The 63,005-nt window shown below is 35.6% G+C and overlaps 2 protein-coding genes across 2 annotated transcripts; one reads left to right on the forward strand and one right to left on the reverse strand.

The window, feature by feature from the left end:
- The first annotated feature begins 43,597 nt into the window (after positions 1–43,597).
- On the forward strand, positions 43,598–45,958 carry LOC113322928. Its single transcript, XM_026571117.1, has 5 exons — positions 43,598–44,402; positions 44,855–44,976; positions 45,065–45,108; positions 45,195–45,290; positions 45,495–45,958. The coding sequence occupies exons 1-5, from the start codon at positions 43,793–43,795 to the stop codon at positions 45,673–45,675; spliced, it is 1,053 nt and encodes a 350-aa protein (XP_026426902.1). The 5' UTR covers positions 43,598–43,792; the 3' UTR covers positions 45,676–45,958.
- A 1,508-nt stretch (positions 45,959–47,466) lies between these two features.
- Positions 47,467–48,263, reverse strand: LOC113324046 (bifunctional protein FolD 4, chloroplastic-like). The gene is made up of 2 exons (XM_026572384.1): positions 47,932–48,263; positions 47,467–47,890 (listed from the first exon to the last, which is right to left on the reverse strand). The coding sequence occupies exons 1-2, from the start codon at positions 48,261–48,263 to the stop codon at positions 47,467–47,469; spliced, it is 756 nt and encodes a 251-aa protein (XP_026428169.1).
- Positions 48,264–63,005: the final 14,742 nt, after the last annotated feature.

Raw genomic sequence — 63,005 nt, forward strand, 5'->3', positions numbered from 1 at the left:
GTTTCCTTGTAGCCGATTGCTAGTGAAAAAAGCTTATCCATCCCAGTGTTTACAGTCTTGTTGTACATGTATGTTCTTAAGAATTTCTCTGCCAGTTGGTCGTATGAGTGTATGGAGTTTGGTGGCAGATTATCAAACCATGATAACGCCGATCCCTTCAAACTTGACGGGAAGTATCTACAGAGTACGGCGTCGTTCTGTCCCCATCTCGCTAGGACGCGGTTGTAGTACCGAACATGTGCAGCAGGGTCGCTGGACCCATCATAGCATTCGAACGTCGGGACAGGGCATTTCAGGGGAATAGGGGTGTTGGCCAAGCGATGCGTCAGGGGCGTGAAGTTAGCTTCTCTCATAACCTCTTCTAACCTTCCCCCTCCTTGTTTATTTTTCAATTGCCTGATCTCTGCCATCATCTCATCTCGCAGTTCCTCCATTGCGCGTTGGTGTTCTAAATTCTTCAGATCATTTCCGTTTGATTCTCCATCGTCATAATCCGGGTCGGATACGCTATGTCTCCTTGTCGCGTCTTCATTAGTCGCTAGGACGACTCTGCAGTCTTGGTTTGGCTCTGGTGCTTTGGAGCTTGCTTCATCAAGTTGTTGGTTGGTCTTTGTGCTTAGAGCAATCCGCTCCTTTAAATCTTGATTTTCTCTGGCCAAAAGTGCTACAGCTTCTGCGTAAACCTGTTGGTTCCTTCTCAGTTCCTCGAGCTCAGCCATTAGTTGGTGTGATTGGTTGGACCCCTGATTGGGAGTCCCCGCACGTGCCGCTACATCCGTGGCGCCGCCCTCCTCCATGGTCTGTACTAAAGGTGGCAGGGGTTCAACTTCTGTTGCTGGTGTTTCCAAATTGGAGTGAGCGCCCCTCTGCGGTGCCCGAGCCGCCGGTATGGTTTGATTCTGGTTATTTGTTAGCGGCATTCCAAAGGTTAGCAGATGCGCGGGTTGGAATGTTCTGGATTCATCCACCCTTTCCCTTGGTTGGTTAAGTTGACTCATGGCGAAGGTATTGCTAGCCTCCGCAGCCTTCGGGACTACCGCGGCTTCCCCGTATTTTATCGTTGCTGCTCTGAGAGCCGCCATTGCAACAGAATTAGCGTTCATGGGTGAAGTGATTTCAGTGGTATCCTGCCTTCGATTGGTCATTTTAGTTTTATCTCCTTTCTGCTTGCTTCGGGTGATGATCGGGGTTGTCCGGGGTGTTTCTTTTGACAAAGCTTTGGATTTTCCTGCTTCCTGCGTCTTCTCCATCACGTGCCTTTCTGTTGACGAAATCTAGCGTAAACTCGCCTTCTTTACTCACAACACGTTCTCTCTGTATAAATTTATTCAAACAGAAACGGGAATATCCGCGTGAAGCGGGTTAGTTGTCGAAATACAATTTTTCAAAAGCGGGTTTATTAAAGGCGATCTTTAGTATATAAAAAAAACTATGAAAATTGTAAATCCGACGGATTAGGACAATAACCCATGCTTGGAACACTAACTCTTATCGAAGGCAAAAGGTGGGTTTTTGAATATAATACTGTTGACGAATGATCTATACAGTCAGAGCTGATAAAATCGGAGCAATCGTATGCCAAATTAGAATGAAATCACAGGACAAGATAAATCTTTTACCGGGACGAAGTCCCTGTTTCTAGCGCCAAATTGTGGACACACGAACTACGCGGGGTCCGAATGCCCGCAATCAATTGTTAAAGTCTAAAGAGATTACGATGATGATACCCGGATGTGGGTTCATTGGCTCAAAACCCACGGGTTTATCATGGCCTCCTCCAACTTCCCCATGCGTAGCGATTATGCATGGGGTACAAATATAAAAGGAAAACAACATATATAAGCAAATGCATGCGGAACTAAATAAATGCAAAGTGCTGAAATGTAAATAAGACCAAGGTTTACGTGGTTCAGCACTAAGGCCTACGTCCACGGGGTTTGTTGTTCTGCTATATTATTCACGGTTACACGAATAGTTTGAATGACTTGGGGTTTACATATTTCTCTCCACTATGGGATTCCTTACCTTTGCTATTCTCTCTCTCTCTCTCTCCTCTGATGTTTTCGATTTTGACCCTCTTTGGGTCTTCTTCCGTTCCTATGTTGATTTCCTTAGTGGGTTCCACGGGTGTGAACATAGGCCTTGGGTTTCCGAGGACTGGGGCGCTCTTTAATTGCTATTTGGCGTGTTTCTGCTCTTTGTTGATTGTTGAGGTACTTGTTTCCGAGCCTCGGACATTACCCTGTATCATCAAGCCTTTTCCTGTGGTTTCCTTAAGGAATAGTTCTACGGCTTTCTCTTGCGTGGTTTCTTGATTTCTTACTCTTCGGATTTTTCGCTGTTCTTCTTGCTCGTTGTTGATATGATCCTGAGTGGCCTGGCATTCTCGTGTAGCGATTCGATCTCCCTTGATCTCCATAATTCCCTCAGGTGTTGGAAATCTTAGGTACTGGTGGTATGTTGCCGCCACTCCTTTGAGCTTGTGTACCCACTGTCGTCCAATAATGGCGTTGTAGGGGGAAGGGGTATCCACCACACTGAATCGGGTATCCAGTTTCATGGGCCCTGCGTTAACCTGTAACACAATGTCTCCCAAGGGCTTCGTGGCCGCTCCATTGAATCCGTAGATGGTGTGATAAGAGGTCATCAACTGTTCATCATGGAGCTTCATCCGTTTGAATGCGTCATAGAATAGGACATTCACAGAGCTTCCCCCGTCTATGAGGATTTTTTTGAGGTTACATCCCGCTATTGGTAATGTCAGGACCAAGGGATCGTTATGGTCTTCCATATCTTCTTCGATATCCTCGGCATCGAAGATGACAGGTAATTCCATCCATTTTTCATGTTCGTCCACTGTTATCCCATCGACCTTATATAACTCGCAGCGATCTTCGAATTGCTTCCGTAACCTTTTTCCAATCTGTGCTGTGAGCGAGGGTCCTGTGGCTTCGGAACACGAGATGGTGTTGATTGTTCGGTTTTCTTCCGGAAGTTGGACTGGCTTGGTTCGTTTGGATCTGTCCTCGGTAACCTCCTTCCGTATGTAATGTTTGAGCTCACCCGCATCAATTAATTTTTGAATCATTATTTTAAGGTTCTTGCATCTTTCGGTCTGGTGTCCGTTGAAACAGTGATACTCACAGTAATCTTTAGACTTTTCGGATCTTGGGGGCTGCTTTCCCTTAGACCATGGCCATTCTAAGTTTTCCCTCCCTTTGATCTCCCGCAGGATACGAGCATAGCTAGCGTTGAGTTTCGTGTAAACTTGGTCTTCGAATTTTCGGTCGCCTGTTCTTCGTTCATCCCTCCGTTCCTTTCTATCTTCGTGAGGTCTCTCATCTGAGGAACCCCTTTTGGCCCCATTGGTTTGTTCTGCTGAATTGGTGCGGTGAGACCTCTGCGGATATGCCCTCGGGTTTTCCCGTTGAATTTCTTCAAGTCGAGCGTGCTTCTCGATAATTATTCGGAGATCGCCTTCTGTCTTGGGCACGCTCCCGTGAATTTCAACAAATAGGGGACTCATTCGGTCCAAGCCCCACTTATAGCAATTGATGCTTACCACTGGGTCCACGCTTCCTATGGCTTGGCAGATCCTATGCCATCTGTTTGTGTATTCCCTCGTGGTTTCCTTGTAGCCGATTGCTAGTGAAAAAAGCTTATCCATCCCAGTGTTTACAGTCTTGTTGTACATGTATGTTCTTAAGAATTTCTCTGCCAGTTGGTCGTATGAGTGTATGGAGTTTGGTGGCAGATTATCAAACCATGATAACGCCGATCCCTTCAAACTTGACGGGAAGTATCTACATAGTACGGCGTCGTTCTGTCCCCATATCGCTAGGACGCGGTTGTAGTACCGAACATGTGCAGCAGGGTCGCTGGACCCATCATAGCATTCGAACGTCGGGACAGGGCATTTCAGGGGAATAGGGGTGTTGTCCAAGCGATGCGTCAGGGGCGTGGAGTTAGCTTCTCTCATAACCTCTTCTAACCTTCCCCCTCCTTGTTTATTTTTCAATTGCCTGATCTCTGCCATCATCTCATCTCGCAGTTCCTCCATTGCGCGTTGGTGTTCTAAATTCTTCAGATCATTTCCGTTTGACTCTCCATCGTCATAATCCGGGTCGGATACGCTATGTCTCCTTGTCGCGTCTTCATTAGTCGCTAGGACGACTCTGCAGTCTTGGTTTGGCTCTGGTGCTTTGGAGCTTGCTTCATCAAGTTGTTGGTTGGTCTTTGTGCTTAGAGCAATCCGCTCCTTTAAATCTTGATTTTCTCTGGCCAAAAGTGCTACAGCTTCTGCGTAAACCTGTTGGTTCCTTCTCAGTTCCTCGAGCTCAGCCATTAGTTGGTGTGATTGGTTGGACCCCTGATTGGGAGTCCCCGCACGTGCCGCTACAGCCGTGGCGCCGCCCTCCTCCATGGTCTGTACTAAAGGTGGCAGGGGTTCAACTTCTGTTGCTGGTGTTTCCAAATTGGAGTGAGCGCCCCTCTGCGGTGCCCGAGCCGCCGGTATGGTTTGATTCTGGTTATTTGTTAGCGGCATTCCAAAGGTTAGCAGATGCGCGGGTTGGAATGTTCTGGATTCATCCACCCTTTCCCTTGGTTGGTTAAGTTGACTCATGGCGAAGGTATTGCTAGCCTCCGCAGCCTTCGGGACTACCGCGGCTTCCCCGTATTTTATCGTTGCTGCTCTGAGAGCCGCCATTGCAACAGAATTAGCGTTCATGGGTGAAGTGATTTCAGTGGTATCCTGCCTTCGATTGGTCATTTTAGTTTTATCTCCTTTCTGCTTGCTTCGGGTGATGATCGGGGTTGTCCGGGGTGTTTCTTTTGACAAAGCTTTGGATTTTCCTGCTTCCTGCGTCTTCTCCATCACGTGCCTTTCTGTTGACGAAATCTAGCGTAAACTCGCCTTCTTTACTCACAACACGTTCTCTCTGTATAAATTTATTCAAACAGAAACGGGAATATCCGCGTGAAGCGGGTTAGTTGTCGAAATACAATTTTTCAAAAGCGGGTTTATTAAAGGCGATCTTTAGTATATAAAAAAAACTATGAAAATTGTAAATCCGACGGATTAGGACAATAACCCATGCTTGGAACACTAACTCTTATCGAAGGCAAAAGGTGGGTTTTTGAATATAATACTGTTGACGAATGATCTATACAGTCAGAGCTGATAAAATCGGAGCAATCGTATGCCAAATTAGAATGAAATCACAGGACAAGATAAATCTTTTACCGGGACGAAGTCCCTGTTTCTAGCGCCAAATTGTGGACACACGAACTACGCGGGGTCCGAATGCCCACAATCAATTGTTAAAGTCTAAAGAGATTACGATGATGATACCCTGATGTGGGTTCATTGGCTCAAAACCCACGGGTTTATCATGGCCTCCTCCAACTTCCCCGTGCGTAGCGATTATGCATGGGGTACAAATATAAAAGGAAAACAACATATATAAGCAAATGCATGCGGAACTAAATGAATGTAAAGTGCTGAAATGTAAATAAGACCAAGGTTTACGTGGTTCAGCACTAAGGCCTACATCCACGGGGTTTGTTGTTCTACTATATTATTCACGGTTACACGAATAGTTGAATGACTTGGGGTTTACATATTTCTCTCCACTATGGGATTCCTTACCCTTGCTATTCTCTCTCTCTCTCTCTCCTGATGTTTTTTCGATCCCCCTCCCCCTTTGTGGAGATTGGGTATTTATAAGGTAGGAATGTGGGACCCATCTCTGAAGACCGTTGGAACCTTATCTTCTAGTGTCTTGTGTCCATCACGCAGAGGTCTGCGTTTCCCCCTCGATCCCGCGGAGGCATCTTCGCTCGTTCCATAGGTCGGTCGACACGTGCACTGCTCAGAGTGTTTAATGCGGGTGGTTGAGGGGTCTGCTCGTGTCAGACAAGTGTCTTCTGCCCCTGTCAGTCCGTGTCAGCTGACTTTCTCTCCACCGTTGATCTTAGCTCCTCTTCTGGGGATGAGATAAAGCAACTCCTAGGGGTTTATTTGGTGCTTCGCGACGCATCGTGTTTTGATGTCTTAGCTTGTATGCTTTCCACGTACCTTTCTGTATACATGTGTCCGATAGTGAGATATATGTGTACACAAACATCACAGCCACCCAGTGGATAAAACATTAGGGGTACTTTCTTTATTGCCTCTGCTACAAAATTCAGTATAATACGACAATTTGATTTGGGTTTCTATGAAATTTTCAGCTATTGACATGGGCACCTTGGCAACGAAGAAATGAAGAACAATAGTACATAAACCTGATCAGCAGTTGAAGTGTTGGGGTTAAAGAACCATGATTAAGGTGGTGTAAGAGGCCACATTTGCTAACGCACAACAATCCACTGAGGGTAGGACCTGTATATCCTGCCATTTCTTTATGCCTCTTCAATGTCTTCATTCAATTTCCCCGAGGTCTTAAATACATCCCCACGTCTTATCTCCTGGATTACTTGGGTAGACATGACACTGCTGCTAGACGCAGTAATTGACTGTCTCAAGAATCCAGCAACTTTATGTCAATTCGCAGGTTTTGTGATATCGTATGTATCGGACTCGTATATCATCTTCATAAAAAAAAAAAAAACAATCACTTTTACGTAACATATCAGAAAGGTCCATCATATAAATGTTTCCTTAAACGAAGATCTATCATTCGAGTGTTTCCTTAAACAAAGTCGTCGTAAGGCGCCGCAAATTAACATTATTATTATCTTTTTTTAGTATACTGTGACGGATTCACATGGACTTCATATTAAAAAATGTCATGTCGAGTCGTCGAAGTCATTCTGAATTATAAATTCATCTTGAATACAATTTACTCTCTCCGTTCATTTTTAATGGGTCGTTTTTATAAATAAATGTTTTAAAAAAATAGGTTGATTTCCTAATTACGAAAGTCAAATGTTATTTTAATTTTTGGGGACCACTTTTTTCTTAACTTCTTTTAATGACAAGTGGCATGTGGACCATTTCACTTTAATTCTTTTACTGACAAGTGTCATGGGGACCATTTCACTTCATTTCTTTTATTGACAAGTGTCATGAGGAACACTTTCAATGATTAGTTCTCTTAATTTCCTTAAATTTCTCTAAAAATAAAACCAGCCTATTAAAAAAGAACGAAGGGAGTATATGGATTGCATTTTAAACATCACTCAATTCCAAGTGAGACAACAAGATCACCGTATCGAAATTACAAAATTTTACGAGAAATGACCAATCCGGTGGCTCCATATTAGAGTATGATTTTATTTTGGCGCACTTTTGATAGGTGTTTCAATATGGTGTAAAACATGCTGGCACAACCCAGCACATCCCATTAAGAGGCGAGTCCGCCGTGCTACGTGTCGTGTTGTGTCATACCAGAAATTAAGACGTACTGTGTTTTGCCGTGCTTGATAACGTGTTATGATGTGCTGTCTGTGCCCGGTACATTTATTTTACATTTTTCAATATAAATATTTTCAACATATTTAGATATTATATGTGTTGTTATTAAAATAATTCGACACAACGAAGATACGATCTCAAAAATGGTTAGAATAAACACTCTTTTCTGAAATATATAAAAAAAATATGTGGTATAAACACACTATCAGTGGTGAAATGTCAAAAATGGTTAGAATAAACACTCTTTTATACATGTTATGACGTATTTTGTTAGCGTGTTGTGTCACGTGCTTATTCGTGTCATGTGTTATGTTGTGCCACTGTGCCAATTATCCTGTCCCAACACACACATTAAGCCAACATGTTATGCCGTGCTGGACAAATTCACGTACTGGGCTGGGACGTGCTGACACAGCGTAGTTTACACCTCTACGTACTATGGAAAAATTGAAGATGGTCCTGAGGTAGAAACCATTAAATCTGGCATTCTACACCGTTTCCAAACCTGAAATAGTTTAGATTTCGCATGCTCTAACAGCCAATGCTTAAAGAATCTCTTGGTTCATCAGTGGTGAAATGACAGAGACCCACCTATAGACTGCTTTACTTATTTACAAAATTCAACCCCCAAATTTATATAAACCTCATTTTTTTTTTTTTGGGTATGTCAAAAAAATAGGCTTGTTTCTATATGTGGAAAGTCAAATGTTATGATTTTACTACTATATTCATAGAGGGACCACTTCTCTCTCTCTCCATTTTCTCTCCTAATACAAAAAGGGGACCACTTCTCTTTACTCTTTCTCTAATAACAAATGAGTGGGACCAAAGGATAAATTAGGAAAAAACATGGAAAAGTGACTTCAATGATTAGTTTTCTTAATTTTTGTGAAAACCAAACAAGCCTATTTTTTAGAAACGGAGGGAGCAGAACTAGTATTTGGCTGGGCTGAGGAAAAACAACACATGAATATCGAGATACATGCTGAAACCAATGAAATTTTGGAACATTTCAATGCTCTTTACATCAAAGCCATCAAAAGAAGATTCAGCAGGAACTATCACATGGAAAAGCAGCTTTTGAATGAAGATACCACATTAAAAATTAAACATGTAACTTTTATTTTATCGGGTCTTAAACTTCTACATAGACTCCAAAATATACAAGCCTTAAATATAATTATTGTCTATAAAAACCTTAACAATGGGTCAGATGTTTGTCTGAACAATGATACCACTAGCTCTTTTGCGAATATTTTCCTTGGTCTTTGTCTAAGTTTTCTTATAAAAAAAGAGGAGGGAGTAGTTACTTGTACTCGATCATAAAGTAGCGAATAAAAGAGGATAAGGACCATTAGGTGCACACAAGCCACATTTGTTGACGCACATCCCTCCACGAGATGGTGATGGCAGAGCCAAATTTTTACGCCTTTTTAGTAAGGGCGTTGGCCACAAGTTCAAGAGATTGCAAACTAAAGGTCCTAGGGGAGGACTTTTTTTTCCAGCGATGATACACACCGAAAGTATGTCTCGCGATCTGCACTGTAAAGGAATTCAAGGGTTGTTTGGACAGTTCTGGGAGAGATTTGCAGGGTGGAATGAAAGGTGGGGTCCACCAATTTTTTTCTCGCACATTAAAATCACGGTGTTCCTTTTCGATACACCAAACATTTTCGTTTTTCTTTTCCTTTTTTTTTCCTCTCTTTTTTATACTTCGTCGTGCTTGATGTTTCCGACGACAGGGATATGCTGAGCGACGGAGATGTTGACTATTGAGATTGAAAACGACCTGTGTTCATTCTGAGTTATAAATTCATCTCGAAGAATTTCTACGTGGATTGTATTTTATATATCACAAGTTATCGTACTTTAAAAATGCAAGATTACCGTAAGTTAGGTTACTTTAGATTTATAGATGAGTTAGTTACTTGTAGTAGATACTGTAGATCATAGAGAAATGAATAAAGGAGGACTAGTAGTGTTATATTATTATAAGGATTAAGGACTGTTAGGTGCACAAAAGCCACAACTGCGAACGCACATAAATCTTCGACTTTGGTAATGGCGGGCCCAGTTTCTTTACGCTTTCTAGTCAGTGCGTCAAGTTGAGTGGCTCAAGATTGTTTTCAAAAATTCTCTCACTGGTGCAGGATTTTTTTGGTACTTAAAAGGCTGCTTGATATTTTCCGACAGGATAAATGATTATTCGATGTTATATCGAGATTATCTTTACAAAAAATTAAATTTAAATTTTTAGAGAATGTTAGTTAAGAAAAAAAATGTAAGATTTTAGCCTTTTGTACGGATGAAAAGTTTACTAAAAAAATTGTTTTTATTTATTTATTTAATCTGGTGCTTTTGACGTTTACTATGAAAATATTTCCAACGTTGAATATACCACCAAAGTCAACATATATTTTTAATTGATGTATAAGTACGGTTATATATCATTTCATATTTTTTCAATTAACTTCTCACCCGTGCTACGCACGTGTTTATCTTTCTCTCAAGAAATATTGGATAATTTTTTGATTTCACTACGAAAATTTTCAAAACAAATAATATAATAAATAATTTTTTTGTCACAAAGTAATAAAAACATTCAATAAACTAATAAAATATCAATGCAATAGAAAACGAACAATTATAAAATCACGGGCTTGCAATATGCAACAACATTTTGGATTTGCAGTCTAATATTATAAACAAATTAAACTGCCGCTCAGGTTTTTCTCTAAAATTTTGATTTTGATTTTTTGTCTTTTTTGGTCCAACCAAACATTATATGCTTTTACTTCATCAGTATAAATATCATCGAGATCGCGATACATCATGGATTTGCAATGCAACTATCTTTAAAACCTAATACTTATTTTAGCTTCATAAATTGATTGAAAGTTATGCCTTTCCGGTCTTTCTACAAATTTTTATATTTTTTAAATGTCTTCAGCTCGTATTTATTTTTTTACATATTCTTGCGACTCTTCAGGTCCACCTAACCATCATATGCCTTTTACTTTATCAATAAAATTATCTCTCGGAAAATCTCGTTTGGACTATTGATTTTATAAATTCCTCCATCTCAATTATGACATATGATTATGTTACTATTTTAGTAAGATGGATATGATGGTGCAGTTATTTTCATGGATAGCTTAATGGTCCTTCTGCAAAAGAACTGAAGAAACACTTGATCACATCCTCTGGTATTGTGATTTCAGTGAAATTACTTGGAAATGGTTAGGAGGTATATTCAAATTCCTTAATCCTAATTCCTTAGAAGATATATTAAAATCATCAGTATCAAAAAGTACAGCAATCAAAGAGATACGGAAAAATGCTGCATTAATCACTATGAAGGAATTGTGGGTTTTGAGGAATAAAGTAGTTTATGAAGATGCTGCAACTAATCAAAACATATTGCAAAGGAGAATAATGAAATTTGTGCAAGAAAGTGAACACAGAATGAAACAATATATGTGGAATTCTTCATATGACCTTCAGGTACTTAAATCCTTCAACCTCAACTGCAGAAAAGTGAAATTATTACAAGTAAAAGAAATTTATTTATGTTTACCAAGAGACAACCAAATCTTGCTATGTTGTGATGGAGCTTCAAGGGGAAACTGGAGCTGCAGGGTTTGGGTATATTGGAAGAGATAGTAATGGTGGTGTCATTGTAGCTACTACAAGAGGCTTAGGAACTACAACTAATTTTCTAGCAGAAGTGATGGCAGTACTATGTGCAGGTGAGTGGGATGTATCCAACAACTTTCTCAATGTTCTGTTCAGTTCAGATTCTAGTGCAACCATAACAACCTTCAAATCTGGTAAATTACCATGGATAGCTACAACAAGATGGAACAAAATTTGTTCTAAACTTCAGTAGGACTTTGTTCATAATTTCAGAGAAATCAATTTCTCTACAGACTCCTTAGCAAAAAAAGGGAGCAGGATTAAATAAGGGTGAGTACTTTGTGTATACTGGAAGACCTTCATTCCTCAATAAATTGAAATTCCTTTTTTTTTCCTTATTTTAAATTTCAATAATGTAAACAAGTTGGCTATTAAAAAGCCCAGTTAAGTGCCCTAATGGGTTTTGGTTGTAATTTTTGAAAATTTTGATTAATAAAATTCATTATTATTGAGCAAAATAATAATAATGGTCCTTTCTTTAGTTTCTTTTTCTCTCCTAAACCTAAAAATATTTTTACACGAAAGTCTTCCTACGTAAAGTTATTTACAAATTTAACACATTGGGAATAGGATTTAACATAGAGATAATTATGATAAAGTACATGTATAGTGCACGACTGCACGGGAATATCTTCTGGATCAATAAAACTGAATTTATGAATAAGATCATCTTTGGTAATCACATGATGCATGTTGGATGGGTAAAGTGTAGTCTTAGATTTTCAAGGACCAACCTAAATTTCTCATTGATCGAAGATTGAACAAAAGGTTGTCACCATGATTTTATTTTATTTTGTTACTTAAGCTTTTCTTAGTTATTCATATTAATTTTTTAAGATAACTACATGTATTTGTTTTTCCTGTTTATTGTTTACTGGTTATCTATTTTTAATGAACCATAGATGTTAAAAAGATAACAGTAACCACCTCCGTTTATGTGGAGAAAATTGGGATTGAAATGGAAATACCCTTGCTTGTTTGTTGTTTCCCACGTTCTGCGTACTTTGACTTATGTAGGTGTAATGACTGCTCCGCTTGCTAAACCGGTTGAAAATGAACTTTGGGTTTTTTTCCCTTCTTTTATTGAAAGAAAGATCTTAAAGTATAGGATACACAAAGGTAAAATTTCTTGCAGAGGTTGTATCTGGGCCAACCCTGTGTTGTTCGGCAAGAAAGATCAGGTCCGTAACTACATCAAAGAATTTATACCTAACCTGCAAGAGGAAAACGTCTTTAATGTAGATTCTTTTCTCAGCAAATGATATATAAGCTTAGCCTGTAATAACAGCTAAAGTGAAATTCTCAAACCATAATACTAAAAAAAACATCCAAAATAAATAAATGGAGGAATTTTGTGTAGATTTAATATTCCAGACTCCCATGAGTACGTGTCTCTTTAAATAGCAAGAACAAACTGAAGGATCAATCATAATTTTTAATTTTAATTATATATGGTCAAGTATAAAAAGTTTCTCATAAACTTGATTTCTTTATCGAAAACTTTTAGCTGGCCTTTCAAATAACTTCGAGAATTGTTTGTACACTTGGATACATTGCACCAAAAATTAGTATGCATTTGAGGCTTTCTTGCTCAAAGTAGCCTGCGGGAGAAGACCCAATTTGGTGGATAAACAGTGTCTGCAGGTTGATTGGTTTTTCCTTTCTATGATTTCCAAATGCAAATGCAATTCTCAGTACTGTTGTGGTTAATATACCTAAGTACTATTGAGGTTAATATATAAAAGAAGAAATAATCTTGGTGTTAAAGATTGGATTACTATGTTGTTTTCATCCAACTGATATGCCAACCATTAACATCGTCCCTTTTTAAAGTGGGGATGCTGCGGAAACCAATGATTTATGTGTTCTTCCTCTTCACTTGAAGGATGAAGCACTTGTCTTTTACGGAGATACATCTCTTGGTATACACATTGGATCAACATCATCTGGCAATGACCCATCTTCTTTTAATGAGGCAGGTTTCAATATAATTCGGAATGTGTTTACGCTTCAAGTTAGTTCTTCAAGTTAATTGATGACAGTTTCCACATGTTGGCCTTTTTATTTAAGAACCAAGTACTTTGCCGCGCCATGCATGTCGACGAACAATGAGTATATATACTGCATGCACAATCTAAACAAAACGTCGAAAAAAGAATACTCGTGACTATGAGAATAACATTGTATTCAAGAAAAAGTGACAATGTACAGATGATTCTGCCACATGCAGAAATGAAAACTATATAGGCCCGAAAAAATTCATTCTTTTCAATTCATGAGCGAGTTTTCCACACGTTTTCGACTCAGATAAAAAAAACATAATATAAGAATCAGCTTATAGTAAAATTATAGAAAATCATTGTCTATATAAGAGGACCTTGCTAATTGAATTATTTTTGCAATATATATGCACCAAATTTATATTAGCAATAAAAAAAACACCTTAGAATTCTCCTCAAATGAGTTCGAGTAACCTATCTTCGACAATCAGAACGGATTGTAGCTCGAGTTAATGTAACTTCAAAAATAACCATGATGGAGCTAAAACATTCTCAATTCAGCAACGATTTGTCAGGAATCAAGTGATCGGTTGGTTAATACGGTATCTAGACAGCAACGATTTTTCTTAAACCCTTAAGATAACAAACCATTATACCGATCAAAAAAAAAAGATAACAAACCATTATAGCAAAAAATCTTCAGGTAGGGGAAAAAACGATGTCTCCTTTTTGACACTAAACGGCGAAAATAAAATAAAAACTTCGCTTATATTAGTTATCTTCCTCTCTAACCAAATTATATTAGCTACGACTCATTCTATTGCTAATAAACTTGTTTTAAGTATTTTGAAGGAAATAAAGCTCGATGGACTAAAATGTGAAATTCTACTGGTAAAATGGAGGAATGGAGTGATTTAATAAGATAGGACCAAAAGGAAACATGAAGATTTATTGGGCCAATTATTTGAATATGGGAGTGTAGTAAGCATGCCAAGTAAAAGTGTGTCACGACGTGTGTAGAAGTGTGGAGACCTTATAGAAGATTAATTATGATAAAAAATATTTGAATATATTTTGTTTAATGAAGAAAATGAACAAAATAAAGAAGGAGATAAAGGATAATATATTTTCCAAATAAAGAAAATGATGACTTCATGATGAGATATTATTTGACACGTAGCTCATTCTTATTTGAGGATTTTATGTTGTCCTGATACATGGCGCATTCTCATAGGGGCAATGATGTGGTAATGGAAATGAAAAAGGAAAGTGTTTTCCTTTGAAAACTATAAATACTAGTTGAAGCAGATGGAAAGAAGAAGGTCGGGGTCCGTAGTCCGGAGCAAATAGTTTTAGTTTATTTCTTTTCTTTTTATTTTCCTTTATAATGAAATAGTCTCTTCATTAGGACTGCGGATGAAGCTCTATGATGTTTATTAAGAGAGTTCTAATTCATTTTCAATAATAGTTCTTCTTGGTCATATTTTCTTGCTTGGTAATAATGATAATTCTTTTCATATGTCCTTGTGCTTCAATCAAAAGTTTTATGTTCTTATTTTAGAGATCAACACCTTTAAGTGGAATGAATTATTAGTATGTTGAGAAATTTAATTGAGCCTAACGTTATATCATATGAGGCATACATATTGGTCCTAAATCGTCTCGAGCAATTTTGTGAAGAATTTTAAAGAGAATTTGTTGAATAATCTAGTATACATAATAGTTGTGAAATTCCAAGCCTTGAGTTTTTCTTATCTTCTTATTTTATCACATTTTCTTATTATTGATCTCTTAATTATTCTTTTTAGCATTTTTTTAATTAGAATTAAAAGTACCAGTAGTTAGTCCCAATGGAACGACCCGTGCTTGCATACTATCCAATCGATAGCCGTGCACTTGCGGTATAATATAAAACCCCAACAAGTTTTTGGCGCCGCTGCCGGGGACTAAAATTGTTATTTTTAGTTTCTATTAAATTTGTAAATAATTAGGATAGTTTAGATTTTTTTATTTTATTTATTTATTATTATTATTATTATTATTATTATTTTCTAGATTATCTTGGGTATCTTTTTATTTTTGTTGTGCAGGATAATTGGAGATTTAAAGTGAAAATAAAATTTGCGCACTAAACAAGTAAGTATCCGATTTTTTATCTTTGTAAATAACTATATTAGGAAGTATTTCGATTCTTTAGATTTTATTTTCTTTGTACATAATTATTTTAGGATTCTTATCAATTTTGTAAATATTTTTATTCTTTCCTTTTTTTTTTCTTTATTATTTTTTTATATATATAAAAAAAAACACGTTGCACACACCAATTGCATCGTCAGACAACCGATTTTAGGAAAACTTGTGGAAAAGTACGTTGAACCCGTGCCTTGGGCCTTATGGGAGTTACCAGCCGAAATTTCACAAATCTTAGCCCGGTACGGTTGACCAGTCTTTGACTGTAGGTATATCCTGCTTAAGGTAACCTGAGCCTACCTATTTTAGTCGACCCTGCATTTGCATGTGCACTAAGAAAATGTCGAACTGGTATTATGAGGACCAATATAATGAATATCGACCCGAATTTCAAAATGGACAATATGCGTGCTATGACCATAGTGTGGATAGTACTTGGGACCACTACCGACCTTCTGAAGGTTATGGTTCTTACCATGGTGATCCCAATTACTATTCGCACGTTCACCAGTCATATGAACGAGTGAATGAGCAATATTATAATGAGATTTCTCAATCTTTAGAGGATTTTATCAAACAATTCCCACTAATTCCTGATGAATACAAAACTCATTCCTTAGAAGATGCGCTTAAACAATTTGAAAAAGTAACTGGTGTATCACGTAATAATGAATGTTTAAATCTTTCATTAGAAGAGTTACTTGAGAAGTTCAATGATATTGTGCGTGAAACTCATAAACTGAATGTGACTCTTAAAAATAAGTATGAGGACAAATATGCACCTAAGGATATTGCTCATAATGAACTTGAATTCCAAAATAGTGTTTCCAATATTACCCTTGATAATACATGTAATTATTCACCTAATTTAGAGGATGAGGTTAGATCTGACAACACTGCATGTTTAGACAAGGTTCAATCATTTCAACCATCTTCATATTTTTATGATGATGAGGATGGTATCGATGAAGAAATTGAAATATATAGTCATAGTGACGAGGAAATTGTTACACCAATTGAGCCTTATGATTATAATGTTGTATCTAGTTCAATTCCTGATAATGTTGATAATTATTCACCTATTCAAAAGGATGAGGATTTGACTAGGGATACCATTGTTTTAGATGATGTAGTATATCATTGTGATTATGAAGCCGATGATGGTTTAGAGGAAAGAGTTTATCCTGAGAGTAGTTTTTTAGAGTCTAGCGGTTCAGAAAAAATAGTCTCTTCTAAGGAATATAGAATTGTAGAACCACCTAATTTCAACCTAGAAGAAATAAAAGACCATTTTCCTAAATCTGATAATTTAGAAATTAAGGAAATTGTGACTAGTTCGTCCAAGGACATTGAAGACTCTAACTTTGGGGTGAATATCATTCTCCCCGTGGTTTACCTTTGACTCTTACAAAGGTCCCTAATTTAGGACTTGACGTATGTGCCTCTAATATCATAAGAGACCATCTTCATGCATGTTTTCCCGAACCTAGTTATGTTCAAAAAGAAACTCAGATGATAAAAACCCATTATCTGGTTGATGTGGTTAAGCCGGTCCATGATACCATAATTTACTTTGTTGTCCCATTAATAATTTATTTATCAAATGTAGGAATATCTCAATTTGAAATGTGTCATTATATAGTTTTTAGAACTAAACCTAATTATTTTAGGAAATTAGAATTTTCGACACATTTCCTTATGAATGACCACCACTTTAATTTTGGTCAACTGCGTAAGTCAAATCTGATTGACTTAGAGGATCCGCAATTATTCAGGTTATTATTATGTGCTTGTAAGTTTTTATTTGAGTTTTTCCAGACTCTCCAACCTGATTCCCCGGATCCTGTCTATGAGGAAACTCAGCCAATGAAAATATTTTATCTAGACCCTTTTATAGAACCTGAACCCAAACCACAACTAAGTATGGTTGTGTTAAATATAAAACATGTTAAAGGTGTATTTGGTTGGTTCACTTTCTTGGTCTGCTGCAGTTTTCTTCTATTTGTGGTAGCTTTATTCAGTTTTGATGATCCACATAGGTTTCAAGTATTGCTATATGATTTTATGTGGTGACTAAATCTGCCAACGTCTGGCTGAAGACACTAAACTTAGCGCTTAATGGGAGGAAATCCACATATGGTGATTTTAAGGTCCTTCTAAAGGACCCTTTTGTACATTAGTTTGCTTTTGTTTCATTTTATTTCTTTCTTTCTCCCCAGGGAAGGATTGCTAAGCTTCATCCAGGTACTATCTTTCTGACTTCTCTCTTATTTGATTCCTCATGATTTTTGGTACTATGCTTTCATCATAAACATTGAGGACAATGTTATATTTAAGTGTGGAGGAGCAGTTAACTATTTGGTATTTCCTTGCATATTATGACCAGTTGTTGAGTGGGTCTATCGTATGGCATTTTCTTGCACGTAAAAAAAAACAAAAAAAATCATCATAATATGACCAGCTGTTTAGCGGGTCTTTATGTCTATTTGTTTAGCAAACATCTCTCGATCTAGCTGTGTAGCGGATCCGTCTTGCTGTGTAGCGGACATTTTTCTCGGTCTTGCTGCTTAGCGGATCTGTCTCGTTGTTTAGCAGACATCACCCTTTTCCAGCTTGTGAGCGATATATTTTGTTTTGCCCGAGGACTAGCAAAATGTAAGTGTGAGGGAATTTGATAAGCACGTAAGTGCGACGCTTTTTCACCCATAATTATATTAGCTAGGACTCATTTTATTACTAATAAACTTGTTTTAAGTATTTTGAAAGAAATAAACTCGATGGACTGAAATGCGAAATTTTACTGGTAAAATGGAGGAATGAAGTGATTTAATAAGCTATGACCAAAAGGAAACATAAAGATTTATTGGGCCAATTATTTGAATATGGGAGTGTGGTAAGCATGCCAAGTAAAAGTGTATCACGGCGTGTATAAAAGTGTGGAGACCATTATAAGAGATTAATTATGATAAAAAATATTTGAATATATTTTGTTTAATGAAGAAAATAAACAAAATAAAGAAGGAGATAAAGGATAATATATTTTCCAAATAAAGAAAATGGTGACTTCATGATGAGATATTATTTGACACGTGGCTCATTCTTATTTGAGGATTTTATGTTGTCCTGACACATGGCGCATTCTCATAGGGGCAATGATATGGTAATGGAAATGAAAAAGGAAAGTGTTTTCCTTTGAAAACTATAAATACTAGCTGAAGCAGATGGAAAGAAGGAGGTCGGGGGTTCGTAGTCCGGAGCAAATAGTTTTAGTTTATTTCTTTTCTTTTTATTTTCCTTTGTAACGAAATAATCTCTTCACTAAGGCTGCGGATGAAGCCCTATGATGTGCATTAAGAGATTTCTAATTCATTTTCAATAATAATTCTTCTTGGTCCTATTTTCTTACTTGGTAATGATAATAATTCTTTTCATATGTCCTTGTGCTTCAATCGAAGATTTTATGTTCTTATTTTAGAGATCAGCACCTTTAAGTGGAATGAATTATTAGTATTTTGAGAAATTTAATTGAGCCTAACGTTATATCATCTGAGGCGTACATATTGGTCCTAAATCGTCTCGAGCAATTTTGTGAAGAATTTTAAAGAGAATTGTTTGAATAATCTAGTATACATAATAGTAGTGAAATTCTAAGCCTTGGGTTTTTCTTATCTTCTTATTTTATCGCATTTTCTTATTATTGATCTCTTAATTATTCTTTTTAGCATTTTTTTAATTAGAAATTAAAAGTACCCGTAGTTAGTCCCAGTGGAACGACCCGTGCTTGCATACTATCCAATCGATAGCTGTGCACTTGCGGTATAATATAAAACCCCAACATATGCAGCATGCTTTTTAGAGAGGCACCAACCCACACAATAAAAAAGATTTTTCTTTGGAAATAATATTAACCAATATCTAAATATATGTGTCATTTTTATATTTTTGGATATCCACACTATCATTTCACCGCGAATAAAAATGGAGTTTGTGTTATCTTTTCTATATGAAATAACCAATATCAATAAAAATAAGGTAAGGTACTGAAAATATGTTATAATTTTATATATTTGGATAACTATATCCACGTGTTGGAATAATTGTTATCCAGAAAATAGCAAAAATGTCAAATATAATCTTTTATTTTATGGAATCTTTAAGATTAAGAAGTATATTCTAGGAGATTTTCTTGATATATTTCAAAAATATATTAACGATTTCATAAGATATGGATACTTTTGGTAATTATTTTTGTTGGATGTGATTAGATAAAATATATATTAGTGGCTAAAAAAATATTTTGTGGCTGAATTTTTCAAATATTACCAAAATAAAATAAAATAGTTGGGCCAGAATCAATCTGGAGCTCCGGTTAATGAGAGCGCTCGAAAAAAAAAACACCTTAGGAAGAAAAGAAAAAAAAATTAAATCTATCACCTCACCCTTGTAGTGATGCTTGTATATTCTGGTTATTTTGTTCGCACATCAACAACAAAACTGAACCAAATTTATTCCACCGCCTCATCATTTACAGAGGAGAAGTATCACCAACCGCAAGACCAAATCACCGAAAAACATCACGAATATATACCAAAAGAACATGGTTTAATTGTTTTATACAAATTTAATTCATACCAGCTAGAGCAAAAGAACCAATAACAGACGCTAACACGCTGTGGCAACTGCAATTTCGAATATACCTGCAAAACAAACAACAAACGGGATCAGACAGACATCGCAAAGAAAAAAAAAACAGCAAAACACTATAAGAGAGAAGCAATGGAAAACAATAGGGTTTTGGTTTTTCTCGGATGATTTATATAGAGCTACTAAATCCATAAATAAAAGACTTCTGTTTTGGAAATTTGTAGATTCTTTTATTTTTTTTGGAAATGATATTAATCAATATCTAAATATATTTAGAATTTCTACGGTTTCTATATTTTTGAAAACGGTTACCAATTGTATTCTTTTTTTTTTTACCAATCCTGTTTAATTTAAAATATCTTTTCTAGTACACTGGATATTTGTGATCCATAAATCTTTTCTAGTTTTGGAAAATCGCTATATTTTTAGATAACTCAATTTTTTTATGGTATGAAATATATGAAACGTCGTATTACCGCAATTAGTGTCTCTAGATATTTATTTTTATTTATGGAAAAAATAAAATTAAGAAAAATAATAATGAAATTAGGAGGATTATTGATTGTTTTGGTGTTTTTTTTATATGATCGTATGTTTTGCATTAGCTTCTTTTTGATTATAATCTTTGCTCTTAATTATTTTGATTGTTTTGGTGTTTTTATATAGAGAATAATTCTTGAATACTGTTGATACTTTAGTTGTAGGTTTCTAATAGCATGTTTGGGTTGCACATCAGAAATCAATTTGAGATTTCTATAAGTCAAAAAGTCAGAAATCAATTTGAGAGTCGAATTTTAAAACGACTTCTAAAAGTTGAAAATGTAACTTTTTGTGAAGTAAAATTGTTTTACTTCTGACTTCTGCTTCTAATTTCTATTTCTGAAGAAGCAGAAGTCACAAATAAATTTTTATCCAAACGCGTTATAGAACTTGTCAACTCCAAGGAAGGAAGTGATCAATTGAGAAATTGACCAAGACAGAGCTCAATCTCTCGATGGCCAAACTCACACAGGGTCGAGGGATGATAGTATAACACATTATCCGGTGGAGAAAATGCGTTTTTATCAAGTTTTGCTTTGGTCATGGTGGGATTGGAATTTTGTACCAAGGAATCACGAAGGACACTATCTCATTTTAACCATTAGTGAATGTAACTTTTAGTCCCACATAGGATAAGCTACAAGTGATACATTTCCATATTACTAAAAAAATTGGATTTAAGAGTAGCCCTTTGAGTTATACATACTTTTGTTGGATGATTGGACTTGGGCAATGGACTAGTTGGTGCAACATATCTATCTTTTCTTTTACAGACGCTTTGCTCCGCACCGAAACACGCACCCCACCATCCGACTAGTTGGTGCAATCACATATCTATCTTTTCTTTTATAGACGCTTTGCTCCGCACCGAAGCACGTACTCCACCATCCGCGTTTGGATGTGGATCAACTCAACCAAGATTTATCTTTTTGGACAAAGTTCTTTTGCAATATTTTCTAAATCAAATTAAATTTGGTCTTTAATGCGAGGATAAAATCAAAATTAAAGACAGAATTAAAATTCGAATTAATACAAGATTTTCCAAAACAATAACAAAACAGCCATGCAGTCAACTTGATTTAATGTCGATATAAAAAAGAAAAACAGAAAGAAAATTATTCTCAATCTGGTTAGGTGCCCTGACATTTAAGACCAAATTTAATTTGATTTAGAAAGTGCACATCATTCTCAACCTTTTATCTTTTACCTATGTAAACCTCTCGAATTCTCCATTCTAAAAGGTGTCCGGAAGAGGCAACTATCCCTCTTCTTTTTATCTCTTCTCTTTTTTTATGGTTTTTTCTTTCTGTGTTTTGCTGTTGAGTTTATTATATAGGAAAGTATTTTAGTGTGTATATTACTTGTATCAGACAATTTTATCCTGGACACAACTTCACCGTAGGGTATTAGCATTACTTATTTTTGAGGCTTATCGGTGAATTATAGTGTTAAAGACAGCTTGATAATCAAGTGACTCTGTCCTCATCGTGATGTTCACGATTAAGTGTTTAGTTTCAATTTTAGAAATTTTCTTTAACATTTTTTCAATTGTAGCAACCAGCGATCTTAACATAATATTTTTTTTTCTATAACTATGGGAAAGAATGATGTAGATAAGGCTTCAAAATTAAATGAGAAAGATTTCAAGTAATGGCAGTCAAAGATTTCAAGTAAAAGATTTTAAGGTCCACCGAATTCATTGTAAACAACGTAAGGACCTTACCATCTTTGACCGTCATCTCTTAAAATATTTTGCGCTGAATTTTGCAGGCTTATCAACATCATTCTTTTCCATTGTCACAGAAAAAAGTATTGTGTTAAGATTGTTGGTTCCGCAATAATAAAATATTAAAAAAATGACGTTAAATAAAATTTTGAAAATTGAAATTAAACACTATATTGATCATCAAGTTGTCTTTAACACAATAATTCACCGGTACGCCTCAAAAATGAGTGATGTTAATACCCCACGGTAAAGTGTGTCTAGGATAAAACTGCCCTATATAAATATTATAAGAATTACAATACTTACTCGTTCCACGAACTCAATGGCAGAGCACAGAAAGAAAAAACCACACAAAAAGAGAAGAAATGAATAGAAGAGCCTCTTCTGGACCCATATTGGAATGAAGAATCCGAGTGGTCTATACAGAGGGAAAATGAGAAGGCCAAGAATATCGAAATGAATAATGCGAGAATAAAATTAAGATTAAAGAAAATATTAATTTAATTCAAAATTTTCCAATACTTACAACAGTGATAGTTGTACATTATACCAGCCAGCCTGTTCTGGTTCATTTCTTGGCCAGGGTATTCTTCGCGGAATGGGTTAATAATATTACTGTATACACATAATCTGTGATCGAACACGTGTAAAAGAGGAGACATGTGTGTTACATCAACATGAGGGGCTTCAAGGAAATGATGCCACGTCGCAACACTCAAAGAAAGAATATCACCATCCTCTGCCACATATCCATCCTCGTGCAGATCCAACGACGGCTGATCGAGGACTACCTAACAATAGAATCACTGCGAAGTACCCTATAAAACTCTAAAACATCACTTTTTACCATCCCAAGGAAGATCTAGATCCGACGAACAAGAGGACCCAACCACCCGCATTAAATGTTACGAACATAGGATACGTGTCAAATATTCTATGGAGAAGAAAGAGGCGACCCAGCGTTACAGTATGTTACCATTTGAACCATCGGTATGATACGAAGGTACCATCGAGATTAGCACAGAGTCCCAGACGATAAGGATACAACTGTCTTTGAAACAAGACCCCACACTCAACCTCTATAAATACCCAACTTGAAGGAGAGAGAAAGGGTCGACCAATTTTAGGAAGAGAGAGATAGTTCATGAGAGAGAAATTGTAAAGAGTAAGTATGAGTTTTATTCATTTCCCTCTCATCTTCGTTCCCTACTAAAAGTCACCCGACTATCTCTGTAACCCTTATAATACATAGTGAAACACCAATCCCGTGGACATAGGCCTTAGTGCCGAACCACGTAAATCATCATCTCATTTACATTCCGCACTTATAATCTTCTACTTTACTTATTTTGCACTGTTAGTTATACACACGCATGGTTTGACGAGGACGAGTTCGAAGGTTCCGAGTCTACCATTCATTGGTCACATGTTGTTTTACATATGTTATGTCTATCCCATTGATTTTATTAATAATGCGAACATTGTTTGTGGACACGATTTATGATCGTTATTTTTGTGTTCACCGTTCCAAGGCTGCCTAGGCTACAAAGTACAGTTTCCTATGATATTTAATTCAGCTTTCCAAATTTCTGTGAAGTTTTCAGGTCGAACCTTGGTAAAGAAGAACAATAGTGTCGACTCGAAGCCAAAGCTGCAAAGGCTAAGCAGTTGAAGCATTGGAGGGCCTGGAAATTGGGATAAGAACCATAAGGTGTGGCGCACGACCACGACAAATGGCACAATTACTCACGCACAACAATCCACTGAGATTCGATAATCGAGGGACCATTATTAGTCACTGCTATTTCTTTTTGCTTTTTCATTCATTTCCTAGAGAGTTGTATCGTCCCTCAGCATCTTGTCTCCTTGGATTACATCGCTGACACAGCACTGCTGCTAGACGTGATAACTGACTGTCCGTAAGCATCTTGGAACTTCTTCACCACTCGCCATTCTAGTTGGATAGTTGGATATAATGCGTATCATTTTCACTAAAAATCAAAATTCACTTTTACAAAACATATCAGAATATTAGGCATCCTGTCGGGTAAATGTTTCCTTAAAAGAAGCCGCCGCTGTATGCTATAGGTAATAATTATTGGTAGTATTTTTTACTATTTATTGTTGGATAGAGGGAAATTAGTTGGAACCCTATCAACGATCTGAATTCCAATAATGTGTATTATATTAGTTGAACACGTTTCCGTGCTAGTTTACCAGCAAGCCTCATAAGAAACCGGTCAAGGAAATCGAAGCGGATAGAGAGGCTGATTATGTCACAATGGGGCAAACTGACTTTATTTTCCATGTTAAATTATGCAGTATTGCGTCATAGGGACTCGAACCTGTGAACTCCTAGAGTGCATCAAATCTTTGAAGAACAAGAATGATCAGATGAGCTAGCTAACCGTTTTTATCAATCATTTTTTTGGTATATTTCTCGACATCTTGGCTTTAATGTTATCAAAGTTTTTCTTTGAATTATAAATTTATTTTGAACACGTCTGCATGTCGTATTTCAAACATTTCAGAATGCCAAATTGAAGAAGATCAACTGTAGTAACATGTAATTTTTTTTTAATTCATCTAAGGTAAAAAGAGAATATATCGACTTTGCTTAGTGCCCCTGCTTTTTCCCCTTAAGTTTTCCCCATCACATGCCAATCTGTTGAAATGTTAGATCTAGAAATTGTGAACTCATTTGAAAACCGCAGGTCCGTCACACAAAACCATTTACTAACATATTGAAAAACAAATATTATAAACATAGACTATGTTTAGATAAACCAAAGACAACCCTGTCACATAGTTTCTGATTGTAGGGCCCAAAAGTGGACCCCTGCTAACACCAAAAAAGGCCGTAGGGGTGGAGCCTAATACTCTATTAAGGGGAAGTAACATATTTCTAGGGGGTGCAAGATAGCAAATATAGGTTTAAGATCCCAAAATTTTGGAAAATTTAGGCTTGAGATCCGGTTTAGCATACCTAACCGCCTCCGTTTCTGAAAAGTGGAGCCCATCCTATATGAAGAGGTTGTTTTTGTGTTGTTGAAATGAGCCGTATCAGTCTTTCTAGAACTATTCATTCAGAGACTACATATTCAATACCTTAACTTTTCATTAACTAAATCCAACCCCTAAAATGTACAAACCGAGAGACCAGAAAAGTCTACAGCTCTAAGATTTGGAACTTATTTTTGAGAATCGGATCCTGGTTACTTGTAGTAGGTGATGGAAATGAATAAAGAAGGACTAGCATATGAGGATAAGGACCGGTAACGCACATCCCTCCACGAATTAGAAATGGCGGGCCCATTTCTTTACTCTTTTCTAGTCAGTGCGTGGAACTAATAAGTTGCTCTATCCACCAGCCCAAAAGATTTTAAACTAAACTTCTCTTGAAGAGGATTTTCTTAGTATCTTAGCGTGCTTGATATCCTCCGACAGGATGCAATGATTTTTTAAACGGTATCTTCGTAAAAAATCAAATCTAACTTTACACAGAATGTCATTTTAAAAGGAATTGTCAACTTTTAACTTTTTGTACGGACATAGAAGTGTACTGAATTTTATTTTATTTACTACGAGGTAAGATCCGTTGACATGATTATAATGACATAATCTTAACATTTAAGCATCATTTTTTCTACGAAATCCAAAGGACAATAAATTTGAGGCTAATTTTTTTTGATAACATGTTCTTCTTATAAGTCTTTGCACTCCCACAAAAAATGAGAATATTCCGAGATGTATAAGACCACCATCTACCATTTTGAATGTCAACCGTAGAAGATTAACGGTTGAAACTAAAATTTGTGGATGGTGAAGTTTCGTATTTCGGAATTCTCTCATTTTTAGTAGGAATGTAGAGTTTTATACGAGGAACCTGTCGCTAAAATATTAGCTTTAAATTCATTGCCGGTTGGATTTGGTAGAAAAAATGACAACCATGTCAATGAATTATGTCATTATAACTATGTCAGCGGATCCTTCCCTTTTTTTTATTCCGCTTACATGAGCATACTTTTTAAATAGATTCATAAGTATGGCTGCTTGGTACTTTAAGTGTTCTTTTCGGTTGATCTTTGTTTCATTCTGCTTCTTAATATGTTTCATTTTTTGTTTTGGAAAAAATAATGTTAAAGTTGCAAACATATCGTCTTAAAATATGTCTATTTAAAATAAAATTATTGAGTGTTGATACTGATAACCGGTTTTTAAAACTTAGCGACTACATAGATAAAGAAACAAAATGAGATGAAGTGATCAAGAGTGAACTGTATCTCCGAATTGCCAAACATCACACAGTACGCAAGGAATGATAGTCTAGCATTACCTTGCTGCCTAGAGTGTATTGATATACCTGATAAGAGCTTCTCCATTGCAATGTATGTGAAGATAAATGTCTAAGTCCACATAGGATATACATTTATTTTCCCTAAAAATCATTTCCAACCCAACTTTTTAAATCAATATGAAGATGACATGGCTTAAATTTTGTTAGACATTGTCAAGGTGAATGTCAAGTTTTAGACATTCACCTTGACAATGTCAAGCTATCCAAGTAAGCTTTTGCTTCCTAAAATTAATTCCAATATATTAAATAGCCCTCTTTAGGTGTAATAAATCTAAAATTTACTAAAAACAAAAGATGCATTTAATTCATAAGAGGAAGTCTTGTTTGGGTTGCTTCCTAGGAAACACACACAACTACCGTTGGAGAACCTCTAAATGAAGTGCACTACGGTTTTGATTTCCACGTGAGACTCCTCAAGCTAGCTAATTGGGGATGACTATGAGAAATGGGCTTAGCACATCACTCCACAAGATTCACGAGGATAGAACTCGTTATACGTTCACTGCATATGTCCATACACAATGGAATCGATCAAGATGTGATGCAAAGAGGCATTGAACTACAACAACTCTACTTGCCTATAATGTGCACCACACCCCCACGACACTAGTAGGAGTTCCACAAGTTTCCCCAATAAGGCCCAAAATCACTAATGAAAGCCCATGTTTGTTGATACCATAAAATTCCCCACAAACTAGTAACATTTATATGAACACATCCCAATTATGATGGCCGGCATAATTCTATGTTAACATTTATAGGAGCATATCTCAATTACGGTGGCCATAATTTTACGTGAAATAGAATATAGGAAGTTGATCGTGTTTGTAGCATAAGTTTTACATGTCCTTACTCCTTGGCTCATAAAAATGTTGAGAAGTTGATCGTGTTTGTATCATGGTCTAGAGTTGAATTGAGAGTTACATGCTCTTGTTGTGTGTACACACGCGATAGCTGAAAATCAAAGCCAATGGCAGTAAGTAGCGTAAAGATAGAAAGAGGAGTATGATATTTTGAAAAATCAACGAAGCATGGTCATGACGCTTGGAACTATGTCCTCGAGAAAGATACTGACTAGTACTTTTGATATCTCACTGCCACCGGATTCTTCTTTCTTTCCTAGTGAAATGGTCACTAGAGTTTCGAGAACGATATATAGACAAGCCACCTTTTGCGGGGGTGATCTTTATTGGAGGACGAAGAATAAAGTTAGTAATAGTAATTACTTTGAAATGTTGCTCTCGTTCGACCTCCACAACGAGAAGATTTGCTTCATTCGACTCCCGACTGCATGTAGTCGGACAACAACGGCAACTACGCGTCGGTGTTTAGCAGATGATCATCTTCTGGAGTTTAAAGGATACCCCTGTATTGCACATTCTGAGAGGATAACCACAAGATCCAACAATGATCATTGCGGACATCGTTGTAAATATCAGAGTGGTGCTTGTTGTTGTTGTTACAAGGTTCATATATACATATATATATATATATATATATATTAAAGTACAAGGTCGAGCAAGTATGTACAAAGGAGGTAACTTTTGATGTTCGGATTATGGATCAGGGAGGTTTACGACCAACTCCCCTCTGTTGCTACTTTGATACTTCTGCTGCTACGCTGCCTACATGTATGTTGACTTTCTCCGATCAGATATTATTGTATTAGTTTAATAGGAAGCGTCTTATATTCTACAATTTGCAAGAAAAACATTTCAAGGTGGTGGAGTGCTTCCGCTCTAATCCTACACCATGTTTGTTTACTCCTGACTCATCTGAGTCGTCTGGATCTGAATCATCTGGATCTGAGTGAAATCACCTGACTCATCTGGATCTGAGTCGATATGTTTGTTTTGAGTCAGATCTGACTCGGAAATAAGTGAGTCAGTGGTTTGGTCCCATGAGTCAGGGGTATTTTGTTACCTGACTCAAATGAGTCTGAGTCAGGGGTTATGTCTGAGTCAGAGGTCGAGTCAGATCTGACTCAAAATGGAAAACAAACGGTCTGACTGCTGACTCGGTCCGAGTCAGGGGTTGACTCAGATTCAGACGCCGAGTCAGTCGCAAACAAACAAGTTCCTAGTGTTTTTCAAACTAAGATGAATGAAGACCTAACGCTTCGTATTGGTGATGATGAAAATATTTATTGCCCGGCAATGGATTATCAGCTGCACGCTCAAGTGGACAACATGGTTTCTCTAAAAACTTTCATTCCTAAAGAAGCTATAACTTGGAAATCTGATCGTGCTGATAAGAGGCACCAATTCGATAACAACATAGCAGCAGGATGGCTGATTACAAAATGTACTTACTATTTTTCTCTTAGTTTGGTTCGTCCTATTTTAGTTTTAAATATATTCAGACTACCAACAATTTTGTTTATCTGTTTATTTATTTCTTAAAGATCTAATGCTCAAGACTGAATAGACATCGCAACTGGTAATATGTTTTGAGAAGTTAGGTCGTGTTGTAGCATATGTTTTACATGTCCGTGGCTCATAAAAAAATACTGGGTAAAGCTTGTATACTAACCAACAACGTATCATGTGTTTGAAGTTTAATTTTTCATGAATTGGGTAATTGGAGTCTCTTTTTACATGCTCCTGTATATATATATGCAACAACTGAAATAAAAGCCGATATGGCATTTTGTGTAACTTGCTTGGGTATCCCTCGTATTTTTGAGACTTCCGAGGAAACCAAACTTGTACTTTCTTAAATATTCACCAAGTTGACAAGAATAATGTTTGAACGGTAATTTGGGGCATACTGAAAAGTTTTGGGGCAGATTGAATAGGACAAAAACAGGGTTGGAAATAGTGTTTTGAGAGTGCCCCTATCCAATCATTTTTCATAAAGGTAAAAACACCCTTAAATGATTAGTGTTTAGATATTGTTAATGATTAGACTTGGTGTTAGTGTTAATTTAGGAGAGTAATTTTTAGAGAGATTGATTGGGTTATTATAGAAGAAGAAGAAGATAAAGTGGAGAAAAACAACCCTTATTTTTTCTTTTTGAGATCTTTGTGATTGTTGATAAATGTGGAAGATGATGTCTAATATCCATTTGCAGGTTAAATTATTCAAAAGATCAAATTTTTACAAGAAGCTCGGTTGTCAAGTGTTAGGTTCGTCTTAAATTATCAGCTGAACCTACTTATGATGAACAACTAATCAATGTGCTTTTTTAATCAGCCAAACATGTTTTGAAGATGATGCGCCAACTTATAAGTTAGAAGTTCGGCTAATCAGTGTGCTTTTTTAATCAGCCGAACATGTTTTTGTATTTTTGATAGGGCACAATTTACATGTTTATAGTGTCAATTCATTCCTTTGTTTAGCTACTATTCTTGCATATTACTTTTTATTACGTTTGTTTTCTATTATGCAGCCTTTGTTGGGATGATTTAACCAAAAGAAAGTGAAGCCAACTAATGGAGAATACCAAGGTCCTAATGAAACTCATTCGACTGGAGTATGTATTATCTTCATCTTCAAGAGAATCACAAGACGAAAACAACGCAAAAAAAAGAGGTCATTCCGATATCGGACGAAGAAGTTATGGACAAAACAAAATCTAAAAACTTGAGTGTACAAAGATAAGTTCGGCTGATAACGAGTTCGCCGAACCTGGAGCCTACAAATCAATATTTTCAAAGTGTTTACAGAGATAAGTTCGGCTTGAAATTAATCTAATCGAGCAAGCCGAACCCGACAACCACCTGGGTAAAGTTCACTTGTCAGGTTCGGCCGAGAAAGGTTGGAAAGGTATTAGTAGAACCTGGAACTGTTCTGGGACATGTTTTGACGCAAAATTGACTTTTATCTCAAGGAAATACGGTTTCTGTAGGATTCTAAGGCCTAACTTTGAGACCTTTATATAAGAAAATCCCTAAGAAGAGATCTTTCAATCTTTATCATCTCTTACACCACATTGTATCATTCATGTTATCTTCCACATCATAAAAAAGACATCCAAAGCCCTAAAACACATGCATCAATTTTGAGAAGAAAATTTAAGTTAGAGCTTCGCGATCACCACCATCTTCATTATCCCATCCTTCCCCTCCACCACCATCTTCATCATCATCTCATACCACACCCTTATCTTCACCATTGTCATCCTCTTGTTCTACGAGCAAGAGCCACTCGTGTCAGTTCCCGTTTCCCTGCATTTAAGTTCTTGGTGTCACCACCTCGAGGTTTGGGAGTTTTAGAATTAGAAGGAGTTACTCATTTGTTCTCCTTTTAAGTTTCTCTTTAAATTTTCCAGGATAGGTGCTAAAACAAATGACACACCTTTAAAAAAAATTATTTGACTAAACAAGGTGATAAGTAACCCATAGATGAACAAATTTGCAAAATGTCACACCCATAAACAGAGTAAAGTTGGGCACACACTATATTTATCAAAATGAGCCGAACATAGCAAAATGGATTAACAACTTTTAATATTTAGGTTCGGCTAATAAAGGCAAAAAAATTTATCATTCGAACAAGTAGGTTCGGCTGATTCGAAATTCAAAGTAAAACAATTTTTTCAGCCGAACTGTTATTCTTCTGAAGAAAAAAGAAAAAGTTCGGATGATACATTTCAGCAGAACACGACTCTGTAACTACCAAAATGACGAAGATTTTCCAATACATCTCATTTTATAAATCAAATACGAATAAAAACAAGTTATGGGTTTGTTGGAATTACCTTTCAATGTGCAATTTTAAAGAATTAGTGGCTATCTCTCGCTCTCCAACACCAATTGATCCACTATCCTCTTCAACTCCATCTTTTCCAAAAAACCGTAAATTGAGTTGCTACAGAAGCAATTTCCGGATTGTGAATCAATGATTTTGATTTTGAGAAGAAAAAAAGAGTTGGGTTGTTCTTCTTAAAGAGGGAGGACTAGAGGAAATAAGAATTTTGATTTTGGAAAGAGTTTCAGTTTTTTAATTAAGTGGATTAATTAGTGGAGTAATTAAGTGGTTAACGGTTAATTAGTGAGAGACTAATTAATTAATAAATGGGTTAATTAGTGGGAGTTTTAGGATTAGAATTTAATTTAGTTGAAGGATGATAGAGTAATTTAAATTATATAAGGGTATTACAGTAACTTCAGCATCACTAAGACACCCCTTATCATTTTCCATGGGATGGCATAATAATTTTGTATGCCCCAAAATTTTTTTTGTATGCCTCAAATGACGGTTCTAATGTTTTGATCGATATCAATAAGCTGCATGGAAACTTGTGGAATGAGCACGCCCGGTCGTGCATTTTTAGTGGCCTAAAGCCCAAACAATTTTGTGGCCCCTTATTAAGAAAAAAACATTATAAATCATTTCTTATTTAGTCCCTCGTAAATTAATTTTTTATTAGTGACGCCTTGTAAATCTACTTTTTAAATTATGCCCTACATATATTATTAGTTTTATAAAACATCCTTATTCTTACATCTGAAACAATAGATTCTAAACAATTTGTAGGGTATGGATCAAAAGATCAAATAGAAAACCAAGTATTCGATACATTAATAGAATATCCGCACCAACAAAAGTTTCCATTTTCTATCTACAAATTACATATTGGAGTTTTTGTTGTTGATAAATATACTTTTCTTTTGGGTTTAAGCAAAAGTAAAAAATTTCATTACGAAAGCTTACCAGGTGATAACATTCAACGAATGAATCTGTACATGTTTACTGAATACGATTTGATAATCAATTGATTATAGAAAGAAAGATAAATTGTTACAGAGACCTCTCCAGGTTATATAGTCGGCTCAACTCATTCTCTATAAACCACACGTGCACATGGTACACCTGCACTCACAGCCTGCACTCTACAGCTAACACACTTGCATATGTTATTACCCTCCCTAAAGGTCAAGGTGCCTTGAAGGGACATTGAGCTTGTTCACTCTACAGCTAACACACTTACATAGACATCATTCACGACTGTAAGAGGAAGGCAGGGAGTGAACTAGAACTGAGGTGGTGATGATAAAAACCTTATGTGGCATAATATTAAGCGCATTGCAGAGGTATAACAACTGTGACAGCAGCACCAGAATAGCCAGCACATAGATGAGCATAGACGATGATGCGTTTGTCTGCAAAGAAACTTGGATTTCTAGACTGTATAAAGATGTTGCGGGTGATAGGCAGAATGTGTAGAAGTGAGAATTGCTAGTGGAGCCGATAAAAAAACAACACTTGTATAAGGGTGTGAAATTTGCACAAAGTACCAGCAGCAGAAACCGTCGACAACCATGAAAAACTCGCAGATGGAAAAACTTGTCATAGAGATAAACAAATAGTTCTATAGTCACTCATCATTTCTTCATGGCATAGAATAACAGCAAATGCCCCCAAGAGGATATTTCTTTTAACAAAAATTAAGATTTTAAAACAATCCATAAGATATTGTAAAGATTTAGTTTACAGGTTTTGGGCAAAGTGACAACTGTGAAAATGATCTTAGAAAATACAAGAGGTTGATTTGGCTTGCTGGTTTGCATCCCTGAGATCAAATGTTTGTTCGATAATGTATAACAGTCTTCTAATGTCAACAACTGCAATCTTCTTCTTTGATCGACATTCTATTTATTGATAGAAATATCGATAGCCTAAATTAGGTGATAGATGATTGGCCTTCCTCTGAATGTAATATTACCTGGAGCCTAGATTTGACTTGCATTCATCTCTTTGATGATTAGAGAAGATGAGTAGTGCCTTTGGTGCAGAACTTAAGGTGTGATTACACCATCTTGTGGAGTTTTCTGTTTCTGCAGCATTATGAGTTTTATTATTACTGTTGCTTATTTTCATTTGAATTTGTGTTTGATGAACTTGTTTCTTGCTCACAAGTTGTATGCACATAATGATCATAGAATGTCGGGATGTTTGTTTAAAGGAAAAAGAGAGGGCATGTAATACAAGAAGATTTTGAGATGTTGGCGGCCAAATTAATGAAAGAAACATACAAGAACATGATGTTAGATTTTTCTAGGTGTGTACGTAATCGTACAATTAATGAGGTACTTTCCGAGGGAGCTTAAGGTGGAGAAGAACAGTGGACAGATTTTGGATATTAATGAGGTGCACCTTGTTTTGTCTTTGGATTTTTGTAAATGTGTACATGTTTGTACACCAGTGTAAACTAAGATTTGTAAAAAATGGAAATTATATAGTCATATGGATACTCTTTTTGTAGCTTTCCGAATATATAAAGTTTGCGAATTTTGGACAAATGGCTTGAAAAATAAATTATTTTTTAATTATTTAAAATTTGCTGACATCATTATGAGTAACTTTGGACTAAACTATAAATATTTGTATTAAAGGTTATTTGTGTATTTTTCATAACTTTTGGACTAAATCATACCTAGTTAACTCGAAATAGATTAATCCGTACTTTTTAACGCGCTTTTGGACTAAACCGTTTTTTTCCGAGTGAAACTCAGCTTTGTTCTGGACCACACCTTCATTAATCTACGCACCACTTTGAACCAAACAAATTCGGTGTGAATGTTATGGGCATTACCTGTTTCGAGTTCATTTATTCCATGTTGGCCCACATTTAAGGACCGAGATTCGTATGATTTTTTTTTCCTTCTACGGAAGATATGCAAAAGTCGGACCCAATCCCCTACCGAACCCATCGAGTTAGACTAGGTCTACTGCCAGACCCAACACCGTCAAACCCACTATACAACTAATCTATTACAACTCTTTACGACGGGAGATTGATCCCCTAATTTTCTCCTTACTAGAGTTAATGAGATACCATTGAGCTATGTTCTTGGACCCAAATTCGAATGATTTAAAAATATTTTGTATCCAGTGGTACGATTTGCACCATCAAATTCATTTGATTTAAATATATTTTGTATCCAATGGTACGATTCGCGCCATCAGTTTCACTTGGTAACGAGGATGACTGCTTATTTTTCAATTTGCTCGATGGGTTATTCCTAGTTCGGAAATGACTCGGACTTCTAAAGTGTTTCCTTCAGTGTATGGGTAACCAGTCGGCAGTCGCGGACTAAAAGACTTCAAAACATATTCTGGATTTTTAAATTCGCAACAACGTCAGGGAATAATGGGGATGATATATTTTCTAACTCCTACACTTTCTTTTGAAGTAGGAACCCAAGTTTGAGGCTGTCGCATGGGATTAGGCCTTTTTCCTTTTCTTTTGAATATACTGTTACCAAATATTCTTTTCTTTTTCTAATACGGTGGCCATAATTAACATGCATTTAAACTTGTGGAATCAGAGTCATCAGACCCAAAGCAACACCAGTCTTAAATCTTATGGCAGAAACTAAAACTTGCATTGCTTAATTAATTGGTAAAAGGTAAAATGGAGTCTAAACTTACGAGAAATGGAATTTGAGGAGTTGGGTCGTTGTAGCATATGTTTTACATGTCTTTGGGCCTTGACTCATAAAAATGTTACGTAAAGGTTGTATACCAACGTGTATTCTTTAGGACCATCATCATGTGATTGAAGTTTAATGTCGATCTCATGAATCGTGTAACTGCCACTTTTTACATGCTCTTTTTTTTTTCTTGCTCGGCTCTTTTTGCAAGCTCTTGTTGTATATATATGGAACAGCTGAAAACCAATAGCAATGGTATTTCTAGATATATATCAACAAAGCCGATATGGTATTTTTTTACCAATATAATATGAAAACATTTTATTTTTTTTTGCTTGGGTATTCATCGTATTTTCGAGACATTGGAGGAAACCAAACATGTATTTCGGAAATACTCACCAAGTTGACAAGAATAATGTTTTGATTATACACAAAATTCGTTAAAAAGACCAAAATCAACAATTTCTGGGTGAAAAAACATGTAAAATTTGATATTGTTTAAATGGACGAGAATGTAAAAATAGCCAGGATGTAAACAGTTTCATCCTACCCATTTTAAAATATTTTTCTTATTTTTAATTTACATCAAGATGAATCCAGTTTCATTCTTGCTATTTATTTTTTTTGTGTCCATTTCATCCATACTAATTTTTACTCGTCCATTGAAACCATGTTTCAAAAATATTTGGACAAATGACCAATTTTCGGTTGATTATATTGGTAAAAAGGTGATATCAATAAGCTCCATGGAAACCTGTGGAATGAGCAGGCCCGGATTTTCAGTGGCCTAAAGCCCAAACAATTTTATGGCCCCTTATTAAGAAAACAACATTATAAATCATCTCTCTTTTAGTTAACAAAAAGGGGACAGGAGTCAGTATAAGGAGCTGTTTTTTATTTTATTTTTTTGAAGCAAATTTTAGCTGGCAATTTAAAAAAAAAAATCCATAAAAGTGAAATAAGCTCACCGTGAAATTCGGCGGAAATTTGCAGTACCTAAAAGATTTAGGTTGATCATCAGTTTTCGCAGAATCTTTCTTTTACAGTGCTGCGAAAATTATCAGCATTCCATAAGGATCTGTATTGCCAATATTGTCTCACTTATTCCAAGCATGGTGTTTATCTAATTTACTGCAAATCCATTCCGCCGCTTCCACAGTTCCCGTCTCCTTGACCAATGTTGAAACGAACATGCTAGTGAAACTCAGCCATGCGCTGGAAGCCTCTGGACCACACCTTCATTGATCCACACACCACTTTGAAACAACCAACGCACATAGGCGTTAAATGTAATGGGCCTTACCTGTTTTAGGTTCATTTATTTCATTTTGGCCCACGTTTAAGGATGGAGAATCGAAGGATTCCGTAGAAGTTGATCTGCAGTACATGTTTTATTTTCGTGTTTCTCTGTCGTTTGTGGAGTACTTGAAAACAAAATGTCAGGCTTAAAATACGTTTCAATGGTCGTTGATCCCAAAATAATGACATATACCGTCCAAGGTTGATCGTCGGTGTATGTATCCACTGGTTGCACCACAAACACAACCTCAACTTAATTTGTCAAGTGTGATTAGGCTTAGCACTTTGTTACCTACCTAATTTGTAGCCCCTTTGGCTATGCTTTTTCTGTACCAGTTTTTTGATTTAACTATGCATTTTTGGCATATTCAACTTCCAGCATTTACAAGAAAATGTTCTCATAACACACGCCATTTTAAATAGCAGAAAATATCCTCGAGGCATATGCGGCCACCAGTGTCCTCATATGGCTAGTCCACGTGGTGGATGAAGTCGGATTATTTCAATTTTTCCAACACCATCGTGAAAGAAGAACCATTATCGGAAAACGTTTTTTTAATTATTTTTGACAAGAAGCATTAGTAATGGCCTTATGTCTTAACATATTGTTCAAAAGATTATTGATATCGTATATTCTATGTTAATTCTGGAGCAGTGTGAGAGATGTTTTAGAAAATTTGTCTCGCAGATATTTTGACTAATGCACACGCATAATACGTCTATTTAGGATTTGAAAGGGTAGGTAACTAATAGAGTGACAAACAGTAGTAATATGAAAGAAAGAAAGAATTAGTTTGTTGTCAACTTTGAGAGATCTTCTCACTTGGAAGCGAACTAATTAATTGATAAAACTTCCAGTCTAGGTGATGAATCATAGTTGAGTAGGATTAGGTTCAGAATCACAACTCTATTAATTAATGGAATGGTTGGTTGATGAAGAAGACTATATTAAATAAGAATCAAGAGTGATACCGTATGTCATTTTCTTCTTCTTCAAAATAAAAAAAGGAAAATATTACCCACCTGAAATGTTTTACATTCTTGTTTTCCTACTTTCCTTTTTCAACAGTGCTTTAAAGACCAGTAATTACGACTTAAAAAGGGATATGAATCTTTTCTAGTCGTATCTTAGAGTTTGACACGATCTTATGAACAAGAAGGAAAGTAATGAGGAAGCATAGGAATTTTTCTGGTCAAGTTAGGAACATGTAGTTAGACTGTAGTCCTAGTCCTAGTTACAAAAAATCGACTAAGAACGCCATTAAGGTTTTACTTGAAAATAACTGGAAAAAGTGATCTGGAGGCGACATTTGCCCAAAGAACAGGAGAAAAGAAATTTGGAGTCGACGAGAGGAAAAACAACTTGACATATACCTCAAGCCAATTCTTTTAAAAATAGGCAGTGACGGAAGTAGGATTTAAAACAACAGTGGCTCTGCATAGGCCAAGTGCTTAGACCACACCAAAACCGAACACTGAAATTCTCTCGTAGTTTTTTTGTTGCGGACCCCGCAAATGACAGCAGGGGGTCATGGTTTTGTGAAGTTTTTGGAGCAGTTTTTCACTGTTGCGGTATTTTTTTGTTTTTGTTGTCCGTCAAGCATTTTTGTTAAAATAAGGTGTCTTGAAAAGAAATACGAACAATTATTGTAAAGAAAAAGAAAAGTAATTTTCTAATTTCGGGGAATTGGATCTTGCTTCCACCTGATCTAGGACAGTGGTTTCCTAATGTAGTTACTAATGTAGTTACGGATGGATTTCTTCCTTCTGAGAAACAATAATGTCCGATCAATAAAAAATTACTAGCAAATGAATTATAAATATTTGCTTAATCAAGATACACAATATTTCAATAATGTACCTAGTTAAAATGCTTAGCGTTGCCATTACTAACGATGGATTAGCCTGCACTTATTAGTAACAATAAATAAATATAGTGAGACCATTGAAGACCATGTATCCAAATAAGATTTTTATGTGTATAATTTGGAGGTGGGTTGGTGATAGTTTTTTCGGGGAAACACTTTGACATATACAAACTATAAACATACAAGTGTTTTACCAAAAAGTGATTATTATCAACCTATGCCTAATATTTAAGTTGTACCATTTGATTGTTTAACTTTTAAAATTTATCTATGATTGGATCAGTATGGATAGCTCTTTTAATGACTCGTTTGATGTAGAGCATCATGCAACGAAAATCTTGTTCAGTTTGTTGCGAGTAGCTGATTCAACCAATTTCATTATTGAGAAAAATCTTTCTGCAGTTCCCGTAGAAACAGGGAGAGTCAGTACAATATGAATCAATCTGTCAATTATAGGGTAAGCTTTGGCCTTCTTGGTTACGACTATTTGCCGATATAACTCGGAAATAGTTGATAAGTTCTGAAATTTCATATGATTAACTACATAGTGACCATAATGTTGTAACTCATTTTTCAAAATGTGTACCCCTTGTAGACTGAAATCTAGAGAATAAAACTTCTCAGCAAGACTACGGGGACTGTCAATATTGAGTGACTTAAAAGAATCTGGAGGATCTAAACACGAGCTAAGAATGAGTAGTTCCACTGTGTTCCCAGGAAACCTACAGCCTAATTCCGACGACTGAAAATCAATTGTAAAAGTAAATATATCAACATGATAGTGATGGTATACTGTGATATTATCATGTTGCTGAAAAGAACGGCATATACCCTCCATATAACGAGCATTTATATCAGGGATATAAACATCATGTTCAATGCAGAAAAATACCACTGTATCAATAAAAATTTTCAATCCATCGTCTTTTGATTTTCTAAGTAGAACATTTTTGTTTGAGACTAGAGTCGTTGCATTTTTACTATGTCTTGTGTTTTCTTTTAAAGGCCTTGACATAATATTTCAGTAATTCTCATAATCTAAAACATCAAATGCTAGACAAAGTCAAACCTTAATGTCTCATTTATTCAGGAATAATTTGAGCTTCACCAACTTTAGGAGTCACGTCCGGATCACTTGCGCTGATATTCTCTATAGTTGTACCGGTTGCTTCGAACTTATCTATCAAACTGGATACAGAACCATAATGGGAACTCCAACGGGTTTCTACAACACGTGGAAAAGTACCTATTTGGTTTGCCCCTTTCCATGTCCCAAGTTCACCACTAGCTAACATTTACGCAATTTCATCTTCTTGAACAGACTGAAAACACCAAACCAATTTGAAGAAGATGTAACGAGATTGACAATTGAGGAAATTGAATAGGATTTCCAAACTGTACCCGAAGTTTCAATTGTTTTCACAAGTGCTAATTGAAGGCGATGTGCAAAACAATGAACATAGTATGCATATTTGCATTCTTTGAGAAACAAGACTTGTAAGCCATTCCACTGACCGCGCATATTAATAGTACAACATACCATTTCCCTTGAATGTTTTCAACCTGCAGATCATAATAATTGAGAATTTTTGTTATTCCCTTTTCAGACTTAAAGCATGAGTATCGTCAACATGTTGAGTATCAAAAAACCTTTCTCGAACATAACCGTCAATATCCACATACCTTAAAATATTCACCATTTCCCCTTTCTTGGAAGCGTCACGTGACTCATTAACAAGTATACAATACTTAGCATTCATAATTTCCTCTCAAATCTTACTTCTAACTCTGTTAGATATAATATTCCAAGATATCTTTCTGAATCTGAGGTGAAATATAAGTGGAATTTCTATGAGAATTCTCCAAGACAACTACATAACATCTTCATTAAGTGATGTTGAATACTTAACCAACTCGATAAAGTTCCCATGATTCCTTGAACCTTTTGACTCTTCGTGACCTCTGAAATCATATTTTTGACCCACAAGCCATCTTAAACAATCAATTTTTTTCTTGAGACGCAACCAATGTCTCTTTACAGCCTCTTTTGATTGCATGTCTACCAAAATACTTATTTTTTGAGATGAATTCTTAAAAGATTTAGAATTCCCTTGGGAAGTAGAGTGTCCAAAATCAACATTTCCAGAGTATTTTTGATACGTTTGATCCCTTTACCTTTGTATCTATTATTATAGAGGCGGAATTCAGAATAATAATAGACGGAAAGACTTAGAAAACATAGACACAAGAAAGTAATTCGAAAAAAAAATATCTTCTCTAGATTATGAACAAGAAAACGATTACAATTCTCTCTTTGTTACGCTCACAATCTTCTCTAAACAGTGGATCAACCTTAAACTGTTAATTTGCTAAGTTTGCACAAGTATTATTCCAAGTTTTCTCTAGGTTTTTTTATATCTAGTATATATGTCTTTAGCTATTAGCCAAAGCTCTCTATTTATATCCTTTCCTCGTACTCAGCTGATCAAAGACTTCTATTAGGAATCTATTTCCTAAACTAAGAGTATTTCTTAAAAAAAATATAATTCCTAACTAGGAATTCTGCCTAAATAAGGATTCATTCCCTAGAATAGGATTCTTCCCTCAACTTAGCTTGAGGTTAACTAAGTTCCCTAAAGGAGTACGGACACACCTGTATCAATTTTAGCAATGTACATCCTAATCCATTATTACCAGATCTTCATCTTTTAAAACCTTTACTAATGAATGCTGAGTGTTTCGGTGGATCTGTTTCAAGAGAAAATAATGAAAAGAATATGCAATATCTTTAGAAGATGAATACTCAAACCAAGGATGTTGCGCAAACCAAATAAAATTAAAACCACGCTGTTGTTTTTCCAAATTGAGAGAGGGGATATTTTGGTTGATAAGGCCCCAACAATAAATACGTCTGCCGAACTTCATTACGCTTGTTAACAGGATGTTACAAAACTGGAGTTTGTAATCCCGGATCACGTTTTAATTAAGTAACTTACATCCTCTGAATAACTCTCTTCGATTACAGGATGTTGCATTACATGATGTCTTATTCGATTCCAGTTATTCGAGTGCTCAATTCGTCAGGTTCAACTCTTTCAATAATAACTTCATTGAGCTTAATATTCACGCAACACTTTATGGTCCATCTACTTTGGATATAGGATTGCAAAGTGCTTCCAATCTTTCTCGTTTGGATGGTTGATGATGAGACGATATCGTATCTTGTCTACCTGTAATAAAGATTGATTATATTACTATGTGATGCACATTAATGTTATAGACAACATCAGATATTAAATGGTCCTTCGTACCTAAGCAGTGAATACATACAATTTGTTTCTTTATAAATATTACATATTTAATCCCCTCCTAATACTGCACTGTCAGATAGGAAATTGAAATTAAGGTGAAGAAGGTCCTTCTGTTAAACGATTAATTTATCAAGACTAACATCATAACAATATAAAATTCAGTTCTCATTAACTCACACACCGTATTTGATAATCATACATTTACATCATTACAATTAGCATAAAAATTAGACTGTAAATACTCAACTCTTCAGTTATACAAAGTTACGGTTTACAAAACAAAAAACCCTAGTTATACTGATATCAAGTAGTCAAATTAAGAAAAACTAAGCAAGTAGTTCATAGAATTTTATCTTATGAACGACATCAAATCTTATCTCCTCACCTAGGGTTTTCCTGGTTCCCCTCTTTCTCCTGCTAAAATTAAAAGAAGGAAAAAAAAATTATTTATTCATTTCGCACAAAAGGATTTAACTAAAATTACTCTGGCTTTGGACTGTGCTTGATGAAAAGTCGGCTAGAATTTACTACCTAAGTAACCAAAAAAAAGATTGGCTAGGGGTGGCTTCAGCCAGTTCTAGTCCAGACATACTTCCGCCGCTGAAAACAGGCTAGCTACACAGTATAACAACTTCGATCACGCTCTGTTACTAATTTCTTTTTCCATTATACTTTTTATTTGGTTATCTATCTAGTATTATATTAACTACTCATTGTTGCCTCTTACCTATGTATTTAACTCATTCCGAAAATATTTTTTGTAATGGTCTTTGACCACCTTGATATCAGCGATATTCGAATTTTACTTATAAGGAATTTTGGATCTATCCAGAATTCATCTTCCTACGAAGAAAAACCTAGCGACGCGATCTTCGGTAAAAATTTGAATGTATGCGGCGATGCTCTAATCTTACTTTTAAAGAAAAAATAAAAAAATAATAGTTCCATTTAATTTGGCCATACATTTAACACATGGCATGATAAATAAGAAATCACAATGATATACCCCAAATGAATAAAAAAAATGATTAACAACACTAATCATATTTAAAGCACATAATGTATCAACATCTTTGATATCCACCAACCAATAGTAATTATGCTAATATTATGATTTTTGCTTTATCTAAAATTTTAACAAAGTTTCACCGTGTTTTGACGTATTCATAAGACAATCTACTTCTCATTTTCTTTCGGAAAATGTCAATAATGACTCAGAACTAAGTTTCACACGTGTTATCAAAGATGACTCAACACTAATTTTCTTTCCAGAAAACGTCAATTAACGACTCAGAACTAAGTTTCATTATTGTATTCTGCAGATACAATGATGAAAAGTTTATCTAGTGTAAATTTAGTTATCCCTGTGAAATGTCAAATGTGACATTCACCCTGAAGTTTCGAAAAAAAATGATAGTTTAATTTTTCACTTTTGCCTAAAAATATCTTTTTTAAATAGGAAAAAATAACATTTTTCCTTGAGGGAAAAAATAAATGACAATTTATTACTTTTTTTTTTACTTTTTTTTTTTTTGAGAAAGCACCATTATCGTTGAAAATGAATTGCAGTTTTTTTACTATTTAGAGTTAGTAGAGACAAGACCCATATATATAGAAATAGAGACGGATACGACACTTCCATATGCGTACACAAGCAATAACGACATTAGCAAAACATCTGCCACAATGGCAACACAACAAAACTCCCACCGTGCATCCCATTTAGGACATTTTTGGTACACAAAAATTCGGGAGGTCCCTCAACCCTTGCCGCTTTACAAAAGCCAAAACCTTAAAAGTAACAGCTATTATTCACCCACGTGGACAAATCACACCTAATTTCCATACCAATCACAAAAAAGACACACTTCGCCCTTGTATTCTTGCGCAACAAGTTTAGATTTTGTCTCACCAAGAATATCTCATAAAGGTCATTAAAGTCATTACCATATTTAAACCAAAACAAATGAATATACTTTCCTGTATATCTCAAACACCTTTTATCCCATATTACGTGTCACAGTTGTCGCCAATAAATTCCCCAAATCAAATTCCACAGCCCACATCATCCATCACAAAAATCCAACGGCCAGTATCCATCCCATCATTTTAGAAAACACAATAAAAATGGGAGGAGCGAGTGGTATGAAACACACACCATAACACAGAGAATCGTCTGGAATATATTTTTTGAAGATGCCCTACTTTCCAAGTGGGGCCCACCAAACAACTCCAACAAATCATCCTAGGGGTATTTACAGTCAGTAATCCATAAAAGAGAGCAGAGCTTTGTTTGCTTGAATAATATCGTCAATGGTTTCTTCCTGATTTGATTTTGATTTCTTCAGAAAAAATCGTCAATGCTTGGAGTATTGTGTGCACGGCCTAAGTCTTGGATTGTAGCGGCGCTATCAAACGCCCATAGTGGAATTCATTATCGAATCGCTACAAATCCAGTTTCATTTCTTCAATTACCGGTTGTAGATCGATACAAACGTGTTCATTCAAGCGCATGTAAACTCAACGGCGGCGCTGCCGCTGTTGGTGGTGCTAGTTGTGTTAGCGGTTCGAGTAGTATTGGTGCTGCATCGATATGGCATGGAATCTTACCATCAAATGGGGATTGTAAAAATCAACCAATATTGTCGTTTCATTATGAACATAAAGGGGAAGGATCTTGGAATGTTTCATCGGATGTGAGACCGGCTAGATGGTTACATGGTTCAGATTCGGCTTGGTTGTTGTTTGGTGTTTGTGATTGTTTAGCTCCGATTGGGTTTTGTGATGGGAATCATGATTTGATTACTACTACTAGTAGTATTACTCCCGTTGCTACTGATTGTTCTACATCTGCTGTGAAGGAAGAGACTTCGAAGAAGAAGAAAAAGAGTAGTAAAGTTGTTGCTGAGGCGGTTAAGAAGATTAATACCGAAGCTAATGATAAGGGGTCTGTTGATTACAGAATCACAGGTTTGAATTTTTCAATATTTATTGTTTGACTTATTGTTATGAATTAGAATTTAATTACTTAGATTTGATTTTGAATTTTGATATTGCCAGTTGGAATTTAAAATCAGAATCTAAAAGGGTATGTTAGATTTTCAATTTTGATTTTTGGTAACTTCAATTTGATTATAGAGTAGGATTGAGGTTCAATTTGAAAAGGATTTTTTCTAATTTTTTTTTTGAATTCATGGTTTGAATTTTTGTTTTCTTGTCAAGTTATGACAGGAATTTTTATTTGAAATTTGATTATAGCCTTCATTTTGATTTTTAATGAGAATACCAACATTTTTATTGCTTACGGTTAGTAAGGTGTTTTATTTGATAGTGAGGGTGCAACATTAAGGTTGCTGTGTAATTTGTAGTTTAAATAGGTGTTGAAATGACAGAATGGGAAGATAATGATAAGTTCATTGCAGGAGTTCTTGCTGATGGCAGATGCTTGTTCAGAGCCTTGGCACATGGGGTTTGCTTGAGAAGTGGCCAAAAAGCTCCAGATATGAATCGTGAAGGTGAACTCGCTGATGACTTAAGAGCTCAAGTGAGTATTTCTTTTCTTTTTCTCGTCAATTGCCCATTCAACATTGTGTTGAGAAGTTGTTATTGATCTTATAATTGGCTATATGTAGGTTATGGATGAGCTGTTAAGGAGGCGAAATGAATTTGACCAATGGTGAGTTTTTTGGTTTAAGTGACTAAAAAATACTTTTGTATCTGCTTAGAATACGGAATTGACGTAATTCTTTTTGGTTTGTTCAGGGACCTTGGTGATTTTGATGATTATGTGAAGCGTATGAGGGATCCTACTGAATGGGGTGGAGAGCCCGAGTTACTCATGGCTTCACATGTTCTTCGGTAAGTTTCTGTTTTCTTCTAGGAACTTAAAACTGAACATGCTTACCATATTATCTGTGAAATTTAAGCCCAACTTTGATGCTAAACTATGGTTGCAGTTGCACAGTTTTTTTTTTTTTTTTTTTTTTTTTTTTTTTTTTTTTTTTTTTTTCATGTATACGGATTGAGAAAGAAAGTCTCTTTCTTGTTGTATTTTTTTTGCAGGACGCCGATTTCAGTCTTTCTAATTGAAAGAAGCTCAGGTGATTTGAAAAACATAACAAACTATGGTCAAGAGTATGAAAAGAATAACAAGCCTATTAAGGTGTTGTTTCATCATCACTATGGTCACTACGATCTGTTAGAAACCTTTTCGGACAAAAGTTATCAGAAAATTGAAAGTTAGAACTGATTACTAAGAAACGAAACAAGAAAAGCTTTTCCTTTTAGGTTAGAGATTCAGATTTTTGTAGGATTTACTTTTGATTGAGTTCTCTTAAGATCATTTAAGTATTTGAAATAATCTCATTTGTTGTACTTACTAGAGAAATTCAAGGGCGCGTTCCCTCTTCTATAGATACTCAGATTCTCTTGTTGCAATTCTAGTTGCAATTATGTTGAATCTAGCCAATAGAATAAAAATGAAATTTTTTCCGAGTTTACAATACTAGAATTCATTTTATTCATAATGATGTTTTTACCATGTCTAAGCTTAATTTGTTCATTCTGCATATATCGAAAGAGAATGATTCTTTGTATTCCATATCAATTTGGGCTTATCTGGATGTGATCTCCAGAGACGGTTGAGCCTCTTATTAAGATCATTGATCACTCGTGTTTATTGAAATGTCAAATTGTATAATTGTACAGTTATTACATTCTCCATATTCGTCACTGAAATATCATCTGTTCGTCCACAATGAACTATTAGGTTGCTTACTGTTTAATTTTCCAGACATCTTCTTACTCCCTCTTTCATATGCCTTATAATTTCCTCTTTTTGCTGTATACTTTTAGTGATAGCGTGTAAGTACCCAGTTCATAGGAGAGATTAAGCACATGAATCATGGAACATGAAGAATACATCTTGAGTGTTGCTTTCATTTACTTTAAATGGAGTACCTGAATAAGGGACAACAATTAGGTTTGAACCAGGAAAGAATGTGGTTGCATTCTCATTTATTACAACCCTACCTCTTTATAGCTATATCAGTTACTGTACTAAACGTGTTCCATGTGATCTTTTATCACTTTTGTATTTACTCTGTTGTATGTGATAGCTTACTTTAATCCAGTTTGATGTGATTTACTACCTGTTCCAGATAATTGACGAATTTGAATCCTCTGTGCCTAATATTTTGTCTGTCCATATAAATCGTGGAGCTGAGACTGATAAATTAACAAAAACAGGCATGGAGTAATGCAGATTATGCAGTGTTACAGTAATCAGGCATAAAGTAATGCAGTAACTGTATTAGTTATTTGATTTTGGAAACCTATCTCTCAACACTAAACTGGAATGTCTGCCAGGTTCGCTTAAGTTTCCAAAGGTTATAGGTACGATCTTCTTAGCTGCCTCGAGAGACTTCTCTTGTTAATTACTACGGCATTACTGACAACATCTGCAAGCAAAGTTCGTCCAATTACCAGTGAACCTTCTTTTATTTGAGGTGGTTCAGAAAACTAATTGAGAGTTACTATGTACCAACATATTCCTGGCACTCACTTGCGAAGCTTACACGGATTGATCTTTTATTGTCTGTATTCCGTTTTCCTCTATTTCCAGTCTTACCTAATGCAGAGTTTCCTGTCGTTTTAGTAATTTATATTTGTGTCACAAATTAAAGCTACCTCCAAGGTAGGAGATTACATAAAAACTCTTAAACATAAAAACATTCCTTGGATTTGTGTTTCCCTCCGAATTTTCGTTCATTCCATCTCGTAGTACACCACGCCTGTGAACGCCCTATGAGGATCCAAGCTGGTTTGGGGTGCCTTTTCTAGTCAAAAGATGCAATCGCGGTAGGAGGTACTAAGCTTAAAAGAGAGAAGTGAATAAAACAGTAGAGGAATCACACCGTAAACTATTAAAATCCCTTAAAAGAATTTTATTAATAATAAATTTCAGTCCATCAAATACAAAAGACTATAAAATCGAGAAAAACGGCCTAATTGCAGAAAATATGTCCCAGGCAGGTCATTCAAACTTAAGAGCCCTCTTAACTACGCGAAGCGTGTTTGATAGAAGCATTGCAGTTGTCATGGATTCCACTCCTCCTGGTGCTGGAGTTATAACTGAAGCCCACTCATAATTCTCTTCATAGCAAACGTCCCCAACAAATCGATAGCCTGGATTCTTCCTGATTCTATTACTGCCGGTGTCAATGACAATTGTTCCTGGCTTAATCCAGCGACCCTTCACTAGATATGCTCTTTCTGTAGCAGAGATAAGGATATCTGCTTGACTAACGATCTCCGCGAGGTTTTCTGTTCCACGGTGCACAACAGTGACCTTGGCACCATGCCTCTGTAGTAAATATGCGACAGGAGGTGCAACAATATCAGTATCAGTACCATTACCAATTACAACTACTGAATTCTCCTTTATACGAATGTCACATCTATACAACAATTCCTATCCCCAACTATAATAACAACTAACATTGGTGTGACACCAATTGCATCCCTCATCCTCATTACTTTATCCGTGATTTCATCTCCGATTTCCTTCGCGACCGCCTTTCCGTTAAGTCTCACTTTAGGAAATCTAGTACTCATTAGCATCGCCACAGCAGTAATACTAGAATTAGAACTTCGACGCTGCATACTTATTGAGGCACCAAAGCCCGGAGGATTTCGAGGTTTGAAAGAAATAAAAGATGGTGGTTGTGTTAGATGAACTGAACCACTTCTTCGGATTGTATCGATATCGAAGTTGGAAAGACGAGCTGTTGCTGTTGACGAAGAACAGCTTGATAATATTGTTGACGCCATTGCTCAAGTGAAGATGATGAGAGATGGCTTAGAATATAAGAGTTTTTAGAGAATATAAGAGTTTTTAAAGAGTAATTGATGTTAATTAACGTAGCTAGATGTTTCTCTTAAATACTAGTAGAAAAAAAAAAGCGGTTTCCCAGTATCTATGCATATGATCAAAAAAAGAAGTCTCTATTGATTGCTAAATACGAGAAGTAGGAAATACCAATGGGTATTATTATGGGCCTAGTTAATGGCAGATCCCCAATAAGAGTCCATCAACCGGAGGTCCATCAGAAAAAGAAAAATTAGACCTAATATTCTCTATGACGCGAGTTCAAACATACCCGAGTAAATAAAATTGAGCGACACCGATTCGCAACTCAAAAAAAAAAGATCTGCATGATTCTCTCTAATCCTTCCTCTGCATATCCATGATTATGATTTTTCTTGTTTACATCGAATACCCACTACTGATTTCTCCCTTAATTTAATCCTTGTTTCTTTGTGGTCGTTTTAATCTTTTGTTTTTCTTCTAAGGCTAGGAACCCTAGTTTTATAGGTTTTAACTTTCAATTTTTAATTGATATGATTACCTCGAGCTAATCTTTTACTGATTTCTTTCTAATTGCGTCTTTTTTCAGATTTTATCCCTTCTCTCCTTTCCCAATTTTGATCGGGAGGAATATGGTTTTTTGCTGAAGCAGTTGAAGCGGTGACGACCTACATCATATATTCTTATTCTCAAATCATTGTCAGTTAGAAAAGATCCTCCTTTTTTAATCAAATTGGATTTGCTGAAGTGGCTGCAAACGCCTTGTATTCCTCATATACTCGTGCAAGTAACCCACCTTTACAATCTTCTCAGTAATCATTCTATTTTGGTTCTCAAGGTTGGATTTCAGCTTTCTTCCCAAGTTTATAAACATTGTTTCTTGCTTCAATTCCAAGTCAGTAGCATGGCAAACACTTGGAGAAATTCAATCTTCTACCTTGACTGGAAAAGCATTTATATACAATTCTATCGCTTCTTAGTTTGTCACACAAGAACTCATAAGTCTCAAAATCTGCTGCAAAAAATTTTGATACCTTTTTACCACCATAAAACCCTGAAAAAAACAATTGTTATTCTTAGTCACAAAATCCTCCAGCCAAATACTGTGGTTTATTCAATGGCTTCCTCATCAACAAGTTCTGATGCTATCTCCAATAACTCACAAGGAAACAAAGGTTCAGCTAAAAGGAACAGCAAGCATGTGAGTCTACAAGGAAAAGGAAGGAACATTGATTCTTTTGCGATGATTGGTTATGTCTGCATAGAAAGTGAAGTCACTAGAAATGTGGTTAGCTATTCAATTAGACAACGGTGGGGTGCTCAAAATGAAGTAGTTGTCATCACAACTGGAAGAAGAAATGTGTTCATCTTTCGAATCCATTTAACAGAAATATTTCAAAGAGTTCTGAGGGAGAGGCCGCACTCTGTTTGTGGATACTTACTGGTTTTACTTCCATAGAAATTCCATATGAACGTGCAAAGAACAATTTTTCAGTTTGAAGTTTTCTACATCGAGTTTAGACTCAGAGCTGACCTGGATAGAGATGATATCGCTCATCTAATTGCGTCCCAAGCTGGTGAACCAAACATTATTTGTAAAAGGGATCCTACTGGAGGGGTCAAAGCGAAAGTTAGGTTGGATGTTAACTTACCGATTGTTAGAAAAGTGCACATCACCTTGGAGGATGGAGAAAGGATCAAGGTAGCTATCTTCTATTTGGGTTTCCCATCGGCTACTTGCAGCATTGTTATGTCTTTAATCATAATGAAAATTATTGTGGGTTGATAACAAATATGGCTTGGATAGCAGTGCCAGTTCTGAATCTGCAAGGAGAAGACCCTTTTAAAGAACAAGTGGAAGAGCTAGTTCAAGTAATACAACAAAATATGGAAATTCAATATAGGGAAGAAGGTCTAGCTAATCAGAATCCAGTGTTGAATGTTTTGGTGGAAGATAATGAAGCTGCAGATGACAATAATGAAGTTGCAGGAGAAAATGAACCTCAAAAAGCAGATGAAAATGTGGAAGTTAATAAGCATGTCATTGAGGATACTGTTGGTGAGAACTCTACTAGTGGGTCTTATGTCTTTGAAGTGCATAGAAATGATATCAGGATAAATAAGAGAAGAAGAAAAAAAGATATAATCCTGGAAGCTATGGAAATGGATGGATATTTTAAAGATATAGATAGATCCCTACATGTGATTGTGGAGGAGGTGGTGAATGGTGATTCTGCTCAAAATCTGGAAGTGGGGGAGTCCTCGTCTAATGATGCGGTGATGATGATTATTGAAGATAATGATAATGATATTAAGAATGATGGGTCTGATACTACTTTTACATTGCATCAGCTTTTTATCTTAATTTTACGAGCTTTAACTATTCTACTTCTCTGAATTACTACTACTACTACTACTATTGTGTCTCTTGGCTTTGGTCTGATATCTATAATCTTTACTCTGTTTTAAGTTACTCCCTTTTACGTAATCTTGCAAAAAGTTTCTTTTTACATCTCAAAATGAAGTTGCTACCATGGAATGTGCAGGGGGTGAGAAAACCACTCACTAGAAACCATTTGAATTATATTCTCAAGAAACATAATCCTGATTTTATGTTCTTAACAGAAACTAAAGCTACAAAAGATAAAATGAACATCTTAGCTAGGAATTTAAAGTTTCATGATTGGTTAGCTGTCCCTAGAATAGGATTATCTGGTGGGATGCTTGTGACCTGGCACAATAATATTAAAGTTATATGCATTGCTGAATTCTTTGACATTTGTAGTGCATGTCTGTTTTAACAATTATTGGAATGTTGTTTGTATGCATGGTTCCTTAAATGATTTAGGAAAAAGAATGCAATGGGATAAAATTAACCATTTATGTAATCTGAACCCTAATACTCCTTGGATTATCAAAGGAGACCTGAACTTTATATTGCATGTTAATGATAAATAAGGTGGAAATGATAACACCCATATCGACAAATTTATTCATGATAATATACAAAACTTAGGACTTATGGACCTTAGATTTCAAGGTATTCCCTTCACTTGGTCCAATAATAGAGAAGGTCAAGAAAATATAAAGGAAAAAATTGATAGAGTGCTTTCTTCCCATACTTGGTTTTTCATGTTTCCTGATGCTATTGTTAGTCATTTGTCTAGAGTTGGGTCTGATCATACCCCGATTTTGCTGAATTGTAAACCTGTAAAAGTAAACTTTCATAAACCATTTAGGATTATTAGAACTTGGTTCAGTCATGATAACTTTAGAAAAAAAGTGTCTGATAACTCGGATTGTAATATTAGAGGATCTTTTGCTTACAATTTGCAAAAAAAAACTTAAAAATCTTTCTTACTCTCTTTCCAAATGGAATAAAACTGTCTTTGGGAATATCTTTCATAACATTGAAAATCTTAACAAGAGAATGGAATATCTCCAATCCATAAATCCTTTGCATATGCTTGAAATTAAAGATACTCAGAACAATCTTGAAATCTGGTATAACAGAGAGATGACTATTGGACTCATCTCTTGAAAGATAAATTCATTAGAGATTTTGACCGTCACACTTCTTTTTTCACCAATATGCTAACAACAGAAGGAGAATAAACTACATTCATATGCTCAGAGATGATACGGGTCTCTAGATTGATGATAATTCTCAATTACATAAAATTCTAATCAAACACTTCAAATCTATTAACACTACTACTAATGCTCAACACCTTAAAGAACCTTATTGATCCTTGTATCAATGAGGATGAGAATAATAACCTCATCAGAATACTTGATGAGCTGGAAATAAAAAATACTCTCTTTAATATGAACCAATAGGGTGCTCCTGGTCCAGACGGCTACCCGCCTGGGTTTTTCAGAGAAAACTAGGAGATTGTTAAAAAAGATATTACTAATATGGTTCGAGATTTTTTCAGGAAAAAGTATTTACTAAAAGAAACGAATTATTCTTATATAACTTTGATTCCTAAAGTGCAGAATCCCTCTATTCCTAGTGATTTTCGTCTCATCAGTCTGAGTAATACTACTCATAAAATAATTCCTCAAATTTTAACAAATAGATTGAAGCCCGTACTCTCAAAACTTATCTCCCAGAACCAGTCGGCCTTTATCCCTGGTCGTCAAATCACTGATAATATAATTGTTCCTCACGAAATTCTCCACTCTATGAAGACCTCTAGAAATAAAACTGGTCACATGGCCTTAAAAATTGACCTTTCCAAAGCTTTCGATATGATAGAATGGGACTTCTTAAACCAAACTCTGCTCTCTTTTGGCTTCTGTGAAGATGTGTGCCATCTTATTATGCAATGTTACTACGACTTCCTTTTCCGTCCTTCTTAATGGTGTGCCTGGTGAAAGATTTACTATTTCTAGAGGGATTAGACAAGGGGACCCTTTGTCCCCTTATCTTTTCATCATTTGTATGGAAGTGCTCTCTAAAATTCTTTTTAAAGCTGAGAAAGATAAAAATATTTCTGGTGTCAAATTCGCAAGAACTGCTCCTCCTGTTTCTCACCTGTTCTTTGCTGACGATTGTTTTTTGTTTGCAAAAGCCAGCTTGACTGAAGCTAAAATCTTAGTTAATATTCTTAACACGTTTGGTGAATGACTGGTCAAGTCATAAACTTCAATAAATCGGATGTTTACTTTACACCAAAGATTCATAACAAACACTGTAAAATCATCTCTAAAATCATTAAACTTAGAAAAATTTCTAAGAATGACAAATATTTAGGAACTCCGCTTTTCTTTGATAAAAATAAAGTGAACAATTTTGAACCTTTACTTAACAAATACTACATTGTTCTCCAAGGATGGATTGGGAAAATGTTTAATCAAGCTGGGCGCACTGTCTTAATAAAACATGTTCTTAGTGCTTACCCTAATCATCAAATGCAGTGCCTCTCTTTTCCTAAAAAAACTTTGGATAACCTCGATAGGATCCAGAGAGATTTCTGGTGGCAGAAAAAGAACAAAAAGAAATGTTACTACCCTAAAGCGTGGCCTAGTATAACTAAATATATTAGACAAGGTGGTTTAGGGATTAGAATCCCGCATAAACACAATCTAGCTTTAATCACTAATTTGGCCTGGAGACTGATACAATACCAGGATCAGTTGTGGGCTAAAATTCTTAAGCATAAGTATTTCGGAAACCACCATCCTTTAAAGAAAACTAGAAAGCATAAGAACTCGTGGATCTGGAATAGTATCAAAAAAGGGTTGGCTTTGGTAAAATCCAACTATGTCTGGTAAGTAAATAATGGTGAATCTATAAACATTTGGACTGATTTCTGGCTCCCTAATCAAACTCAGCTTTTAACCCCTATTCTTTCTGATTGTAATATGCCTAACTCTGTCTGTGATCTAATGAATGTTAATGGGGAATGGGATATGAGCATCATCAGTGCCTACATTGATAACTCTTATTATTATGCTATTAAATCTGTTACCACAAACACAAGTAAGCATGATAGAATTAGATGGAAATTTACGATTTCTGGAAATCTTACTACTAAATCTGTTTATAACTTCCTGACAAATCTAAATTTTGAAAAAAATGAAGCCAATTTCTGGAAACAGATTTGGAAGCTTAATATGACTCCTAAAGTGAATATGTTTTCTTGGAAAGTTGATACTAATGCTCTGTCTCTGGGGAAAAAACATGTCCAAATATGTTAAAGATTCAAAACCTTACTGCATGCTGTGTGATAATCATGATGTTGAGGATGAAATGCATTTGTTTGTGAATTGTAATTTTTCTAGGAAGGTTTGGCAATCTTTTGATCTAAATAACATCTATCAAAACAGTGGAAATACTGAAGTCATGCAATGATTTAAATCCTGGATGAATGTTAAAGCACTAAAGGACAAGCATAATCTGATTTCTTTTATCATATGATCCATTTGGAAATATAGAAACAATGTTCATTTTGATAATGTTGTGCCTGATGTGCAAAAGCTGATTGATAAAATTAGAGCATCCCATCTGAAGCTCAGTTCTGATATGGATAGTAAAACTGGTCATGTTTCTGCTAATGCTAAGAAGTCTCCCAGTAACAATCACAATTCTGGAAGTGATAATTATGATTGGTTTATACATTTTGATGCATCCTTTATTGAAGCTGATTTTATAATGGGATATGCCATCTCTATACTAGATAACACAGGAGTCAGAAACCATTGTCGCGCAGGATGCAACTAGGCCTCCTGCCCTTTAGAAGCAGAGCTAAAGCTGGAATTGAGGCAATAAGGTGGATGAAGGAACTAAAGCTACAAAACTGCTGCATAATTAATGATTGTCAAACCTTAATGAAAATTATGAAAGAAGAAGTTGATCCAGAAGTTCAACCTTGGAGGTCTCAGACAAGCATAAATAGATGCAAATTTTCCCTTATGCATTGTGATTCGGTTTCCTTTATGTATAAATCTAGAAATTATGTTAAATTTGAAGACAAACTAGCTAAGGAAGTAAGATCTAGGAAAATCAGATATTTCTCTACGGAGAATGAAAGTGAAAATGTAATGTTCAACATCCTAGAAAGAGTTAATCTTGGATTAACTCCTATCTTGTATATTTTGCAAACTTCTGATTATATATAAATAAAAGTCTTCTTATCAAAAAAAAAAAAAATCTCTATTGACGCCAAAATAACCTTCCACATCTAGATATTTAATCTCCTCCTAGTTCTTATCATCACCTTCTCTTTCTGGTTTTGCTCCAAAGAAGCTTTCGGGATGAAGACTTTTTCGTTAATTGGGTGCCGAATTCAATCTCAAATTATTGTATTTGGTAGGTTAATTTCATGTTTGGATGAATTTAATTTAGGTTCTATTCTCCATTTACTTCTTACAGTTATTATTTTCTATGGTTTCTTTAGTCTCAAATTTTTGTATTTGCTAAGTTGATTTTCTATTTTGTTGATTTTAGTCTAGGTTTTTTTTCTCGATTTACTTATTTTATAATGATTGATGGGAAACTTGGGGATATACCCCAAAATCGACTGTCATCTTGAGGATATGTCCCAGAATTCCATTTATCGGGATGCCCCAGCCGTCCAAAATTCCATCTAAAACCGTTAAGTAGTCGACGTTCGCACACACTTGGGATTTCATATGCGAATTAAAAGACAGATATATTATGTACTAATACTTTTACAAGGTTCAGGGACATATACAGACAGAAAAAAACCTCGAAGAAATTAGAGAGAAAGTTCAAACACATTTACGATAAATTGACTATTTAACCTTCCTTGACAGAAACCATTACTTTGGGGCATATTCCCAGAAACTGGAATCTTGGGGAAATATCCCCAAGATGACAATCGATTGTGGGGAATATTATCCCCATGATTGATTCCATATCTAATATTTGTTGACGGTACATTCAATTTTCCGAATTCATAGATGTAAATTTGATTTTTCTGAATTTTTAATTGGTGACTAGATATGGTGACCGAGATATCCTACTTGCTTCAAAGAGTGCTCTGGGAAATTTAAATTTTGGTTTTAAATTTTGGTACGATCCAACGGTACATATATGTCATATGAAAGTAATATATTTGTTCGGCGTCTATAATGGTTGGAATATTCATTCCTATACATTTTTAATGTGTTTGATGGGAGTGTGTAATGCATATAATGTATTTTCACGCATTTTTAGTGTGTTTAATGGAGTGTGTAATACATGTATTGTATTCTCATGCACAATTTTATGTACCGTGATGAAATGACTGGTATTGAACTGAGTGCAATAGCGAAGGTCGACAAGTAAGGTGCAAAATACTACAATTTTCATGCCAGAGTAATTAATATTATGCAACATTAGTAGAGTAGCGCTGGTGTTCATGAGTGAAAACGATTTTCTGGTTTTTATGGAAAAGTGGAGAGACGAGCAGTTGGTCACTCGAACGAGCAAATTGCTTAAACCTTTTTCAAACAGATGCACTGCATAAGAGTGCTTTGAGTTCGAGAGATCAATCTATATAACTCCGTCCTAAACCAAGACAATGGTCGTTTCAGAGTCAATTCGGTCACAAAGAGGGATGAAGGTCGACCTATAGGAGGGAAGCTGAGAAATCAGTGTGAGATCAATGAGGATCGAGGATTGTGGATGTGTTGGAGATTTCTGCAAGTTTGTGAATTGTTGAGTTCATATGAGATAAGTTCCGATCGATTGAGTGATAATTTCTTGTTGATCGAAATTGTTCAGTCCCTCAATCATGAATCCAGAAACTTATTTATATTGCCAGAATAGTAGACACATTTAAGTGTGACGGTTTCTTGAGTGAGAGAGTGGGAAAGTGGGAAATCGTGGTCAAACCAGTTCCACGTGCGTGGGAGAATTGGTTGATTTTTCATCCACTACTTTGCCAACTCCTTCAACTGCTTGCACGACTTACTCACACTTCTCATCGTAGGTGGACACACATGTCGTAGGCCTCCAGACCAAAACCCTAGTGAATATCCCCCCATGTGACATGATTGATGTCTCATGAATATTGGATCTGCAAGGCAGACGTGTATTTAATTAATTAGTTGCTGACTTGGCTAGACTATGAGTCTTAGCCTTGATGAGTCGAGCATAATAAACGAATGTGCATATGCCTTGAAACTCATGGATTGAGATAAGATGTCTGCTGTGACAGTAATGATGCACATACGTTGAGTATTGATGAATTGAGATATATCATTTTACCAGTTGAGGTAATAATGATGTTATGATAATTTGGATTGACGTTCGTCCAATGAGATTGCTCAATCATAGACCTATACTGATATGTCGAGTATTCGACAGGAAATCAGATATGTTGTTGAATTATACAGAATGCTCGTTCATGATTTAGTATGTCATGAATGCTCGAATGAAAAAGTAGAAATCATGTAAATATTGAATGGTTGTTCGTTCAAACCATGTTGCTCAGTCGAGCAAAAATGTTAGTATAAGGACTAAACATTAAATATAAATTAAAATATTGATTGCTGGATCAATACAAAAATTATCGAATTATCGTAAATTCGAAACCCTAATTTTGGAGAACCCTGAATGATGAAGATCAAGAGTTGTCCAATGCGGGTCAAGGAATATCGACTAACCAATGGTTGCTCGTGCGAAGGAATTTGCATGAACGAGGATTCATTGGAGAATCATGAAAGATATGAATTATTATTACTAAAGTAATAATGGAGAAACGTGGGGCCAAGGGGTCGTCCAGGTCCGGTCATGGTGGTGCACAGCTACCATGACCCTCGCACGTGCATTCCTGAGAATTCTAGGTATTCTGTTGCTCGTTCGAGCGATATTCTGGATATTCAGAAGAGTTTGATCTTGACCGAAACTCTCAATTTGCATGAATGAGCAAGTAGGTCTTTTCTCGTACGAAAAAATAAATTTAGAATACTAATGTAGCGCCCTAAAAGCTAGCGGCTTACTAATCCAAGAGATCAACTTAATAATGAGGCACTAAGGATCTATATCATTTACTTAAATATTCAACAATTTAAGAAAACTGCTACAAAATTTAACCCAAAAACCTAGCCCCGCTCTGAAATATATATATATATATATATATACAAGGACTCCTCTCAAATGATACATATACAAAAGTCATTTGGTTTACAAATAGAATATACAACATAATAAACATAGCAGAAGTTAACCAACTTACAAACTCAACTCCTCGAAGCTTCTGCTGCACAACTCTGATCTGTCTCTGAAACTGAAGTTGGGAACTGAGTGAGCACATCATCCCTAAAAGGGGTGCCCAATAAAAATAATAACTAACTTTCAAGTAATCATTGGCATGATTTGGAAAACAATTCATGTTTCCCTAAACATTTGAAGATGACCGACGCACTGAAATAAACAATCATGTATATGGAACAAGTTATTTCTTTTTGATAATAATATTGATGACAATTACACACCTAGATAATGCTTAAATATATGTGGTAAGAATCTGTGAAAGAACCTATTCTATACACCACAGAAGGAAATTATTATTTCGCACAACATTCACAAAGACGAACAAAACATTAAAGATCCTTTCCAAGCAATGAAAAGATTAAAGAACTAACAGAACTATCGAAATTCAAAGTAAACAGTGCACGGAATACACAATCAAACAATGCATGAGTTTGTTAAACATAGACTTTTGTAAAAGAAACATCAATGGTTACAAAAGAGTTAATGTAAATTCCCACCTATTTTGATGACAAGCCACGCCTACCTCGAGATCTTCGATCCACTGGTTCATCCTTGAATCGATCGTTGTTAATAAATATCAATTGTTAATCACACAAGCACTTTAATAATTTAACCAAAAGGCTCATACAAGGCTTATCACATAATTTCATACAATCCTATAGTTATAAGATAAGTGAACTATCTAATGGTTTTAAACCCATTTATGGTTCTACACCTTTTTATTATCTATCTTTAACATATCCAAGGTTTACTAATTCAATTAGATTGGTTCAGGTCTTTAACCTTTTTATTATCTATCTTTAACCTATCTAAGGTTTACTAATTCTATAGTCCATTTGATAGGTTTTATGAATATCTGCAACTTTGTAGAAGGAACCAAAGGATAATTCAGACCATAATGGGTCCAATTCATGTTCATTTGGAAAACTGATTCTAAACCCAAGTTCTCTAAACATGCCCATTAAACAAAGGCCTGGTTCAATTGGTCAACTGACGGTCTCCAATGGTCAGAGGGGTCAAGTAACACGCAACGTCTAATCAAAGTCAATGGTCAGGTCCAGTCAAAGTTCAAACTAGTCAAGGGAGTCAAAGTCTAGTCAAGGTCCAATGGACCAGTTCTGAGTCAAATCGATCCAACTCAGTGAGATATCCTAAGTCAGCTAAGTATAGAATCAGTCAGATAATCTGACTGGGATGACTAACAGGCTTAAATTCATGATGCAACATAAAAATGCACTGTACAAACCAAAACTCAAATGCAACTACATTCCCTACAAACCTGATTTTATTCATTAATTTATACACAAACTTCAATTCTATACAATTCTATAATTTCAATACAACTGTAATTTAAGTTTTATCTGCAATTACAGCTTTAAGCTTCAACTAACACAATATCACTACTACTAACATCAGACAATTCAACTCAACATAACACATCCTCTATAACTATATTGCAAACTTATCAAACCCAAATTCAATCCACTTCCTAGCCATTGTATTTCAGACTCAAGCCGTTTCTGTTGTACAACCATGTCAGTTTCATCACCTCGCAAGAAACACCACAAAGGAAACTCTCTAGAGCAATCTCCACCAACTCAACAAGTTGAAACTATAACTCTATTCCATATCTCAAAATAGTTCCTAAACCTCCACCATCCATATCCCCCGTAGCTTCAACAACACCACTATAACTTGTAACTCAGTACAATCACCTACATCTGCAAATCCATTTCCACTGTCCATTTAGTACTAACACTTGCAACACAGCTCACCACCTCCAAGAATTCAACCACAGTAGTACATCGTTCAACTCTGTTTCAATCCTATTCTAAAAAACAAACCATCTTCTCTACAACCAGTTCCTGTTATAATAGCTAACACTTGAAAAAACGGGGGTCTAACAACACCACCCAATATTTCGCTTAGCAATCTGTATGGACAAACTCGAATAAACTTTTAATAGAATCAACAAGACTCAATCTATTAAAAGTATATCAACGAGTTAGAATATCTCAATCTCTCGATTTGATCAATACTCAAGCAAACAGAAATCTGCGAGTCAATATCAAATACTAGAAAGATAACTTGGATGGTACCAAAGACCAATATCCAAGGATCAATCAATAATCAATAACCAAAGGTTGGATATTCTAATTGATGATATATAACGCACAACCTGTATTATTTCAATTATAAAGATAAACAATATAATGCGGAAATAGAAATAACACAGACACCAGAAATTTTGTTAACGAGGAAATCGCAAATGCAGAAAAACCCAGGGACCTAGTCCAGATTGAACACAAACTGTATTAAGCCGCTACAGGCACTAGCCTACTCCAATCTAACTTCGGACTGGACTGTAGTTGAACCCCAATCCGTCTCACACTGATCCAAGGTATAGTTGCGCTCCCTACGTCTCTGATCCCAGCAGGATACTACACACTTGATTCCCTTAGCTGATCTCACCCACAACTAAGAGTTGCTACGACCCAAAGTCGAAGACTTGATAATAAACAAATCTGTCTCACACAGACAAGTCTATCAAAGGATCAATCTGTCTCCCACAGATAAACCCTAAAGGTTTTTTTTCCGTCTTTTGATAAATCAAGGTGAACATGAACCAATTGATAATCCGGTCTTATTGATAAGCATGTATATGCTACATTTTATACCCATATTTATATTAGCTATGATACAATATTTTAGTTACTAATACTATTTTAGTGCTTTTGTAGAAAGTACAAGTGAATTCGATCATCCAGCGAATAAACAGCAGAATGCGAGACTTAATGGTGTTTGCGACGAAAATGGAAAAATGTGGTTAGCCTGGTACTTCCATATATCAGCAACCACAATGATGAAATGTGGTTGGCCTGGTATTTCCATGTATCAGCAACTACAATGATCAATTATGTTGGCCTGGTATTTTTATATATCAGCAGCACTTATTATGCTGGCCTGGTATTTCCATGTATCAGCAACCACAATTATGAAATGGGGTTGGCCTGGTATTTCCATATATCAGCAACCACAATGATGAAATGAGGTTGGCCTGGTATTTCCATATATCAGTAACCACAATGAAAAAAATGACAAAATGTAGTTGGCATGGTATCTCCATATATATCAGCAGCATAAAATTGTTTCATAGGCGAGACACAAACGCAACAAATGAATTGAAATCAAAGTGGGGTTGGCACATGCAAACTGAAAATGAGAGTATTTTATCTTTCTCACTTTATTACAAATATATTCCACCGGGAAAGATAAGTTATTTGCCATGTGAAGAATTAATTGAGGAATATTTACACGTGAGATTATTTTGGAAATAAAGTAACTCTTTCTTCATTTGGGAGATTTTGGAAATAAGGAGAGATTATTATTTCATTGGAAGAACGAGGTGGCAATACTATTTAGGGAAAGATACTGATAACGACATCAACTTGCATGCAAGATATTTTCATAGAATAATTTATTTTGATTCTTTGATTAATGAAATGAAATAAAATAAAGGGAAGGTTATAAGAAGGGGTGTCGACTATTTGAGAGGAGAGCCCCGGCCACAGGGCCGTAAGTAGAGAAGGGTTTTGAAGTTTCGTTTTTGATTCTTCATTTTTCATTAGCTAGAGTTTGATTTTAATATGTTTATGGATTTTGAGAAAGTCATGTATAGCTAGAGTCATGTTAGGGTTTAGGTAGAACCCAATTTAATTGTGTAAACTCTACATTTATATGCTCAATAATGATTTGAATGACTAGCAGTTTTTCATCATATGGCTTGGTATTTTATTGTTCATGTGATTTTCTTGATTATTTATGTTTTTCAATTGATATGGCGTGCTTTAGTTAAGTTCTTTGGCGTGATATGCTTTAGGATTGATAGGTAATGCTTTAGAATCACTACCCATGAAGCGAAGAAAATTACAGCGGAGAAACAATATTTGAAAATGCATGGAATATATTTTTAATGACTAGTAGAATTTACATAATTAATTGGTGGAAACCGAAAATCCTAATAACCCACACTCATTTTGTTTATCTTTAAATGATTTATCATTTCATTTTGTTCCGAATTTCTAAAAATCCTTAAAACATTATCTTGTTGATTACTTAATTTTTGGTATTAGCTGGTAGAGTATTTCATACTCCTCGTGGGAATGACCTGTACTTGCCATTGTCTACTAGTTAGATGTTGTGCACTTGCAGTATTATTGTAGGTTTCCGAGCCTATCACTTATATTCCCGAAGAACAGCCTAGAGTTATCAATCACCTCACAACAATCTTATCGTATGGTAGCGAAACAAGATGTTGCGGAATCACAAACAATGAGACGAAGATGTTTGTGATTACTTTTTATATCTTTATTATCAGAGATATTAATCTCAAGCCAATCAATCTGATTGTACTCGTACGATAGAAGATGCAAGATCAGATCACACGACTACGGTAAAAATAGTATCGGTCTGGCTTCACAATACCAATGAAGTCTTTAAGTCGTTAACCTGGTTTTAGAAGAAGAAAACCAAAGGTTAAAGGAGAATCGACTCTAGCACGTAAACTAGTATCACACGTAAGGTGTGGGGATTGGTTTTGCAGAGATGCTAGATGTCTCCTTTATATAGTCTTTCAAATCAGGGTTTGCAATCAATGTTAGATTAGCAACAAAGCATTCAATATTCACCGTTAGATGAAAACCTGATTAGATTCAAACTAATATCTTTCAACCGTTAGATCGAAAACTTAGCTTGTTACACACAAATGAAATGCACGTTTCTAGGTTTGTTAACCGTACCCAAACGTATGCACTTGTTGGTTCAACAATAGTTAACCAAATGGCCAACCATATGAGCATTTCATATCAACCATGTTCTTCTTCACCATAACTAGTTCAAATGACTTTAAATGAACTAGTTAGACATTTGTTCAATTGCAAGGAAATCTCGTGTACTACACAAGACACAATTGAAG

Source organism: Papaver somniferum, chromosome 11, assembly GCF_003573695.1.
Source record: "Papaver somniferum cultivar HN1 chromosome 11, ASM357369v1, whole genome shotgun sequence".
Taxonomy (NCBI): domain Eukaryota; kingdom Viridiplantae; phylum Streptophyta; class Magnoliopsida; order Ranunculales; family Papaveraceae; genus Papaver; species Papaver somniferum.

Bases quoted from the DNA above. Each gene is read 5' to 3' on its own strand.
- LOC113322928 (XM_026571117.1), top strand. From the start codon at position 43,793: ATGCTTGGAGTATTGTGTGCACGGCCTAAGTCTTGGATTGTAGCGGCG. The intron at 44,403-44,854 runs GTTTGAATTTTT...AGTTCATTGCAG, and splicing joins TGTTGATTACAGAATCACAG to GAGTTCTTGCTGATGGCAGA. The intron at 44,977-45,064 runs GTGAGTATTTCT...GGCTATATGTAG, and splicing joins CTGATGACTTAAGAGCTCAA to GTTATGGATGAGCTGTTAAG.
- LOC113324046 (XM_026572384.1), bottom strand. From the start codon at position 48,263: ATGGCGTCAACAATATTATCAAGCTGTTCTTCGTCAACAGCAACAGCT. The intron at 47,891-47,931 runs GTTAGTTGTTAT...ATTGTTGTATAG, and splicing joins GCAATTGGTGTCACACCAAT to ATGTGACATTCGTATAAAGG.